At 42.5% G+C, this 72,089-nt stretch overlaps 1 protein-coding gene across 1 annotated transcript; it reads left to right on the top strand.

Moving 5' to 3' along the window:
* Nucleotides 1–20,926: 20,926 nt before the first annotated feature.
* Nucleotides 20,927–49,740, top strand: TEKT3 (tektin 3). The gene is made up of 7 exons (XM_059671739.1): nucleotides 20,927–21,522; nucleotides 24,159–24,242; nucleotides 30,474–30,544; nucleotides 33,893–34,036; nucleotides 36,840–37,062; nucleotides 39,742–39,896; nucleotides 49,432–49,740. The coding sequence occupies exons 1-7, from the start codon at nucleotides 20,944–20,946 to the stop codon at nucleotides 49,646–49,648; spliced, it is 1,473 nt and encodes a 490-aa protein (XP_059527722.1). The 5' UTR covers nucleotides 20,927–20,943; the 3' UTR covers nucleotides 49,649–49,740.
* The last annotated feature ends 22,349 nt before the right edge of the window (nucleotides 49,741–72,089 follow it).

Raw genomic sequence — 72,089 nt, 5'->3', positions numbered from 1 at the left:
GTGTCTAGAGCAGCTTCCCCAGCCCTATCCACAGCAAGCACCAGAGAGGAGAAAAGCAGGCAGTGGGCGGTTTGATTATACAGAAGAAACTGTCTAAGGCTGGAGATGAAGGGCCCATCCCGACCTGCCTGCTGGGGGCAGCACCCTTGGAATCTGTTCCAAGCATGGGTGCCGGGGGCTCTGACACACAGTATGCAGGTGCAAACCAGACATAGTCCAGGGACGGCCAGTGAGGCAGCTGGACCCCTGCAGAACTGCATCCCTTCATGGGATAAGCAATAGATGAGCCCTTTTTCAATTCAGTGATGACAAGCTCAAGGTCTGGGAGGATCAGTGACTTTGAATGATGGGGTGGAAAAAAGTAGAAGGACACTGTGTTTGTGGGCAGCTCTGAGTGATACCTCCTGTCTCGGGAATGAAGAGATGTCATGAGATTACTCACAGTGTTTTCTCCTTCTCTTGACTGGATGACAGTCCAAAGGTTGTGGTGAGTGAGTTAAGGAGAAATAATGCAGTGTGGAGATTCTGAATCTCACCTTGGATACAGGTAATTTCCAGGAAAATAGAGAATACATCAGTGTACATATGTATATACACATATATGTATGAATGTGTATATATATATATGTGTGTGTGTAAGTATATATATACATATATACATATATACATATATACATATATACATATATACATATATACATATATACATATATACATATATATAGAGAGAGAGTGTGTAAATATATAGGTATTTATAATAATCTATAATAATAAAAGCACAATATGCTAATTAGACCAGATGACCTTCTGGATGAAGCCAGGGCTGTGAGGGAAGCTTGGGCCCTGGGTGCTGGAGGAAAGCCAGTGCAGGCAGCTAGGGAAAGGAAGGCCTACTCTTGCACAAATTTCATGCATCAGGCCCTTAGTACATTTGTGTGTGTGTGTGTGTGTGTGTGTGTGTGTGTGTGTGTGTGTGTGTGTAAGCAGGCTCTGGGAATTTAGGTAAATGATAAAATGTTAGAATATCTTGAGGCATAATCAAATTTTCTTTTTTTAAATAAAGTTTTTCTTTTAATATTGAAGGGTGTTCCTTAGGGAAGCTTCAAGGCAATGATGGGTGGGTGCTGCATAGCTAGGGTCTAATCGAGCAGAGAGGTAATGTAATTGCCTAGGTGGGGTGAGTTCACTGACAGCATGACCCCCCACATGTGCACTGAAGCACAGTTTGCAGAATCAGATTAGACATTAAGCTTGAATGAGAACACTCATATCTGGCATCACAGATCTAGGGGAGACATCACAGGATGTTGGGGACAGGTCTCCCTGGTCACTGGGGTGACATTGGGCAAATTAATCAAACTTTTTGGCTTCAATATTCTCATCTAATAAATGGGGGTGGGTTGGGAAAGTTATTAAGATCTTTCTGGATTTCACTTTCTGCAATTTAACTAACTTCAGTTCAGTTACCTAAAACCTCTTTCAAAAGAAATGTGTGCTTCATGGGACAACTGAGGGAGGGACAGGAAAAATGTAAATAAATTTAAATTCTTCCTGGATACTTCAAAAATTAAACTTAATTTAAGCCAGAATATAAGTAACTATTGAAAAAAATCTCGCTCACAAGTAAAAATTTGGTAACTCATTTACAATATAGATATTAGATTTAGAAATATTCTTCTTAAACAAAGGAAATCAGTGTATAGAGTGCCTTTTTTGCCTTAACGTCACCCCTACCCCAAGATCAGAGTAAAGGGCAACTAAACAAAATGTAAGATCTGATTTTATTGCTCAATTCCAAGTAAATTCCTTCTTGGTATGGATTCCTAGGCCCCAGCCAGACTTACTGAATCAGATCCTCTTGGGATGAGCCCCTGAAATCTGCATTTCAGAGTTCTCGGGACAGTTCTGCTGTGTCATGCTCTGCACTTGCAACGCCCCGCAGAGCAAAGATGTCTATGGGCTGTGCCTCTGATGAGCTAATTACTGGCCTGGGAGCAGCACTTAGTGTTTTTATGAGCATCCTAGAGACGTGCAGGTTGCCAGCGGGGAAGATGGTGAAGATTCCAGGCACACATGAATTCTATTTGCTTGCATTTGCTTATGTCTGTAAAACTCTGGCTTACATTTTCAATACAGAGAGTTGTGGTGTTGATACCTCTCATTGTCCACACCCCACCTGGCCTGATACCACAGAGATCCTTTAGTTTGCATTTCTGAACAAAATGTCTGCCCTGAGCTCCATCACTCTGGGCCTGGTGAGCTGAGTGAGGTCAGGATGATCGTTTTTAACCTACATAGAGAGCAGGCCTGGAGCAAGCTCCAAGCAATAGGCCTCGGTTTCCATTCTAGTCTGGGCCTTCTATCTCTAGACTGAAGTGCTTTCTTGAGAAAAAAGAATCCAAAGACTCAAAAGATTCAACATTAATGGTTCATACATCCCTGGTTTATAGCATTTTCACTCTTTCTACTATCAATCTCCTCCCCCGTAGGAAAGCCTCCATTTTGGCTGCTGCACTTGACAGAAGGGAATATAAAAGATAGAAGGGGATTCAACTGCTTTTTCTATGTCAAGCAAGAACACTACCCTGATTCCATTCAGCTGTTTAGCATCTCAAACAAATTTATTTCCATCTTCATTATTCAACTTACTTAAATACTAATTTGGCTTCCTGTTGCTGCTACTCAAATCATTATGGCCTCCTTGGTAATTTTCAGGGATCCTGCCCTGAAGCATTTGGCGAAGAGTGACCAGAAAATTGGGTCCACTAATGAGTGTGGCTCCTAGCTTATGTTTCACGCTCTTTGAGAAACAGATAGCCAGTTACCTTGTAGTGAGGATTATAGGAAGGAGACATGTAGGCATAAGAAATGTCATGGGCATATAGGAGAATGTTTAGGAACTAGAAAGTCATTGAGGATGCAATAGGCTCCAATGACAGGATTGTTTTGTTGCTCCCTGGCATTCCAAGTCTATGAGTCTCACCTAGAGCTTTGTAATATCAAATATGATGACTCAGTTACACTATGTATGATTCAAGATTAAACTTCCCCAGAGAGGACCCGCCTGGGTTGGCTTTTGTGCTAGGTTACCTCAGTCTACCTACAGTTGAGCTTCTTCTGAGTTAAATGCCCACCTGTGGTCCACTCAGCTGTGGCCAGGGAGCACTGGATGGACGTGAGGGTGAAGAGTACATCATATGAAACAGGCCTCTGTCTTAGTTTGGGTTTCCTAGAAGCAGAGCTTGAGGATTAATGTGAAAGTGATTTATCAGAAAAATTTTCCCTGGAAAACTAGTAGAGAAATGAAGAAGTGGGATCTAGAAGGAAAATCAAGAGAAGCAGGAATATTCTATCAAGTAAACTCCCCAGGAAGGTAGGTAACTTAGGCTCAGTGCCATAGGAGGACCTCTGCAGAAGGGTATGTCACACCTCAGAGTTGTCCCCATCAGGACCAGGGAACTGGGGTATACACGCCCCTGAACTCATTGGTATTTGGTTAAACATTGGCCTGAAACACAAACTCCCAGACACTTCCAGCTTTTCTTATGCAGCGGAAGTATCCTGCAGCATGTGAAGGCGATGCTTCCTGAAGGGTGCAGTCCACTATTGAGAGGGAAAGCACGCTGGCAGTCTGCGCTGAAGAAATGGTCCAAGGACCTGGGGGGTGTCAGCTGGGCACTCACAGCACCTGCTACAGCCACCTAAAAGATTAGCTAGCAAGGCTGCCTTCACCAGGTGCTGAGGCCGGGCTGGACACCATAAGCTGAATAGCCTTGTCTACACTGCCTGCCAGTGACAATAACACATCGACTTGGAAACGTAAGCTCTGGCTGTAAACAGTGCAGTCAGTTACCTAGTACCTTTGTCTACAGTGTGGTATCTTGGAAATGGCCAACTGAAGCTAGTATAAATCAAAGGACAACACAAAGCAGACTAAGTTAACACCAGCCAGTCTCAGCTATTTCCATGTTATAAAGTAGAGAAACTATTTTCAACAATGTCAACAAAAGTAAATTAACTTTCTTATTAAATCACTGAGAAATGTCATTTTAAATATCTTAGAAAGATATAGCACACCTACCTATATTCAAGTCCGTTTTTACTTCCACAGACTCTCAGCCCTTCAAAGAACTACGTGATTTCCCTTGTAACCTGTAAACCAAGCTTTCCCTGTCCTGGCTGGCTGTGCTGTTCCCTTCTGGAGCTCCCAGGAGACTGGCTCCCTTTCTGTGGGCTCTTGCTGTGCTGGGACCAGCACCACAGGTGCATTGCCTGTCCCACCAGGAGATAATTTCTTTAAGGATGAGAGCAGGGGACACTCACAGTGTTGTAAACATTCAGCAGCTGGCTCTCAGGGAAAAGATATATGTCTATGTTTACCAATATGATGTCACTGAACTTAAAGTTGGGAAGGCATGCCATCATTATGTAGTACTCCCACCTTAAATATGCAACAGGTGAAAATAAACTCAAGAGGATAAAAAAAAAAGTAGAATGTTGTAAAAAATTAGAGTGATGATTTTTGAGGACTTATTACCATTGTTTGAATACAATTTATTTAATTATACATCTACATAATTTATTTTTAGTAGTGACTGGGTTTAACAACCAGCTTGCAGAATTCCTGCAAATGTAACAATAGGCTCTTGCAAACCACTCTCAGTTCTAGCACACCACTGCCAGTCACGTGTCAGTACTCATTGCCTTGTAAGCTGAGGGGTAAAAAATGTTCAGTGATTACAAGAGTAATCTGAATCCAGCACATGAAGATGTTGATGCCCTGACTCTGCAATGTTCTATATCATTGATAAAATCCTAAAATCCTCCAGTGGTAGCTGAGCCTAGAAGCATTTTTGACTAACAAATAAAGGTCCCATTGGCTTATTTGGATGAAATATGGTGTAACTCTGATAAAAACCAGCCTACTCAGATCCGTTAGTCTTTCTCTGCTTGTACCAGTTACATTTCGTTAATAATGCATGGTCTGAAGAATCTTAGCAAGAATATCACAAAATGGTCTCAGATCCTAAAATGTCAGATCTTTTAAGTAGTCTTGATATATTCCCCTGTTTTTTATGCATAGTATGAAGTATAATCCATTACTTGATACTATCCACGACCCAACATTTACCTTTGTATGACATTAAACCAACCCCCACGCCCTCGCCATGAGTATCCTATTTGTGTCTTTGTTTGACTCTTCCTTTAGTGTTAGGATCTTTCTACAGCACTTAATACGAATCATTTTTGGTTTTGGTGATGATTCATTGATGACATTGGACTATCAATAAATACCAGGAACTTCTATAGGAACTTTATGATTAAATTCCAGAGGAGCCTCAAGTTATATAAGAAAAGCAATTAATTGTCTAGCCATCTCAGCAGCTAGGATGGTTGCTGATTACTTACACCGAGCATGTCAAACTCAAAGGTTAACACGGGCCAAATAAACAAGGTTTAAGTGTATGTGGCCACAAAAAACCAAAAGCTTGAATTTTCTTTTTTTTTAATTAAATCTTTATTGTTCAGATTATTACATTTGTTCCTCTTTTTTCCCCCCATAACTCCCCTCCTTCCGGTTCCCGCCCCACCCTCCGCCCTCACTCCCCACCCACTGTCCTCATCCATAGGTGCACGATTTTTGTCCAGTCTCTTCCCGCATCTCCCACACCCCTTTCCCCCCCAAGAATAGTCAGTCCATTCCCTTTCTATGTCCCTGATTCTATTATGATCACCAGATTATTTATTCACTTGATTCTTAGATTCACTTGTTGATAGATGCATGTTTGTTGTTCATAATTTGTATCTTTACCTTTTTCTTCTTCCTCCTCTTCTTAAAGGATACCTTTCAGCATTTCATATAATACTGGTTTGGTGGTCAAAAGCTTCAATTTTCATAGAAACATAGGTTTATTTTGCTAGAGACATTCTGAATACAAAGGGCTGAAATAAACAAGTCATCATTAACATAAAATAATAGAACATTTTAATAAAAAGTAATATTTTTCTTGAACATTAACTTACCAGACACTGAATAACTGCACAAATTAATAAGTGTCACACAAATAAACCTATTTTTCTTGTTCCCCGAAAGTGAAATATTTTCTGTTGTGCACACCAAACAAGTCAGTCCAAGACTAATGACATGGCAATTGGCTGCTAAAATATTTGCTGCTAGTATTAGTAGAGAGAAATGGTGTCCCTGCACATAAGGGAAATGAATGCATCACGATGATAGTAATCAGTCATTAGCTAACATTGTAGTTTGTTATTAATAAGTATGTATAACAGGATATTGTAAAAATTAAGTTACAAAATTTTTGTTAAAACGTTTCTTAGATACCATTATATTGGATGGGCCACGAAAATATTCATTGTGGGCCACGAGTTTGACATGCTTGACTTACACCATAATGCTCTTCACCGGATAACCCTAGTCTTGGTATTTTTCCCCTTGAGTTTTATTTCTTTTGAGGAGAAAGAGAAAGAACCCCCCTGCTAACCCCTGTAGAAGTAGGGGCCATCCTCTTTATGCGGGCTAAGTACTCTTAGTATTTCCAAAACTACTCACAATTGAGCACCCAAATTTTAATCTACTTTCTGAGAACTTCATTGAAAAATCTGATTTAATTTCTCCCCTACCATCCAGTGAAGCATCATTATCCATATTTTAAGCAGAGACCCAAATGACCTGGGATGATTTTGGGATTTACCCAATATCACATCACCAGTAAGTGCCAGGAAGGGAAGTTGGTCCCTCTTTCTCCAAGAGTTCATTTGTACTTAACAAACATGTGCTAGGGGTACACCACAGAGCAAGCTTGATGTTAGATGGTAAGATGAAAAGGAGACTGTACAAGTAGGATGTAAAACTGCTGATGTGGGGGAAAGACCATGGGCTTTGGAGTCAGACAGACCTAGGTTGTACTCCAGCTCTCTAACCTCCTGGCTAATGTTATCTTGGTCAAGTGACTCAACCTGTAATTACCTGTAAAGAGGAATCATTTTATCAACCTGTGGGGTTATTGTGAGAGTCATAGATGAAGTGTATGAAGCTGGGACAGAGCAAGTATTTAAAAATGGTTCCTGCTACTAAGGCTGGAAGAACCTTGTCCCTGCCCTTGTAGGGCTCACAATCTTGGGGCAGGGGGTGGGGGGGAGACAACATGTGAAAACTTATGGCAATGAGGTAATGGCTCTGATGGAAAGAAAACAAGAGAGCACTGTGGAAGCCCATCCTTTCCCACTCCATCAGGAGGCCACAAGCAAAAATGCAACTTTGAGCGTGTCTTTAGGCCTCTAGAATCACAGCCCCTTATCTGTTAAACAAGGGAGCTTTAAGACAATAACTCGCCTCAATGGAGTCTGTGCACTTTGGCTCTCTGGAGATACTCCCACAAGGTGTGCCTGCAATTTCAGGCTATAAAGGTCTATTCAATTAAAAGACCTGAAAGTGATACACACCCCAATAAATAGCTTAGTAACACAACAAAACAACAGTGACAGCTATCACCTTCCGGTTGTAAATGATAAAATTCTCAGTGAATGCATCACATACTCAATGAAGTTTCTGTACATCCGGTCTATTTGGATCCCATGCCCAGTTATATAATATATATTGATCTTACTGTTTCTCAAAATACTGATTTCTAACACAGCCCTCAAGGAAAATGGTATCATTGATATGGATGGTGCAAATTGAAATAAAATCTGTTTCTAAGTGATTTCCAATAATAATGACAAAGAATACATTTCAAGAACTCACATTATTTCAAAATTTAGACTGCAAATATTTCTATTGCCTCTCTCACCTTTGACAATGCAAATGCTTCCAATTTCCTTGTATAATTAGCCATAAAAATGAAATGATGGAATTAAGAGAATTTAGAAGAAACAGGCAGATGAGAGACAGTAGGTTATAAAAGCAACATTTTATATTTTCATTCTTAATCATTCCCACTCAAACTCCTGTATACCTCTTTCACCTTTTTGTCTCCTTTTCCCTTCTTCATTTAGTTTTCCATGAGTCACCCTTTAACACACAATCCTCCCCTACCCCCGACATTCCTAGACAGGTTACTTACTAGTCGAAGGGGAACCATTATCAAATCACAACTGAATTAGATTTTTTAATTGAATACACAAATAAATCATTTATTTTGATATGGGTTTGGAGGATATCTGCGATTAGCTAGACATAGATATCAATTTTTCTGTCTTTCTCTGACACATACTTTTAGGACACATTTTATTCTAAACCAGGGCTTTCCGAATGCGTTCAGTGTGAATGTTAACAAGTGTCCCATTTTAAAAACTGGGGTTGAATCCTGTGGGAAAATGCAACTGGTACATTAAAGACTCAGAATTCTCCTGTTAAAGAAACCCATTGAACTTTGCCCCAGAATCCACAAATGTATTTGATATAGAACTTCTATTGTTTGGTTTATTAGATAGCCTCTTTAATTGTCCCGGGAATGCACTTGGAGGAACACCACCTAAGGCAGGCAGAAGGTTCTTTTGCCTGTGCTAAAGGGCCAAGGAAAGGGTTCTCTGACTCCCTCTCAGCTTCCAAGGGCTGCTGCTCTGTGTGGAAACAGGCTGACCCGGCTACTTGCTGACTTCCTCAGCCACACTCACGGTGACAAGCTTCCCACGCGTTTCTCTTGCTCGGCCTGTTAAATCTTGTAGACCTTTAGAGGGTTTCACAGAGTAGCCGAGAGCCACTGTCAGCCTTCTGAGCCCCTGCTCTGTGGTCCCATTGGACTTTGTGCTGAAAACAAACATCTTCTTCAAAGATGCCAGTCCCAGAACTGTGAGGAGGTTGTGCCTAAATTCTCTTGGACCAGCCATTTTACCTGCTCTGTGGGCCCTTCATCTTCCCTTCTTGAGGATGTCTAGACTATTTAGGCTGTCATATGGAGGTGTTGTCCCTGTGAAAGTTGACTTGAAGGGCTCCCAGCTAGGGACCTCTGCCCCAGAGTCAGCTTGCTCTGCTGCCACCAGGCTGAGATGAAGTAACTGAACAGGCTGTCAGCGTGGACTGCCATGGAGCAGGCAGAAGGGCCTTTCTCACGGGAGCATTGAGGAGGCGAAGGCGGCATACTCCTCAACCTCTCTCCAAACCTCTTTTACCTCATCTAGAAACAATACTAGTCGGTCCCATACTGTGACTAGGAACGATCAACTGGGTGATGTAAGTAAAGCCCTAGCATGATATATGGTGTATGGTACAGAGTTAATGAAATACTAGCTATGATTTGTATTATTGCAGTGCAATAGTGGTGTGTGTGTGTGTGTGTGTGTGTGTGTGCAGATACAAGGAGTTTACAGTCTATGAAGTAATGCTAAAACATTAGTAAATAAATATAGCATCAAATAGATTATATAATACATGTGATACAAACTAACACAGAAAAGGAGAGATTCATTTTGTTTTGTTTTTTAAAAAATATATTTTATTGGTTTTTTACAGAGAGGAAGGGAGAGGGATAGAGAGTAAGAAACATCCATGAGAGAGAAACATCAATCAGCTGCCTCCTGCACACCTCCTACTGGAGATGTGCCCGCAACCAAGGTACATGCCCTTGCCTGGAATTGAACCTGGGACCTTTCAGTCCGCAGGCCGACGCTCTATCCACTGAGCCAAATCAGTTAGGGCAAGAGATTCGTTTTGACAAGAAAAATCAGTAATGCTTTGGAGTAGCATTTTCCCTTGACATGAAAGATTAAGAAGCAATTATGCAGGCAAAGATGGGAGGGAGAAAACTATAGACTGAGAGATGAGTCTGAGCAAACCATAGATACAGAGAAATGACAGCACGTTCTTGGGGTCACTGGGAGCTGGGTGGCTGGAGCTGAGCTCTGTGCCCTCATGTTTGGTATCATGGAGTGGGCGGGAGGGCCAAACAGCCAGACTGGGACACAGAGGGCCTTGGATGCCAACCTAAAGGGTTTAAACTTTGTTTTACAAACTCTGAGGAACCAGCAAAGGTGTGTGAGCAGGATAATCGTGTGTTAAGCATATCTCTGGACTGTTTGCTTCTGAGTGAATGCAGATACCTTGTCTGGTTGGCATCAATTTGGTGGATTTTCCTGCTCTGCCAAGGGGGCCATGGCTCCCACTTCTGCTTTTGCTATAGTACATGGTGGAGGGCCACACGTAATAAGTACATAAACAAACTCATGGAGCTAATGTCAGAACGTCTGTGCTTTATGAACATTAGAGCAGCCATGTAAGTGCTGGGGGGCGTTTCTCTCACCATTCACACCACAGTTTGGAATCAGAAACAGTCTGACTTTCAAACCTTCAGTAAAACTGTGAGCTCAGTTATGGGCGAGGTCTTTTGTCCCATAGAAGTTGTTAGAGGTGTGGATACACCCTTTCCAGTGCCAGGTAACTGCTGAGGACTCAACAGTGGGCAAGAGAGTCCTGGTTCCTCCCCTCCTGACAGTTATGTTCTGGAAGGGAGCTCAGATGTTAGTTAAATAATTGTACAAATTGACTAACTGAAAAGTGTGCTAAATGCCATGAAGGAAAGGATCTGCGGAGTATAGCAGGGTGACATAATTGAGCAGGGGGACTGCTTCTAGGACAGGGACATTTGAGGAGGAAAGTGGTCCAGGAAGAGGAAAAAGCATATGCCAAGGTCCTGAGGTAGGAAACAGCATGGCACACGGGAAAACCTGAGCAAAGGCCAGTGTGGCCAGCACACAGTGAGGAGGGAGAGAGGTGTGGTTGAGGTCAGGGCCAGTAGGAAGGATGCAATCTTCCATGGTACTGGCCATAGTACAGTGTGTGGGTTTTATGATAAATGCAATGGAAGCTGTGACATCATCTTACATTTTAAAAGAGTTCACTTTGGCTGGTATAGTAGGGCAAGATTAAAAACTAGAATCCCAGTTCTAAATTTCACCTGTTTATTTTTAATTCACAAATTGAATAAATTTGATATTCAATTAGAAGTGATGCTGTGCATTTTGATGTGTGTGAAAGCACAAATATTGTGTGTCATTTTCAAGGAGTTTGCAGGAAATGAAGTCTATTTTAGACCAGATGCAGGCCTTTGGCTGGTAGTATTTACTATGTCTATAGCTACAGGCATCAGCAAGGCCCATCTAGAATTCTAAAAATTAATACAAAAGTCAACACTCTATGCATGAGGAAAAAGTAAAAATAAAAAATAACTCAGGGTAAAATGATTTTTTGACCAGAAATAGAAAGAGTTGCTGGTAAGAAACATAGAAAAACAAAAAGGCAAGTTTTGCAGTGCCCCGGGCAGGGCCTGGGGTCAGGGTCTGGAACTTGTCTTGTCCAGTGCTGTGGCCAGGGTACTGAGCGGCTTCTGGTCAGTGGGTGGTGTCTCCATTGTCGGAGGTGCCATGTTGCTTATGCAAACCCTTTGCAGGGTCATTTCAGCTTCTCTACTTCGGGTTTCTCTGACTTCAGTTAGCTTGAATTAGCCTCTAATAAACCTGGAAAACACACAGAACTGAGTTTCTGGTTGGCAAAGCCGAGGCCCTCAACCCGTAGTTACTTCCCTTGTATCTGTTAGGGGGTGGCCAGACTGCCCCATTCTGACAGCAAGCCCCCAGAATCGGCCTTCCGTGCACCTTCACAGGACCTGCCAGGCACACCAAGAGGAACTAACTGAGGGCCTCCTTCTCTTTAGCAGCAGAGGAGCCCAGGACTCTGCTCGTCCTTCCGACTGCTGCCTGGAAGGCTGCCTTGGGCTGGACAGATCTGAGTTTTAGTGCTTGGGTGACCTTGCCTAAGTCCGTGGGCTTCTCCAAGCTTGAGTGCCTTGATCAAATTGTAAACTCCTACAGGGCTCTAGGGGGTTGCGAGGATGAACAGTGATGGAAGACATGGCCTTGTTGGAATAGAATGGACTGGTGTTTACAGAAATATTAGCTCAAGAGAGAGGGAAAGCCTCTAATCTTTTCCTTAGAGTGAGGAAGGAGGGGACGATCACTAGATAACGGCACCATGGCAGATCTGCCAGGCAGAAGACAGGAGTAAATGTGGGGTCTTGTCAGCATCCTGCGCCTTAGAGGGGCCACCCAGCTTGCGCAGCTAGAAGAGTCCAAATCAGGTACCAGAGAACAGGCATCACCCAGCCATCTCTCTGGGGTTGTCCTTCACCCCTTTCACCTCCAGGGTCAGGCAGGGCTTCCCAGAGCCATGGTTACTAAGCGCGACAGCGTCCATGGTAACCTGTTCCTCCAGCTTCTGTCGCCCGCCTCTCCACCCACTGGCCAATCGGCTCCTGGCGAGCCGACGGGGGCGGCCGCTGACTGGTCCTCGGGCTCTGACGTCACTGCAAAGCAGTGCCAAGACCAAGCCGGTGGGGTTTGAGCCTCCGAGGACGGTAGGTGGTGGGTCTGCGACCCTTCTCGCTCCCCGCCCCTCACCTGGCACCTGCGACAGGTGAGTGGTCTCGCTGGCTCCTCGCTGAGGCGACCCCTCTAGAGGCCCCTTCCCCAAACAGGATTCTGACCTCAGAATTCGAGGTGAGGTCATGGAAAACCTGGAATTCCTACCCCCTTCACTTCTCTACTTCCTCCCGCTCCCCGACCCCTCCCCCCCCCAAAAAAAACACACACACACACAAACCCACAGTCAGCCTATCCAGCCTCCACCCCCACACCTTCGTGATCTAAGTTTCTGAGGCTTTTGAAGGACTGAGAAGTAAACGCAGAACCCGGAGAAGGGGCATCCGAACCCCGGACCCTCCTCTAACTCATATTTTCTTACACCTCCAAGCAGTGCTGTGCGTTGTCACTGTGATGTTTGTGTCCTCAGACACTGCTCCTCGTGCTTCCTGCTTTAGCTGGGTGCAGGCACGGCGGGGGCAGGACAGTCGCCTTGCCTCTGAGACAGTTCCTGAGATTCGTGCCCAGGCTGGTGTCGCCTCCCGCGCTGCCACTTCTGTGGGGCTCTGGCTGGGAAGCTCTGACTTGTATTTCGAATTTAGACCAAGCCCCTTTATGTTTTTTCCCTGGATGCTTACCGTGTTCTGGTTCAATAAACATTGTCTACATGGGCAAAAGTACTCCTTTGGTCACTGAAAAAAGCAAGCGAATACTTTCACTGATAGGCAAAGTGTTTTTGAGGTATCTGATAAAATAGTCTTTGTCTGACCTAGAGTAAAATATTTCACAAAATAGTGTGTTTGAGCATCCATGTACCCATGCCTCGTACAACAACAACCATAAAACTGTTCCTGGCACAGATGAGGCCTCCCACGTACCCTTGGGAATCCTGTTCCCTCTCTCCTTCTCCACTTCTACCCCAGGACCAGCATTTAGTGTTTAAGTTTACATAGTGATATCATGCTATACATAGGTCATCCATTCTGTGAAAAGCTTTATATGACTTTATCACATATTATGCATGTGCACCCCAGTTGATGGTCTTTTTCAGGTTGTTTCCTTTAAAAACTTATTAGAAAGATATTCTTGTACATTCTAGTTGTGTACATGCTTAAGTTTCTCTAGGTAGATGTCAGAACGTTGAATTGCAGAATCACAGGGAATGCACTGTTTCAACTCTATGAGATACGGGCACGTAGTTCTCTAATGTAGAGCAATTTAAACTTCCACCATCAATAAAGGAGTCCTTATAAAACTTTGAGTTTTTTGCAAGGGGGAGAGAGATTATTCAACTTTTTCTGCATTCTTATTTAATATATGCATAAAGATAAATTACTGAAACATTGAAATCTGATTAAATTTCTTCTTCTGATTCTGGTACTTATTAATATATTGGGTCAGTGTTTTCTTTCTACTCCAGTTTAACACTGTATATTCATGTATATGACCAAAAGAACCGAGCTTGTATGTGGTCATTTCACGTTGTCACTCATCTGGGGCAGAGTGTGGGATAAGTTGTGGAAACCCTCTGCACTTGGCCTGTCTTCTGCAGAAAATGATCTATAGATTTTTTATAGCTTAAAATATTTATGATCTCAAAGTACTGCCTAAACGTGCTAATAAAATCTGTTTATCCAACTAGAGGCTACCCTTTGGATTGTAAATCAAGTTTTCTAGTACTTAAAATCTCTGTGTGATTGATTATATTTTACCATGTTAATATTTATGAGACTATTATAGTATTTTGCAGTGTGTAAATAATTATTGAGCCCACATTAAATGAACACAGCCAAACATTGTATTTGACTTAGCAGCACATGTCTCATATCTTATGCTTTTGGTCGTAACAAAAAGTATAATTAAAAAAACAATTGCATGATTTAGGGAATTGATTTTTCTGCAGCTATTTTCATTTATTTTTCCAAAGAATGTGTTCAGTTTACTTAGAAAGATGATATATCTATATATATAAAAGCCTAATATGCTAAGTGTCTGACTATTCGACCATTTGACCAGTCTCTATGATGCGCACTGACCACCAAGGGGCAGACACTCTAACTGGTTGGTTAGCTTGCTGCTGGGGTCCAGCCGCTGGGGACTGGACAAGACAGGCCGGGCATACCCTGGAGCCCTCCCGCAGTCCCTCCCCAACCTCAATTTCCATTTATGCACCAGTGGGGTCCTTGGGCCTGGTCTGCACCCTCTCACAATCTGGGACTCCTCAGGAGATGTCGGAGAGCCAGTTTGTACCCAATCCCCACAGGTCAGGCTGAGGGACCCAACTGGTGCACAAACCTGTGCACTGGGCCTCTAGTTTATAATAACAGTTAATGATCTTAGTATGTGTCTCACCCTCCTAGGAAGTGACTGAGATAGAATTTAGAGAATAATTTAAATGTTGGAAAAGGCAAAGTGTCAAAGTACACATAGGCTTTTAAAAACAGGTATTATTTCTTCCTTAAAAGTATGGTAGAAATCATCAGTAAACTCATCCAGGCCTGAAGATTTCTTTGATGAAAGATTTTAAACTATAGATTCAATTCTTTAATTACTATGAAACTATTCGTGACATCTGTTTCTTCTTTAGTTAGTATTGGTCTTGAAATAAATTTGTCCTTTTCATCTACATTGTCAAATTTATTGGCATAACGTTGTTAGTAATATTGCTTCATTACTTTTCTAATGTTTTCAGGGTCTATAGTAATATCCCCTCTTTTATTCCTAATATTAGTAATTTGTCCTCCTTTGTTTCCTCTTTTTCTTTATCTTGATCAACCCAGAAAGAGATTTATCAATTTTACTATTAGGATTTTATTGCCCTCCCCCCATTTTCCCTTTATTGATGTTTCTCTCTTTATTATTTCCTTCCTTCTAGTTGAGATTTACTTTGTTTTCTAGCTATTAAAAATGAAAGAATAGATTATTGATTTTAGCTCATTCTTATTTTCTGATATAAGCATTTAAAGCTACGAACTTGCCTCTTAACACTACTTTAGCTGCATTTCACAATTAGATATGCTGTGTTTCCATTGTCATTTAGTTCAAAATATTTTCCAGTTTCCCATGAAATTTCTTCATTGACCTCGAGGATATTTAAAACGATGTTGTTTAATTTCCTGCTATTTGAGGATTTCCAAATACCTTACCATTACTGATTTCTAATTTAATTCTGATACGGTCAGAGAAAATACTCTGCATGATTTCAATATTTTAAATTTATTTAGACCTGTTTTATGGTTCAGAATATCGTCTACTTGGTGAATGTTCTTTGTGCAGTTGGAAATATTGTGTAATCTGATGTTTTGGGTGGAGTGTCCTATACATATATTAGATCCAGTTAATTGTAGTGTTCAAATATCCTATCACCAACTCCTTTCTGTTTGTTCTACTACTGACAGATGAGTGTTGAACGATCCACCTATGACTGTGGATTTGTTCCTCTTTACTTTAGTTCTGCTAGTTATGCTTCATGTGTTTAAAATTCTGATAATGGTTAAATAGACATGTAAGATAATTTATTTGTTATCTCCCTTATTAATCAATTTATCCTGTTTCTCTCTTCATCTTTGATAATATTTCTTGTCCTAAAATCTACTTGGTTTGATAGTAATATAGCCACTTCAGTATTCTTTTTATTAGTGTTTACATAGCATATTTTTCTCTATACTTTGGTTTTTAACTTATCCGTATTTTGTGTTTTTCACTACACAGCATACAGTTTAATATTGCTTTGTTAAATTCAGTTTAAAAATCTGCGCCTTTTCATTTGATTGTTAAACCATTTGTTGTAAATGTCAGTACCAATATGATTGGGTTCCTGTCCATCATCTTGCTGTTTGTTTTCTCTGTCTTATTTTTGTCTCTCTTATCTTGAATTAATTGTATGTCTTTTGTACGTATTCCCTGTTTTCCCCTCCACTGTTGGCTTATTAGTGTTAACTCTGTTTTATTTTTTTCTTAGAGATTGCTCAAGGTCAGCAGTTCAAAAACATTTTGGTCTTAGAACCCCTTTATATTCAAATGGCTTCATGCTGGACCTAAAGAGCTTTAGTTTAAATGGATTACATCTCTTGATATTTATTATATTAGAAATTTAAAATTAAAAAATTAATTCTTTAGAAAAATAACCTTAAAAACCCATTGTTCAGTAATATAAATAACAGTTTTTTATTTAAAAATCTGTTTTCTGAAACAAAATAACTAGTGATAAGAGTGACATTGTTTTACATTTTTGGCAAAGATTTAAAATTTCTTAGTGGCTGGGTCCTGCACTCAGTCTGTTGTGATGTATCACGTCACAGCTGGAAAACTTGTAAATTTATGAGAGAATGAGTGAAGAAGGCAAATGGTATCTAAGTATTTACTATGCAAATACAGTGTGTCCTCCAAAAAATGTATACACACTTTAACAGCTGATAGCTCAATTGATGTTTCTTTTCAGATTTAACTCGTTAGAATTAAAGATGGCAGCCAAAGTCTGTGTAATTTTGGGAGGACACCCTATAGTTTTGACCTTGTCACCCCTGAAGGTTTTAGACAAGCCCATAAATTCCTGGCTTACATCCTAATAACTGCTGCCCTAAAGCTTATAATATGCATTTTAACTTATTGCAGTATATACTTAAGTTCCATTGTTCCATTTTAGTTATAAAATAAGACCCTTACAAGAATACATTCCACTTTAGCTCTCCCATCATTTGTGCTATTATTACCATATAATTTACTTCTAATTTGTAAATAAACTGCATAATTTTTTTTTATTTTTACTTTAAACAACCATCTTTTATGGAAATTTAAAAGTTAAAAAAGTTTTATATTAGAACACATGCTTACCATTCCTGACACTTCATTTGTTTGTTTAGATCCAAATTTCCATCTGGTATAATTTCCTTTTGCTTGAAGAATTTCCTTTAACAATTCTTTTAGAGCAGTTCTGCTGCTGATGAATTCTCTTGGCTTTTGTTTTTATGAAAAAAAAATATTTCACCTTCATCTTTGAAGAATATTTTCACCAGATGCAGAATTCTAGGCTTACACTTTCTTCCAGCTTTTAAAGATGTTTGATTGTCTTGCACAGTTTCTGACCAGAATTCTGCACTAATTCTTATCTTTGTTCCTTTGACTCTGATTTAAAGTTTTTCCCTTTATTGTGGATTTTTAGCAATTTGGTTATGATGAGTTTTGAGGCCATGTAGTGGCGGTGACAGTGCATGTGGGCATGCGCACATGGGTGTGTATTTATCTTCTTGAATTGTGTGGAACTTCTTAGATCTCAGGATTTGTAGTTTTCATAAAATTTGAGAAATATTTAGCCATTGTTTCTTCAAAGCTTTTTTTCCCCTCCCTTTTCTTTAAGACACTCCAAGTACATGATGTTACCATTTGGACATTGTACCATAGATTGCTGAGGCTCTTTTTATTTTTATTTATTTATTTTTTTAGTTTAAAAACTCTTCTTTGGATTGGTTAGTTTGAAGCTCACTAATCTTTACATCTCCTGTATCTAATATGCTGAAAATCCCATGTAGTGAAATTATGCAAGTATATGTTGTATATTTTATTGATAAATCCATTTGGCTTCTTTTTAGATCTTCCATGTCTCTGTTATGTTCTTGTTCTTTAAATGCGCGTACATAATTTGCTGGTGCCATCACATTTTGCTATTCATAGGCTTGTTTCTATTGACTGAGTTTTCTCCTGATTAAGGAGAAATGTCTGCTTCTTGTCATGCCTGGACGTGTTTGATCAGATGGTGGACACCATGATGTTATATATTTGGGTGTCTTGATGTTGTCAGGCAGTTTAATGACTTGTGGAGTAGTTTGATCTCTTTGAGGTCTCTTTTTAAGTTTGCTAGAGTGAGTTTTCAATAGCTGCATTCTAGAAGTAGTTCAGCCCCGTCTCTAATGTGTGACCTCTCTGGGTCTCCATGGAATGTGCCAGGTGATCTCTCTGGGTCTCCATGGAATGTGCCAGGTGATTACCGATAACTCTCCACTCTGACTGGTGCAAGTCTCTCCACTCTCTGGGGCTCTAGAAATGGTTCAGCTGACAGTCTGCCATCATTCTTCGCCAAGGTCTGTAGAAGGTCCCTAGATGTACCGGCAGCCTATCAAGCAGCCAAGACTCACTGTGTAGATTGGAGGTCTTTCTCTGTACAGCCTGCATTATTCCAGGACCTGCTTCACTACTTAGAGCTGTTTCAGTGCCTTCAGTTCTGATCTGATCTCCTTAACTTACGAATGCTGCCAGGCCCTGTGTTTCCTGTCAGAAGGCTTACCTTATCTGTTTCTCTTCTTTCACGGATCAGAGTCCCGTGAGGATTTTTGTCCAATATCGAAAAACTATTTCATGCATTTTGCCTAGTTTTTATAGGTAAGAGGCTAGGTCTAGTTTTTATTTCTCTATCCTGGTTGGAGAATGAGTCTATGTTGAGTTTTTGAGTATTTCTTAGGCAATGACACTCTCAATATGTTTTATCAATAATGACCCAAAATACAAGGCATTGCATTGCTGTTGTCTTTGGTTCAGCCTTCCTGAGTGATGTGCGAGATGGCTGGCTGAATCTTGAACTTCAGCGTGGCCATGGAATGTTGTCTCCATGTGAAACTTACCGCCATATATAAGGAGCTCTCCATCTGTGAACTTTACACAGCCGAGCGTTATGCTTCAGATTCCAGGTTCTAAATTATACCTCACCCCTAATGAACCTTTGCATCTTCACACATCATCCCTTGGAGAAATGACCATGGGTCAATATTTAACAAAGATAGCTCCCTCAAGATTTGAACATAATAGGTGTTGTGTAAATACATATGGTAATCCTGCACTTGGAAACCATTGGCTGAAGGATCAAATGAGACATTCACTTTTAGAGCCTTTACTGTTGGGAATTAAGAAAAGTCACGTGAAGCTTCTTGCTGAAAGAAAACTACTGGATTATTTCCAGATTTGACTTGGGGAAGAGGTTAGACTAGAGCTAAGAACAGCCTAAGGTTTACTATGAGGATGCTAAGGTCTCAAGTTACTTTGAATTTGTTGTTTCAAAAGGCAGTGTTTAAGTTTCATAGTTAAGGGAAGAACTGCAAGTGGTTATTAAGGTTTCTTTTTTACGATCTACTCTAAGCATGGCCAGTGTATGTGTGGGGGCTAAGGGAAGGAAGAATTGAGGGAAAGTCAGGGATCTAAGCTCAGGTGGGACATCCCACTGGCAGTGGGCAGCTATTTTATCACATGTGGTCCAAGTGGATTTTTATTTAACCACAATTTTACAGATAGATTATTTTGTGGTTTGGATACCAAAGGCTTCAAGACATAGCTATTTGAATAATTGAATGCTTTTTATTCTGAGAAGGCTATGGAATTGAATCTGATTTGATTTTTCCTTTTCAGTAAATGGATCCATAGGCATTAACCCCAAACAGAATGATATTTAGATGCTGAAAAGTATGTCATAAGCTATGGTAACCTTCGCTATTTGGACTAATAATGACCATAATTTTCAGACAATAAAATATTTTCAACTGGTAAGAAAAGATGAAGTAGATCTGTATGTTTTAGTGGGAAAAGTCCAAAACATAGATGCATGTTCCAAAATAATACTTATAATGATTAAGGTAATTTACTTTATGTATTAAAAATCTCTGTGCATATGAATAAATGGTGTATGTATGCAGGTTTAAAAACAATACATATGTTGTCATATGAAGAGGAAAAGTCTGGAGAGATACAACTATTAATGAACTATCCATGGTATCTACTTCTGAGTTCAGTTTTGGGAGGGAGAATGGATATTTACCTTTTATTTTATATATTCCTCTGTATTAGTAATTTTAGAAGTTGGTATTTATTGAGCATTTACTATGTGCCCAGAACTGTGCTAAAGCATTCCACATCCTTAGCATTGTCTTACTCAATCCTCAAACCTCAGTGCCTCAGTGGCGTCCCTAGAATGTTCACATTGTAAGTGCTTACAGGTGCCACGTTGTCAGGAAGGGGATCTACTTACTTGCCTTGAGCTATGTTTGCCTACCAAGCAGAGCATTATAACCCAGATTGTGTGGGGGATGCTGCCAAGCAGGGCCTTGCTGCTAATACCCCTCATAGCAATCCAAAGAAGTACTATTATTCCCAATTGAAAGATGAGGAAACTGAGGCACAAAGAGGTTAAGTAATTTGCCCAATGTCACATGGCTTGTAAATAGAAGAGTCAAGATTTGAACCCCTATCTGTTAAAATGCATAGTTTAGGCTCTTAATTTGAATTTATTGTAGGACAATATTACTTCTTGTAACTTGAAAATATTTTAAAAAATCAAATAGCCAATCTAAAAATGTGATTTTTAATATATTTGGCAACATAGAAATGAAAAAATATTGGAATATATTATCACTGGTAAAGGTGGGTATCAGAGTAAAACAAATATGTATTAGGTAGCACTGCTACTAATACTAAGTCAGATGTGGCCTTTTATTTGTAAATTTTCACCAAAGATTAAATTATGTGACTGTCTATTTTTGCCTTTTCCCCCCCTTTTAAACAGGAGAGATTTACAAGTACTGTTTGAGCATCATGGAGTTTTTAGGTTCAACTTTAACGGCAACTTATGCCCATCCTAAACCAACACCAACCAACTTTCTACCAGCGATCAGTTCCGTGACATCAAGCTATAGGGACCGCTTCCCCCACTCCAATATGACCCATAGCTTAAGTCTTCCTTGGAGACCGAGCACATACTACAAAGTAGCTGCTGACTCACCAACCTTGGGCCCCTACTGCACCAGATCTCAGAAGTTGTCCGAGAGCACCATGCTCCCCTTCGTTTCCAATAGAACCACTCTCTTCACGCGGTACACTCCTGATGATTGGTATAGGTCCAATTTAACCAACTATCAAGAATCCAACACTTCCCGACATAATTCAGAGAGTCTAAGAGTAGATACATCTCGCTTGATTCAAGACAAATATCAACAAATAAGAAAAACCCAGGCAGATTCCACTCAAAATTTGGGAGAACGAGTCAATGACATAGGATTTTGGAAATCTGAAATAATTCATGAGCTGGATTCAATGATTGGAGAGACAAATGAACTAACTGATGTTAAGAAAAAATTGGAGAGGGCTTTGATGGAGACGGAAGCCCCTCTTCAGGTAAATATAAGGCCTAATGACTAATGACTCCGTTGTTATGATTATAATTCACTGGTTGAATTTCTGAGGTTATTTATTGGTTGAATTGGGTTTTATTTCACCTGTAGAAGTCAGCCCCTATCAATCAATTTGTAACTGGTGCCAGTAATGTTAAAACAATTGCTATTTTTACACATTATACAGAACAATCATATAAGCAGAAAGAATTCTGAATGCAAGGCAAATGAGGCTAATTAAAGAGACACCTTGTAACATACAATATATTTAAGAGATGGGAAGATGAAATTTTCATCTTGGTCATTGATGTTCCTGGATTAACATAAACAACATTTTGGGGGAAAATACACCCATAAAACCAACTATTTGTTTAGTTTGGGTTGTGAAATGCCTGTGTATACAGTATAATTCCATTTCTTGGCACAAGAAAGTGATCAAATGAGACTTTCCATATATATATATATATATTCTTGATATAATTGATTTCAGAGAGAAAGGGAGAGGGGGAGATAGAAACATCAATGATGAGAGAGAATCATTAATCGGCTGCCTCCTTCATGTCCCCTACTGGGGATCAAGCCTGCAATCCAGGCATGTGCCCTGGCCAGGAATTGAAGCGTGACCTTCTGGTTCATAGGTTGACGCTCAACCATGGAGCCACACCAGTCGGGCCAAACGAGATCTTAGGAGATGGAATAGTTTGGTTGAATAGAGAAATGGGACTGAGGTTAAGCCAGTTGGGGTCATGGAGGCCACATTGCAGTTGGTTACTGGCCTCTGACCAGGCTTCTGAGTGGACTCAAATTGCCTCCAACTTTCTGAGTGTGTGAGGGCACTCCAACCTCATTCTATACACCATCACTGAAGACATTCTGTGTGTGTGTGTGTGTGTGTGTGTGTGTGTGTGTGTGTGAGCAAAGCTCATACCATTTTTATATTTGTGTGACTTATTTGCCACATGATAAGCATTTCCCATAGTTTATTGTTACATCTGTACTGGCAGAGTTTAGAGGATCAAGGAGCTGATGTCTAGTGGGTTGAAGAGTTTGTTGGAGACCCCTACACACTGTTACTCTTTTTGTGCCCCCTCCCCATTAAAAACAAGCACATACAAATACATGCAACCCACCAGAAATTTTAAGAGAGGTTGATAGACACTAACTATGTCATTTTAAAGTAACTCATGAATCGTTTTGAGGGATTAGAAGCCCTTCCATACTTTCTCTGTGCTCCATTCAGTGTGAGGATTTCTGGTCTATTCTACACCCTGCTACACCCAACCTCACTTACTTTAAATTATCCTGAAAAGTGCTCCTTTCAGAGATGACTACTTTCAGTGAGATGGTTCTCACTTGAATTGAATTTTTTCTTCAATATTTGCCCAGAAGTTTTTGATTATTTATTATCAATATAGTATCTGAAGGCCCTGATTAAAATTAGTCATGTAAACTGATCTCTCTCAAAAGAGAAGATATAGATTGTCAACTCACGAAAAAATGTTAAAACTTCATAAAAATGCTAATTAAATCAATGAAGGAACCATCTTTGGCCTATAAAATTAACAAAAAAATCAATAACATCTAGGATTGGCAAAGTTCAGAAAGTGGACACTTTCATATATTGCTGGTAGGACTGTGGAAAGAAGAAACTTCCTGGAAAGTGATTTAGTAATACACATTAAAATAATCAGAGTTCCTGTCAACTCATTAATCATCATCTATCAGATGTAAATTGCACTATTAAAAAATTAAAGATTCACTCAAAGATTTTGCTCAATAATATTATATCTGGACTATAATGTTCATACTATTATATTTAAAAAAATTTTAAATTTAACATTATAAAGTCACCACATAGCATGAAATAGTCTTTGAAAAAGTATTACATAATGTTCTCTCATACTTAATTTATTGTTAGCAATCTAAACTATTTTCCATTGGTGCCATTAATATACTTTGTCTCAAAGATTATTTTATGAATAGGGTCTATCATTTAATGTCAACCCTAAAAAGCATAACATAAAATTATAAGGACACTATAATCTCTGTTTTGTTAAAAACAAACAAACAAAACAGTGATAGGAGTATGGCTAAATCATCTTCTATTTGTCTGTATTTTTCTCTTTAATGGATAAGACAATTTTATTTTTATAATTGCCTTTTTAAAAATAATCGCTTGGATTTTGGCTACACAAATATTTTGGTGTCTTTAAAGACAATCGTTTGTTTTTTTTTCCCTTACTCTTCTTATAGAAAATTTTTGGAGATAATATAAATAATACCTTGAAGACTCAGTTTATTGAAGTATTTCTGTAGAAGAAATTAACACCAAGTAATTTTCTCAGGTGCTAATTTGTGGAGATCAAGTTGATATTATCTGCTTCATTTTGTCAGCTCTCCAAATTAGGAAAAATTTCAAACTACAATTGAAGAGCTAACTCTTTATCATCTGTCTAGAACAAGGGATTTACTTACTAGTAGTTGTCATGGTTGGTTTGACCCTACATTTCCAACAAAATGGCTTGAAAAGTTGGTATTGGGAGTGTTTGTTGACTTGTGTTAGAAGCAGGTCATTAGACACTCAGGTCACAGGTGTTAGTCAGTTTGTGTTAGAGGTTTTTCTAATCTGTGTATCTGCAGGTAGCTCGAGAATGTCTGTTTCATCGAGAGAAGAGAATGGGCATCGACCTAGTTCACGATGAAGTAGAAGCAGAGCTGCTGACGGTAAATATGGGGGAAATGCTTCAACCAGAAACTTAGCTGCCAACATGCATTTAATGTTAAAACAAAAGTGATGTTACATATAGCCACTTATAAATAAGAAATTATAACATCAATTGTTTATAGCATTTAGAAAACAACCTTTTTAGGCTAGAAAAGTAATAGATATTTATTTAGAGAATTTGAAAGATTCAGAAAAGGATAAAGAAAGATAAAAATCACCTGGATATGACTTACACAGAAATCACTATTAATTTAGGGGTATTTAAGCTTTCTTTTTATTAAATACTTAGATAGATACCACCCAACTTAAAGACACACAGACATGTCTTCAGGATTAGAAATATACAGTATATATGGATTTGATTAGTGATTTTTTTCTAGATCAGTGTTCAATGGTGATTATTAAATATACATGTGGGAAGGCAGCACTGTTTTAAAAAAGATAATTTTTAGAGCAGTTTTAGGTTCACAGCGAAATTGAGAGGAAGGTACATATAATCCCTGTAGTCACACATGCATAGCAGCCTCAGTTACCAATACCCCCTACCAGAATGGTACATTTGTTATAAATCATGAACCTACATGGATACATCATCTTCACCCAAAGTCCATAGTTTACCCATAGGGCTCATTCTTGGTGGTGTAGATCCTATTGGTTTGGATAAATGTACAATGACATGCATCCTCCATTATGGAATCATACAAAGTATTTTCACTGCCCTAAGAATTCTCTGTGTTCTGCTGATTTACATCCCTAACCCCAATAGTGCTTTATTCATTTAAAATTTTGTATTGGTTATTATTTCCACACATCATTATATATGCTTTAATACATGATTTTAATGGTTACATCATGATCCACTATCATTTTTTTTGAAAAATCAATCTTCTCTTTTTTAATAGTTAGATTGTTTCCATTATTATTATTATTATTTGTTGTTCTTATATTTTAATAACATTGCAGTGTACAAATATATTATTGATAACTACATCTATTTTTATTATTTCCTTAGAATACATTTCAAAAAATGTAACTGGTGTGTCAAAGGGTATAAGCATTCGGAAAGCTTTTGGTATATAGCCAAATTGCCATCAGAATCTTATTGTTATAGCTGCACTCCCATTTGATTCCCCGACTATGGTCTCTTCTACCTTCCACCAATTCAATATAACTTACTTCTAAGTCATACTGAACTTCATTTACTAGGCTTGCTACCACAGATGTCTGCCATTTCTGAAGATTAGCCATTATATGCCTGGGCCCTTCCTAATATCTCTCTCTCTCTCTCTCTCTCTCTCTCTCTCTCTCTCTCTCTCTCCTTAGCCATATCCTCTATTAAGCATTAATTTTATATCCCTAAGTACCTGTCACACATATTTACATTGGTGACTCAATTTTTGGTTTACATTCATCAAGCCTAAAAGTGAGCTTTTCTTCTATCTTGATGTCTTCTGCTTTCTGCTTTCTATTAATGGTACCAAGGTTCCCCCATTACCATGGCATGTCTTGCTGACTCCCATCATCTCTGTAATCAGTTTCCAGCTCCTGTACATTGTTCCTCTGATTTGTTTCTCACCTCTCTCTTTTCCACTTCATTTTCCCTAACATTGTTCTAAATCATCCTTTCCTCCTTCATAGCTGATAAATGTGAAATCTGCAGATGCCTTGTTGTCACTGAGATGCAGTAAATTATAAGCCACTTCTAATAGTTTGAATTCATGAGTTTGCCCACAAACACACTAAAGCATTTCTAAGAGATTTCATTTGAAACTTGGCTACTTTAGTGTTTCCATAATTCTAGCTCTCAAAATTGCACCCTGTGAAGGCTTTTAAAATATCAGTGATTAGGTCCAACTTCCAGAAATTCTGATTCAAATTTGGAGTGGGGACTAGGCATTGATATTTAAAAATATTCCCCAAATAATTTTAATTAGCATCCAGAGTTAAGAAGCACTTTTTTAAAACTACAAAATAGTAGTGATAGAAGTTAATATCTAAATAAATTATCATATTATGTTCATATATTGAAAGACTTAAATAGTGTTAAGATGGTAGTACTTCCTAAAATGATCCATAGATTCAACACAATTCCTTTCAAAATCCCCAGCTGATTTCTTTATAAGAATTGGCAAGCACATCCTAAAATTTACATCAAACTTCAAAGGATGCAGAATAGTCAAAATAATATTGAAAAAGAAGAAAGTTGGAGGACTTACACTTCTTGATTTCAAAACTTACTATAATGCTACAATACAAGGATAGACATATAGATAAATGGAATAGCATTTGAGAATCCAGAAATAAGCACACATTTATGATTAATTAATCTTCAGCTGGGTGCCAAGTTTATTCAAATGGGAAAGGGCTATTTTCTTCAACAAACGGTGCTTAGATAGTTGGATTTATTGACATACAAAGAACCAAAGTTGGCCCCCTACCTCCCACCATACAAAAAAAGTTGAGTCAAAATGGATGAAAGACATAAATGTAAGAGCTAAAACTTTAAAACTCTAAGAAGAAAACATAGCCATAAATATTTATGACACTGGAATAGGCAGTAGTTTCTTAAATATTATACCAAAAGCACAAACAATATAAGAAACAAATAGATACGCTTGGACATCATCAAAAGGAAAAATTTTGATAATTCAAAGAACATCATCAACAAATTGAGAAGACAATCATAGAATGGAAGAAGACATTCTTTGCAAATCATACATCTGATAAGGGACTTGTATCTAAAAGAAAAAAAGAAAACTCTTACAACTGAAAACAAAAACAAACAAACAAAAAACCTAGTTCAAAAGTGGGCAAAGAGTCTGAATAGGGAGTTCTCCAAAACTCCAAAGAGGGTATAAAAATGGCTAATAAGCATAAGAAAAAAATGCTCAGCAATATTAGTCATCAGGGAAATTCAAATAAAACCACAATGAAATATCACTTCATACCCATTAGGATGGCTAAACTAAAAAATACCAAAAAAAAAAAAAATAGCAAGTGTTGGTGAGAATGTGGGGAAATTAGAACCCTCATACAATGCTGGTGGAGATGTAAAATGGTGTAACTGATTTGGGAGATGGTTAAACAGACTTATCATCTGATTCAGTAATTCTATGCCTTTGTATTTACCCAAGAGAAAAGGAAGTATGTGGCCACACAAAAGCGTGTACGTGAATGTTCATAGCAGCATTATTCATCACAACCATTTAGAAACAGCTAAATGCCCATCAACTGATGAATGATAAAACGTGGTCTCTCTACGCAACAGAATGCTATTCAGCCATAAAAAGGAATAAAGAGCTGCTGCATTCTACTACATGACTGATCCTTGAACAAACTCTGCTGAGTGAAGAAAGCCTGTGGCCAAGGACCACATACTGCATGATTCAATTGATATGAAATGTCCAGATTAGGGAAATCGACAGAGACTGACAGATTAGTTTCTGCCCAGGAGAAGGTGGCTTAGAGGTTGGAAATTGGGGATAACAGCTGAGGGGTATGTTGTTTCTTCGGTGGGTAATGAACATCTTTTAAAAATTGATTCTAGTGATAGTTATGCAACTCTGTGAATAAAAACCATTGAATTGTACATGAATTCTGTGGTATGTGAACACTATCTCAATAAAATTATTTGTTTTTTAAACAACGACAAGAAGCACGGCTTTAGAGGCAAATATTTTCCAGGTCAGTACCAGACACTGCTTGACCTCAAAACACCAGAGTCTGTGATTAGACTAGTGGTTCATCAACTGAGGGTGCTTTCGCCCTGGCCAATTAGTTCAAGCAGTGACTGTATCTTGTAGCCTACTCAAGGAAATGATATTAGCATACCTTATTTTTACCAAAACAGGCCTCAGTTTTTTAAATAACTAAGTGAATACTATAAAAAAAAATAGGAAATAGCTTGCTTTAAAATGCTTGCTTTTGAAAAAATGTGGGTAGAATGAAATATTTTCTCACGAATTCTGTTGATTCTTTCAGTCAGTGGTCTTCACCAAATTCTTACAAAGTGGCTTCTCTGGGGGAACTGATCAGGACATTATATCAATGGAACTCCTAGATCAAGCTAACTTCTTGGACTTTAAAGAAAAATGAACCTTTGAGCGAAGATTAATGAGTAAATTAACACTGGGGACAGTCTCAATGGTTTTTGGTTTTAGACATTTAGACCTTCCTGCCTTCAACCCTCTGACATTATTTAAATTCATATATAAAAATTATTTTTAATATATTTTATTGATTTTTTACAGAGAGGAAGGGAGAGGGACAGAGAGTCAGAAACATCAATGAGAGAGAAACATTGATCAGCTGCCTCCTGCACACCTCCCACTGGGAATATGCCCGCAACCAAGGCACATGCCCTTGACCGGAATCAAACCTGGGACCCTTCAGTCTTCAGGCCGATGCTCTATCCACTGAGCAAAACTAGCCAGGGCCATATATAAAAATTATTGTTGAAGTATTTTTTATAATAAGAGTCTCATTAAAAGTATTTTTTTTTCACTAAAAGTCCCAGGAATGCCCACCATGTGCATCATGTACAGAGTATAAAAGCTCATTAGGGTTTTGGGTTTTCATTGGTTTTTTAAAGCATTACTCTGTGCATCTTTTGCCAACACCCACCTCTATGAAATAGCTACACACACACACACACACACACACACACACACAGCCATAAAGAGGAAGACCACCAAAACTAAAAACTGAGACTGATGCACAGGCTGTTGTGAGAATGTGAGAAATATTTGCTACCTGTAAGGGCAGAGGAACCTTGATAAGATGTGTTAGGAATTTAGTTTTTCATTTGCTTCATTAATTTAGGATATTAAAGAATCAGAGAGTAATCACTGAAATAACTCTAAGGATATTCAATATTGTTATGTTACGTAATTAGGCAGTAAAAGATAAGACTATATAGTTGAGTAATAATTAACATTGGAGTTGAAAGACTTTATAACCAAATTAGCAAGGCCGAAATGAAAAGGAGCTATTTAATTATTTGATAATTTAACATCATAGAAATCATAAATGTTGACATATCAATAACACCATGGACAAAATATAAAGGCAAAGGCCAAACAGTAACACACACACACACACACACACACACACACACACACACATATAAAACATTTTTGATGGGAAAAGATTGACTTTTACATATAAAAACACATAAGTTAATTTTAAAAACAATGGAAAAAGTGGACAAGCACAAAAGAAAAGCCAAATGGTGAACCAATACATAGTCATAGCATTAACCCACACATTTGGACAGGTGTGCTTTTGCGGGGGGTCCTATCACATTGGCAGAGATTAAGAGGAGTCATAATGGCTACTTGGCGTGGGAGCTGAGGGAAGCACACACCCACTTATGGTTGTAAATGGCACAGCTTTTCTGAAAGGCAATTTGGCTGTACTTGTCAAAACCTGGAAAAAAGTCTACCCTTTGGCGATGTCTAAATATTTATTGAAGTTGTTGATCACAGCATTGTTTAATGTCATGGGGAAATGTTCAAGTTTAAAATTGAAAAGCAAACCACAAAACAGTGTGTATAATATGATCAATTTTCACTTGAAAAAGATGTAACAAGTTTTGTGCACGTTTTAAATATCATCTTGGTACTATTTTGAGTTCCTAGATCTTCTAATGTGAATATCGGAGGAAACCAAATGATTGTTTTAAAAACTCTTATACAACGCTTATTATATAGAGTGTATACATAATAGCAGCATCAAAATCCCACATGTGAGGTCAAGCAGAGCAGTGGGGTGGGGCTGTGGGGCTCAGGTGGGCCAGTGGGGAGGGAAGGCAGCCTCTTTGGACCAAAGAGCTGGGCATGTTGGAGGCCACATCATGGCTAAAGACAAGCCGCCTTTTGACTGCCTTCCCCCTCCCTGATTCACTGTCTTGGAAGAATAGTTAATATTCACTTTGCACATCAGCAGAATTTTGTTTGTATAGAACCAGAGATGTAAAAAACCTTGAAATCTTACCCCTGTCCCAACTTGTTCCATAATATGATTTTCTATAGCCCTATAAATAATGAATTTCAGTCTGATATTTAGATCACAATGTTATCGGTGCATATGTGTATATAAGTGGATATATAGTTGTTTACTTGTTTAACCAGAAACAAAATTTTCCTTCACTGATGTTTTGTGACATTATTGACTTTGAATGCAATGCTCAATAACAAAAACATTAATGTGTGTGTTTTTCAATTGAGTAGGAAGTTGATAATATTCTGTGTTGTCAAGAAAGGATGAAGCTGCATTTGGATAAGGCCGTGGCCCAACTTGCGTAAGAGCTTTACCTCATACAGAGTAAAACCTATTGCCTCTCATACCGTGTAAGACCTATTATGAAACTGTACTTCTATGCCTCCCATTCAGATTTCTCTTAGCTTCTTATATGAGAATTTCTTATATATGGATACACAAACACACACATATGTGCTCGCACATGTTTTTAGAGATTAAAATGAGTACTTGGAATACTTGCTTTACATTTTTATTTAAAAAATAATTTGATATTTCATAGAAAGTATTTCTGTCTTAACTTGGAGTACGGCTAAGATTTCTTTGAACTCAAAGACTATTACTCTTTGATGAGAGAGTGACTTGTGGGTGTGCAGCCCAACAGTCGAAGAGAGGTGAACCATGGTTCACTTTCATGTTTACTTCCTCTACCTCCTTAAGGACGTGGCCTTCCCTGATTTCCTGGCAGAAATGCTCCTTCTCTGATCACACCATCTCAATACTCATTACGACCATTGCATAGCAATTGAATAATAATTAATATTGGAATGAAGGACTTTATAATCAACATTCGTTACATCTCAACATTCATTCATCATTGCATTGTAACTATCCATCCACCTTATTCTTTACCAGAACGTGCATTCCTCTCTTCTCTGCAATGGTAGGTAGTAGCAGATATGAGAAGGGAGATAATAATCGGAGGAGGGGCTTGTGTAGTGTGAGGGGCTTGCCTAACATGAATGGACAGATCAGTGTCCATTTGGTTATGGCCACAGAAAGCAGTTGGATTCTCCATATACTAATGTTATCAAGGATTCTGTGTGACATCCTCAGAGCAGTGAGCCTTGTAGCCATGCTCTTACTTCTAACTTAGCTTCCCCAGCCTGCCCACAAAGACAGCTGTGAAGGTGGGGGAGGTTCAGGTGCCTGAGATTTCTCTTGAACGCTTACTAGAAAGAGTCTGATGTGGAAATTGGTGGCGCTAGGGATGATATTAACTAAGGATGACTCACTGCTTGTGGTTTGTTTAACTATACAATTTACTTAAGCTATAGATACCGGGCAGTAGCGTTCCAATATTAATTTATGGGTTCTGCTCCCCAGGAATTCAGAATCACAGTTTAGTTAGGTTCAAAGAATTGCTTCTATGGTTTTTTCCTGGTCCAGTTCCTAGTCCCCATTTTCTTTCATAATCTACAACCTGCTGCCATCTTCTGTGTCCTTTGCTCTTCTTGGCCCAGATTGTGCCGCCCCGGACAGCACATTCTCCTCAATCTCCCTTACCGACGGTCGCCATGTGGCCCTAGTCCAGCCTGTGTGGGAAGTTCTGTTTCTGCGTGTGCACTTGCTTGGCCTCCGTGTTTGCGATCCTTTAAAGGTCTGGGCAAGATGCCCACCTCACTTCCTGTGATGGCTTCCTCGGCATCTGGGGGCCTGAGTCCCATATATGGCCACGGGGCTGGATCCATCCAAGGTGATGGGAGGAGGAACGGAGCAGTGAAGCACTTAGCTTGGATCTTAGCTGGAATTGGAATCTCATTGAGCACCAACATGGCAGCCAAGATTTCCCATCGTGGGCTATCAGTAGGCTGGTGGGGTGCTGCCTGAAGGACTTTTCTTAGCTCTAGATACCCAGAGAGATTCTGAGGTCAGGTCATGGGAGGAAAGCTGGGGGCCATCCTCATCTGGGACAACAAATAAGAAAGTCCTTCTAATCCTTGAGTTTCAACCAACAACCCGAGGGAAGAGGCCAAACCCAGAATAGCAAGGGGAGATGCCTTGTTGTCTTTTGTCCTTTGCACATGTGTACTGTTGCAGAATTCACAGAATGCAGGTGACTTACATGCCGCTACCCTCGGTTCCACTTCATAAATAACAATCAAAAAAGAGATCTGAAAGGTCAAGTGACTTACCCAAAGGCACAGGGTCAGTGGCAGGGATGCTGCAGCTAGAACCAGTCCATTCAATTCCATGCAGGCTTTATTGAGTGATAGCTTCATGCTAAGACAATTTTTGGAATACAGAAATGATTAAGATCACCCAGTTGTTCCACTTTTTCATATACTATCTATATGCTAGTGACTCCCAACTTTTTCTTACTAGTCTAGAACTTTCTCCCAAATTCCAACAACCTACTTGGTTCCTGCACTTGGATATTCAGTGGACACCCAAGCTCAGCATGTCAGCTGCATTCTGTCCAGTCCTGGGCTCCTTGCCCACAGCCTAGCCCACCCTTGTTGGTAGAATTTGCTCTTCCAATCACTGAACTTCAGCTCTTTATTCTCACTGATGTTCAGTCTCCTAGAAGAGTCTCTTGGTCTCATATTTAAAACTCATCTACCCTCTGTCCAAGCCACTCCCATCTCACCTCGGTAACTGTCCTGTCTGCTCCTGAGTCTCCCTGCCCTCTTGCAGCTGTTCCCAGCCCAGCACCAGAAGGCTTCTCTGAATTTAAGTCCGTGATCTCTCGCTTCCTCATGAGGAAAGCCCGATGCCTCTGGTATCCGGAGGTTCTGCTGAATCTGGTTCCCGCAGTGTGCCTTTGCTCACACGCCGCCTCCTCAAGGAGCCCTGCCCAATGGCCCCATTTAACATCCCCACTCATGCTCCTGGCCCACTTTCCTGCTAACAAACCACATGACTTGCTTATTCATCATGAGCATCGCCTGTCTCCTCCCAGCAGGATGCAGGCTCCTCCAAGGAGGAGATGTTTTGTCACATTCTGGGTGTGCAGAGCAGTGTCTGGCATGTGGTAGCAGTGGTTGCTATGTGTTGAATGAACTCCTCCTTCAGTGAAGACATGGATACCAGTCCCCAATGTCTCCGCTGGGCCTGTCCTTTGGTAGTGAGTGCCAGGCCTCCTTTCTGCTGGCAGGGCAGGAAACCACCATCTCAGAGCTCACCACCACCTCCTCCCCAGAGGGTGGCTGCTGAAGCACACCTGCCTGGGAGCCCACCCATCCGACTCTTCCAAGCACTGACTCCTGCCCTGGAGGTTGATTTTGACAGCGGGGAAGGGGGCTTGGGGAGGAGTTGAGGAGGGAAACAGACAGGGCAGTGCAGGTGTGGACAGGTTCCTCTAAGCCAGGGTCCTCTCTGGAACAATTTGTATTTTAAGAAGATGGGCCCCAGTCCTAGGGCTCCAGATACTTGACCCGTGTCTACCTGCACATCTTCTCTCCTATCCATGGGAGGAACATGAAGGGCAGGGTTCTAATTACTCACGTGCATGGCCGTGTTCAGGGAAGGCTCCTTGTAATGGAAAAGTTGGACATGGTGTGAAAAAGGGAAGCAGTAGTGGGTGGGTCTCAGCACAGAGGGCGGTTCCTCTCCGTCTTATGAAATCGCTCCCTGAACATGAAGCTCCGTGTCCTCCTCTGTGTTATAGAGCGAACAGAGCGTCCCAGCATGAGCTGGAGAAGGACCTGCATGACAAGCAGGTGGCGCACCGGATCGACGACAAGTGCCACCACCTGAGAAACACCTCGGATGGCGTCAGCTACTTTCGCGGAGTGGAGAGGGTGGACGCGACGTAAGTGGGGCACACACCACTTCATGATTTTGATGTTATTTACTGTGTTCTCTCTTCTTTCAAAGTGATGCAGCTGACAGGTTAAAATGGGAGTCGTGGGGAGGCTTGGGAAGGGAACGGCCACCCCTGACCTGGACAAGTGTCCAGTCTAGTCGCTGCGTGTTTGCAGTTGGGCCTTGGCGCTTACAACCTATATTCTTTTGGAAAACAATGTTTGTTCTTCAGATTCTTACCTGTGGAAGGAACACTTCCTGATGTAGGAAGCCTAGAAAACACAGCTAAACAGAAAGGAAAGTGCCGCCTGTGTCTGATGCCTGGGACTCAGTGGGGTGTGGGTTGAAAACAGCTTACTGGTGTTATTTTTATTACCACTGATGGTTGAACGTGGTCTGTCCGTGGTTGCTCTGCTGGGCCCTGGCATGCAATCTTGGGTTCATGGTCTTTTCCAGTCATTTGGAAATAGTCAACTCGATTGAGGTGAAATTCACCTACAATCAATGTATTCAGTGTAAGTGTACATTTTGATGAATTTTGACAGGTTTCTATTTTTATGTAACCATGACCATAGTTTAGATGAAGAATACTTCCATTGCCCTAGCTGGTTTGGCTCAATGGATAGAGTGTCGTCGGCCTTAGGACTAAAGGGTCCCAGGTTCTATTCTGGTCAAGGGCACATGCCCAGGCTGTGGGCTCAATCCTCAGTAGGAGGCGTGCAGGAGGCAGCTGGTCAATGATTCTCTCTCATCATTGATGTTTCTATCTCTCTCCCTCTCCCTTCCTCTCTGAAATCAATAAAGATATATTTAAAAAATACTTCTATCACCCCTAATAGTTCCCTTGTGCTCTTTCCCACACTCATGTCCCCTACCCAAGTGGGTTCTCTCCTGTGGGCCAGTCACCCCAAAGCAGCCCCTCTCTTAGTGCCCCTGTAGAGCAGCAGCACCAGCGCTGACTGTTAGGTTCAGGGTTGTGACTCAGATTCAGACTCTGTGCTCTAAGGGGTCCCCCCAAAGCGCCTCTGCCTTGGCTGGACGTGAGCAGGAAGTGTCTTCCTCTGCTCCCCCAGGGGTGGGTGGGCTGGCCTGAAACCACTCATTCTGACCACATAGCCTTCTGTACAGGGCGCCTATGTGCAGCATGAACTCTTAGCCACCTCTTGTAGAATGACAGAGTGTGGAGTAGATAGGGTGTCATTTAGGGTCACTGGAGCCTGAGCTAAAACCTCTAGCCAACAGTAAGAGTCTTGTTTGATATCTTATCACACCAACAAGTAAAGAAATGTCACCCATGAACCTACTATCCAGAGATGCCAATGTTAACAATTAATTGTCAGTCCTTCAAATACATTCCCATGCATGTGGACATAGAGTTATGCTTTTTTTAAAAAAAAAAATATATATATATATATATATATATATATATATATATATATATATATTATTGAGTTTTTACAGAGAGGAAGGAAGAGAGATAGAGAGTTAGAAACATTGATGAGAGAGAAACATTGATCAGCTGCCTCCTGCACACCTCCCACTGGGGATGTGCCCGCAACCCAGGTACATGCCCTTGACCGGAATCGAACCCGGGACCCTTGAGTCCGCAGGCCGACGCTCTATCCACTGAGCCAAATCGGTTTCGGCGAGTTATGCTTTTAAGTAATGGTATTTCATACACGCAGCTTGAGTAGCATGCTTGAGTAGTCAGCTCATGATATATCCAAAACATTGTTTGTGGAAATATTCTTCTGCAACATGAGCTTGCATGCTATAAGGGTTATTTATTATTTTTTTTTAATGTACCATAATCACTCAGTTTTACCTTGAAGCATCAGGCTGTTTCCAGGGTTCCAGGAATTGACATAAATATTGCTGAAAATGGCACTCGCATATACATCGTTGGGAACATTTTTCCTTGGGGTAAGTTTATACACTGTTTGCTTGATCAGCACACATTTGCCTTGGAATGGCAGACGATTAGGGTTAGCATTGCCCCTGTGCGGGGACCTGTGGACATACATGGTGTGTCCGCATTTTCAGCTCTGGGGACGCTGTGCAGAACAGAGTGACATAGTTGATACTGTATGTATATGTGAAAGTTGCTAAGACTTCAGATCCTCAGTTCTCATCACAAGAAAAAATGTGTAATTGTGTATGGTGATGGATATTAACTATACTCATTGTGCTCATCATTTTGCTATATATTCATTATCAAATCAATATGTTGCATGCCTAAAACCAATACAATATTATATGTTAATTATATCTCCATAAAAATATTTCTAGAAGTGACCTTTCTGGGTTATATGCATTTGAAAGGATCTCATGTACATTGACTTTTTACCCTCCTCCGTGGTTGCACCAGTTCAGCATTCCTACCTGAAGAAGATGAGTTTCTCTCCACAGTTCACCAGCAAATCATTATTCTCTTCACTCTTTGCTTTTTGATAAGAGGCTTATTAATATATCATTGTTTTCCTTACTTATTTCGTTATTCCTGATGTGGAATATTTTTATATGCTTACTAAGCGGGTGTGACACATTTGTAATGAACCTACTACCCTTACACTCCACCAATCTTTTTTTTCTCCCCAAAACTAGCAAAGGAGTCAGTTTGTGGTTTGGATTTATAGAAAATTGGCTAACAGTAAAATATGGAGCAATTAAGAAAAATTTAAATTAAGCTTTGCTCTGATTTTGCGTTCGGGGCACTCACATCGGGATCAGTGTATGGGTTCTCTTGAGCAGGATGGACGATGGCCAGTTCATCATTGTCACCGTTGTCTGGCTCTCCTTCCTTTGTCCAGGGTCTCAGTGCCAGAGTCGTGGGCCAAATTCACAGACGACAATCTTCTTCGCTCTCAGAGTGAACGAGCAGCCTCAGCCAAACTAAGAGACGACATTCAAAACCTCTTGGTTGTGACTGCAAATGAGATGTGGAATCAGTTCAACAAAGTAAACTTGGCCTTAACTAATCGCATTGCTGAGACTGCCGATGCTAAGAACAAGATTCAGGTTCACTTAGCAAAGGTAAGTCCAGCCCCGGTGGTGCCCTCAGCTGAGCTGATGGGCATTGCAGGGGCACTGGGACCAGGGCGCTCACCACCCAGAGAGCGGCAAGGAGGCACACGCCTCCTGGCCCTACAGACGAAGAGAAATTAAAAACAGTACAAAGTGCACCATTTATTTTAGCAAGGCAGTCAGGTGTCAGATGGAAATAGGAATCCACTGGCTTTGGGAACACAAAGAATGCACTATGTCATAAGCTCTTCCTAGTATTTTTAACAGAAACAAAAATATTATTAAAGCTTAATGAATCGCTGTATGTAACTAGGAAGTGAAATTATTATTAGAACATATGGTAGGAATGTTTTCTGTTGAATTATTTCAGGCACTTGTTTTTTCTTGAATACAAAACCAAACACTGGAACTTATTAGGTGGTTCAAAGTGTTTGTGATATCGAGCTTTTTAAGTGCTCTAAGTATACGAGTTTTACAAGGGCAATAAAATGAAGGGCTCCATCAGAATTCATGTTTCAAGATAATCAAGGAGCTCTTCTTTGCTTGGTGTCAGCCTCAGAGCCCTTGTTGTGTCTGTGGGTTATGCTGCATCTGTTGTCAGTTCCTTCTTTAAGAACCTTACAAGTCTGTCATGTCATTTGGGAGTTGTTAGCCCCTGGAAGGCCCCATGTTCTCAGGATGCAGTGAGGTGTCCTTCCCCCTCGGGGCGCTTTATTCGGGCAACACACACTTAGTGAGTCAGAGAGTGTGCTACCGACTGTGAAGGGCAGAACAGAGCATAAAATGTAGTTTTTGTCCCCAGACCGTAGACATTTATGGAAAGGTATCCTTGGGACAGTAAGAAGCCTTTGGAGGCCTTTAGAAGACTGATGCGATGGAGTCCCTTAGTTCTCCAAACTTTACTTACTCCTGTGTTAGTCTGCTGGGGCTGCCAAACAAGGCGTCAGAGGCCCAGGGGCTCACACAGCGGGGATTCATTGTCTCACAGTCTGGAGGCTAGAAGTCTGAGGTCGAGGTGTCAGTAAGGTCGTTTCCTCCGGCCTCCTTCTCCCCGTGTCCTCACACGGTCTTCCCTCTGCATGTGGCTGTGTCCTAATCTCCTCTTCTCATAAGGACACCAGTCACATTGGATTGGAACTTTTACTTAGTCACATCTCCAAATACAGTCAAACCCTGAGGTACTAGGGGCTAAGACTTTAACAAATGAATTTGGGGGAGGGTGGTGGAGAGGGTAGAATTCAGCTTATCAAAGCTACATTCAAGGCAGGCACTTGAGGGTATAAGCGCGTGAATGACACGTTGACCTTGCCATCTTGTATCTCACAGTGAGACAAGACATGTACGTAGAAAATGATGAGTTGCATCAGAAAGGTGCAGAAGGAAGCCCTTGGAGCTACAGAGAGAATGTGTTTAGCAGAAGCAGCAGTTGTCTGCAGTGGTGAGAGGCAGGAGCTCCGGAGCAGGGCCTTGGTGCAGGAACAGGGCAGAGGTTGCTGGGGCATGGGGGGGTGGTGTCACAGATTAGGGGACAGATTTAAGAGTTCCTGGGATACACAAGCGCTGAATCCATGAGATCATGTGAGAGCTCTGCAGGGGATGGGAGAAAAGGTGCAGCAGAGGATGGTCTGGGGACAGTACCTTGCACTGGAAGTGAGCAGGGAGAGTTAGAACGACAAGTAATTAGGACAGCAGTTGGCCAGAGAAACTATGGCAGGTGATGGTTTAAGGGGAGGGGGCCATCAGAAAGGCCCATGGCTTTGAGGGCACAGTCTCATGAGGGCCGCTCGGCCAGAGACAGTTCCGCTGCCACTGAGTAGGGTGAGCAGGAAGTGCAGGCAGGGAGTGAGCATGTGACAGTGAGCCTGGGGAGCACTGACTGGGCCTGGGTGAATGGGTGGTAGACAAAACAGATTTAAAGGAATTGGGTGATATTGGGTGTGTCTCAGGCGGAAGGTATGGGCAGGGGAAGTGGGAGAGTGATGGGAGGGGCCTTGGAGAAATGGTAGTGCAGAGGTCTGCACTGGAGAAGGAGAGAGGGTTTTCAGAGCTTAGAGGGGGGCTCGCTCCACAGAAGAGACCCAGGGAGAGGGCCAGGTTTATGTGGTTGGGGGGAGGGGTGTCTCTTTAAGAATAAAGGTTATAAAGTCAGGACTACAAAGCTGCCAGTGCCCCTCTACCCCCTTGCAACTGAGACTCCCTGAAGCTTGACCTCGATTTGCTTCAAGACAAATCCCCACCAGCAGGAAGACATCCCTGTGCGGTTAGTGAGCAGAGAGAGCAGAAGAGAAGAGGGGAGGACCAAGTGAGGTGAGGAGGGCAGTTAGGGCCACTCAAACCTCACAGCCTCACTTTTCTCAGTTACAACAGGTGATGTGGCAAAAATAAAAAAATAAAAAAAAAATAGAAACTGGTTTTCTGGGGGAAAAATAGCTCTGATTTATAGCATTTGCCTATTTGACATAAATTACCACCCTGGCTGATGTCGGGAGTCAGGAAGACGTGTGTAGTCAACTCTCCAGGGCAGGAAGAGAGAGAGCTGCCCAGCACAGGCTCCCTGGGGCTGGGACTGAAACTGGGCCTGGGACTGGGACTGGAGGCAGATGGGCCACCCTCTATGGACAGGCAGGAGGAAGAGCAGGTGGGAGGCATGCACAGCTAGGCATCGGGCATTCGCTTCTCTCTCTACAGACACTGCAGGAGATTTTCCAGACCGAAATGACCATAGAATCCATCCGGAAGGCCATCAAGGACAAGTCTGCCTTCCTGAAGGTGGCCCAGACCAGGCTGGACGAGCGGACGAGGAGACCGAACATCGAGCTCTGCAGAGATATGGCCCAGCTGCGGTGAGCTGGGAGGGGGGCACCCCTGCAGGGGGAGAGCTGGGCCCTTTGGGACAGTGCACCAGCCTGCCCGGCTCTGTGTCCTTCAGGAAAGTGCTCTCTGCGAACACACAAGGCACCTAATGAGAAAGCACAGTGATGCTCATTGCCGGGGCTTCTTTAAGTATTGATAATGGGAGCTGGTGTCTAATGCCCACAGAGTTCGATTCACGGAGTTCAGTTCACAGAGTTTGATAAAAGTTCTTAAGATGGATGTTGGTGGTTGGACGCATAGCATGTGAATGCACTTAATGCCACTGAACTGTGCACTTAGAGGTAATGGAGATGATACATTCTGTATGTATATTTTACCATAGTTTTTTTTTCCAAAAAGGAAAAGATATCAACATTACACACAAAAAAAGTGATAAACAGTTGGCCTCATTCAGAGAGGCCAAGGTGGATTTGGGGTTCCTCAGCTTCTGGAGTTGTCTGGAGTATCCAGAACACCTTGCTATGCATGGCAGAGTGCATTGGTTTAATGTGTATTTATTCCAAGTGCCTGAGACTTGTCAGAAAAGCTCCTGCATCACAATTCCACTGACCCCTTCTCTCTGCTTTTGCCCATTTGCTCTCTTTGGCCTCTTCTGGGGGTTAATACATCTGCTCTTGACATTAAGAGCATCTTCATGATCCCCTAAGGCCCCTACAGAGTTTTAGGGTCATTTCAGCTCGTTCTGTTCTCAGTAGAAATTGAGACCAGCTGGTCTTCATCAATACATCTCCCGCGCACACACGGCCAGAGGAATCTGACACCACCGTTTATCTACTAAACACTGCATGTATTTATTACCATTTTAACTTTGAAGACTCCTTTTAGGATGGGCTTGTAAGGAATTGGCCAGGGTCCAGTATTCCCCCTTAATTCTGGCTTTATTTTTAATTTCCAAATGCCTGCTTCTGCCTTTCCTCTCTGGATTTCATTGTTGCTATTCTTTGGTCACAAAAGCTTCTTGCAGAGGCGGAGCCACTGCAGGAGCAGAGGGGGAGCCCTGAAGTCCAGAGCTGTTTCTGGAGAGAGATGCCAGCAGTTGTCCCTGGCCCAGGACAGAATTCCCATGTCATCACTCAGGCTTTATCCAAGGGGTTAAACGACCCTAAGCTTCACCAAAGAGACAGTGTGGGTTTTCTGGAGGGAAAGGAAAGAGTGATCTTCGTGGGGCCAACGATGATGAAAGTAACAATACAGATGGTGATGGAGGCAGTAATAGCAGCTGCGCCACCAGTGATCTCACTCTGCGCTGGCCCCTGTCCTGAGCATTCACCTCCCCTCATTCATTATCTTCAGGTTACAGATCAGGGAACTGCGGCAGAAGTGGGTTGAGTGACTTGGTCTATGTGGCACCTGGTGGTACAAGGAGAGCCACAGTGTGAATCCAAACAAGCTGTTTGCATATGCTCCCCCAGCTTCCACACTGGGCTGTTTCCACCTTCCCCTGCCACGTAGCTGACCTCCTCTGACCTTAATGCCCATGTGGGTGAGTCAGCAACGCAGATACTGCATCCTCATCTCTCTCACGAGGATGAGAGGAGGATGAGGCCGAGAGCCAAGGAGGAGGTTGTCACTCAGCACACACAGCCCGGGGGGTCTGTGTCAGATGCTAAGAAGCACGTGTGAGAAGGTATGCAGACAGGTTACTGCATTTCTCCCAGGGGAGCTGTTGTCTGAGGCCATAGCCACAGAGGAGTTCAGCCAACTACATGCTTCTCAAAGGGAGTTCCCTGGAGCCCCTCCGGTACAGAGCCCATTATTTAGGGCAGGCTGTGCTCCCTCCAGAAGCCAGGTGGGCCCGGTGGCCAGTGTGCAGTGACTGCGCTCCTGGAGAGCACACTCATCTGGCCAGTTAGGGCTGCGGCACAGATTGTGGCTTCATGCAGATATGATTAAGAGAAGCGGAACTGAGGTTTCATGCTCTGAGAAGCTTTCCTGCGTCCTCACCAGTGGCGGTGAGATTCAGACTGCAAGCACAGGAGCACAAGCCGGGCGCTCTCCGAAAGGGTTTGGAGTGGTGGGCTGGCCTGGCAAACAACAGGGCATTCACAGCGGCTCCCTGGCGCTGAATGGCTTTCACTCTTTTCCTCCTTCACAGCCACACAGAGCTGCTTTTCCTGACTTCCTGTCGACTTTGTAGTATGTCTACTTCCCTTGCTCCTTCACTGGCTTCAGGACAAAACCTGCTTTTGTTTCCATAAAGATTTCTTGTTAAAATAGCATTGCCAAAAATATGGCCCCAGAGTAACAACAGCGGAATTTGGGATTATTATTGGGGGAGGGGAGCATTTTTCCTCTTCTACTGATCATTCTGAAAGCAGCCCTTTGGCCCGCCAGTAGAAGAAAAAATAAGTCCACAAACTCAAAGGAGTGAGGACTGAGAAAAATTGCTGTTTTCGTTTCAAGACTTTTATTTTCATTTAAAATGTTCTAAATGGGTTCTTTCAAAAGTAATTGTAAACATTCTTGGCATCGTTGGCGGCAGGCCAGACCAGGCTCCACTTCACTTAAATAATCTTGATACATTTTTTAACTACGGTCGCTTTATTTGTATTTGAATGCAAATGTTTTTCAATTCTGTAATTCCCCAAAAGTTATGAGAGGTTTCGGCAGGACAGCTCCTTGTTATCTGCAAGAACAGGAACCAGAGTGAAGTGTGCCTGAGGGGGGGAGTGTGTCCCTGATGGCGCAGGTGGAGGGAGGGTGGCCTCCTGCTGTCTGGGTTCACACAGCAATGGGGCACAGGGTGTTAACTGCCTACTTTCTATGTGTCTTAAATTCCTTTTAAAAAAAAACACCCTGATATTTTAATGTGTATATTTTCAAAAGTTCCCTCAGATAGATCTTCCACTAGACTATTGTTTGGCTGCGAGGAGTAAATATTCATATATCGTCCTGTTTCTTGGGGTTCAGGGTTCCTTTAGAAGGCAGAGGCAGGGCGCAGGGGCGGTGGAGATGAGAAGCAGGCCCAGTGTGGCCATACACAGCCCTGGGCACGGAGCCCATCGCTGCCTGTGCAGCGGCCTCCAGGGAGGCCTGCTTCTCTCCTGGTGGTATTTTATACTCTGGGGTCCTCACAAAAGACTTAGTTTCAATCCAACATGATCTAAACAACAACAAAGCATGCTTTTGATCAGTTCTCCGGTTTTGTGTTTAGCAATCCCAGACTGGGAGAAGCTTAACACTGAAGTTTCCATTCTGTCCCTCCGCAATGAGAGTAAGAAAACAGGCACAGGGTCTCAGATGAAAGAAGATTCGTGGCGTGGATATTTCTCATGGCTTGTTGCTGCTTCTATGAGCCTGGGGCGAGGGGGTGGGGGTGGGGGCTTTGCAGTGTACTTCCTCTTCTCAGGCTGCCTGCAGGTGGATGGGAAGCTGAACCTCCAGGCCCCTCCAGGCCCCTCCAGGCCCCCTCCAGGCCCCTCCAGGCCCCCTCCAGGCCCCTCCAGGCCCCCTCCAGGCCCCTCCAGGCCCCTCCAGGCCCCCTCCAGGCCCCTCCTGGCCCCTCCAGGCCCCCTCCAGGCCCCCTCCAGGCCCCTCCAGGCCCCTCCAGGCCCCCTCCAGGCCCCTCCAGGCCCCTCCAGGCTCCCTCCACACCCCTCCAGGTCCCTTCCAGGCCCCTCCAGGCCCCTCCAGGCCCCCTCCAAATCCACCCCACCCCCAGGCTCCTCCAGGCTCCCTCCAGCACAGTCTCCATCACTTGGGGTCTGGTTCTTGTTCTTGAAAGACCTTGTGGACTTGGACCTCTGGGTAGTGCCCCACCTCTCACCGTTACCTTCCCGACTTAGGATATTGAAGTTGGTCCTCATCCAACAAGCATGTTTTGCATGCCTGTCAACTGTGAGAGGGGCTGCTGGATTCAGCCTCAAGCAAGATGGGCTCAGGGTGCTGGTGCTCCTGGAACACCCACACTGTGGACATGAGAAGAAGTCCATTCATCTGGACTTTGAGGAGGGCACACATTAGCAGATGGGGCAGGTGGGTAGTGGATAAAGTGCTGGGCTGAGGGCATGGGAAGGGTGAAGGCGCTGAGATCAGGGACAGCAGGCACGTTCCAGGGCATGCCAACAGAGCACAGGGGAGGACTCTGTGGCACATGTGAGGTTCTCTGGGAGATGGAATAACAGGACTGTGACTGAGGGATGGGGTATGAGGAAGAGGGCAGGTCACGATCATCAGAGGGTTTTGTTTCAGCATCCTCAGGATGACATTGCCATTGCCTGGGATGGGACACACAGGTGGCCTGGGTGCTGGGGGCCCACCTGTTCCTTGCCCTGCGTAGACCTGGGCCAGCCACATCCTAGCATGGCCAGCAGGAAGGGTGAACCCAGCACAAGGGCGTGGTGGGACCCTCAGGGAGTTTTTGAAAGGGTCATGGTGTGATGGTTGCACTGTCTAAGCAAGAGGTGTGCTCCCAGTTGTGTAGGTCAGCTGAGTCATGTCAGAAACCTCTCTGAAGGTCAAAGAGAGGTCAAGTCCCTCAAAATTGTGTTTCCTTTTTGAAAAATATTTACTGTTTTCTTTCTGAGTTTAAGAATAGTATTAGTTCATGATAGAAATATCAGAAAATGAAATAAGAAATAAAAACCACCCTTAATTCTTTCTGCCATCAAGGAATAAGCAATGTCAGCTATTTGTCATATTTGCCACCAAACACAAGAACAAAACTGGGATCTTTCTGCATGTAGATTTAATATCCTGACCCTCAACCAGCACTGTGCTTCCTTCCCGATGGCAAGCACAAGGTGGTTGTTGTAGTTGTTGTAAACATTGCTTGCATACTATTTTGTCATCTGGCTATAGCATATGGTATTATTTGACATTAATGTTTTTTCCTCTCATTTTGTCATATTCTACTACTCAATACAAGATAACACTGTGAAGAAATTATTTTGTTATACTTTTATGTCACACTTTTTACCTTGCTTACTTTTTTCCCCAGAAGTTGTGTGTGGTTTTTGTGTGTGTGTTTTTGTGCATGTGTGGTTATTCTTATTTTAAAATAAATTCAAATAGTACAGATCTATACAGAATACAAAATGAGGCTCCCTCTCTTGGCTTCTCCACCCTCTCACCCACAACCTCAACAACAACTGTGATTTGTGCAACTTCTTAAATAAGATTACACTTCTCCCTGTAGGAAAGGCATGCATGACGGATTTTGAGTAGAAAAAAAATTGTTACTTTGGTGCCATTTTAATAATCATAACAAGCTGTGAGAGCCCACGTGGGGCCTGACATTATACTGGCCCTGTGGCAGGTTGCCAGATTTTTCAAATTAAAACAGGACAGCCAGTTAAATTTGAATTTCAGATAAATAATGATTAATTTTTCAGTATATATACCCCAAATATTGCATGCAATAAACTAAAAATACTTATGCGAAGTAAAAATACTTGCACTAAGTATTATTTAGCCTTAAAAAGGAAGGGAATTCAGGCACCTGCTACCACATGGACTGACCTTGAGGACACTATGCCAAGTGAAGTAAGCCAGTCACAGAAGACAAACACTGTGACTCCACACATATGAGGTTCTTACAATGGTCAGATTCATAGAGACAGAGGGTAGGAAGGTGGATGCCAGGGATGGGGGGTGGGGGGTGGGGGGTGGAATGGGGAGTTTGTGTTGAATGAAGGCAGAGTTTCCATTTTGCAAGATAGGGAGGGCTCTGTGAGTAGATGATGGTGAAGGCTGCATAGTTAAAAATACTCAAGATGGTAAAATGTTTTTTATGTGTATTTTACCACAATTAAGAAATACTTATAATTAAAAATTACACGTACATCTGAAATTCAGATTTAACTGGGCATCCTGTTTATTATGGGGCAACCCTACACTTTGGGGATTATAGGTAGAAATGAGGTGGTCTCACCGAAATGGTTCCAGTGTGTTGAGGCCAATATCCCGGTCTCTGCTTCTGTCCTTTTCTCATAGGGAGCTCAGAGACCTAGCTCTTCATATGGCCACCGAGGCTCCTCACTTCCTCTTAGCTTCCTGTTGTGTGCAGCTATAAACACACGTGGCCGAGGGCCCCTAAAAGGCAGTTCACCAGTCCTCTGGGCCTAATTTCCTCATCTGTAAAACAAGGAAGCTAGGCTCCATGACCTTTCACATTGATTTTCCAGTTGCAAAGTTCTGGGAAGCTATTAAATTGCCTTGGTATAATGATTTTAATATGGTCTGAATATTTTTTCTATGGTCACAAAATCTTTTTCTGTCTCTAGGGATGTCCACATCCCTTTTGCTCATTGTCACTGCCCTCTTTATATTACTACTAGGGGCCCGGTGCATGAAATTCGTGCACTGGGTGTGTGTGTGGGGGGGGGGGGGAGTGTCCCTCAGCCCAGCCTGCCCCCTCTCACATACTGGGAGCCCTCAGGCGTTGACCCCCATCACCCTCCAATCGCAGGATCGGCCCCTTGCCCAGGCCTGACGCCTCTGGCTGAGGCGTCCAGCCCGGGCAGCATGGTCCCGCAGCTGCAGCAGCCCCGCGATCGTGGGCTCCGCTTTAGGCCCAGGCAAGGGACCCCTAGCTCCCGGGACTGCCAGCTTCAACCGTGCCCAGCTCCCATCGCTGGCTCCACCCCTACTTCCTGCTATCACTGGCCAGGGTGGAAAAGGCACCTGATTCTCCGATCATGGCTGGGGGGCAGGGCAAAGGCGGCCCCAGGGCCGCCTTTGCCCTGCCCCCCAGCTCTTAGCTCCCCACTGGGTTTCCAATCACTGTCAGTGGCAGGGGGCTTCTTCCTGCTTTCCCTTTCGCCTCCCTGCATTGTGCCTACATATGCAAATTAACCGCCATCTTGTTGTCAGTTAACTGCCAATCTTAGTTGGCAGTTAACTGCCAATCTTAGTTGGCAGTTAACTGCCAATCTTAGTTGGCAGTTAACTGCCAATCTTAGTTGGCAGTCAATTTGCATATAGCCCTGATTAGCCAATGAAAAGGGTAGCTCGTACGCCAATTACCATTTTTCTCTTTTATTAGTGTTGATATTTTAATTAATCTCATGTACCTTCAGTCCACTGATAAATGAAGCCCAAAATGAAGAAAACCTTAACTCTGAATAACTGGTTAAAATTTGGTGAATTTGAAGTTGTGTTTTCAACTGACCAGAGTCAAGCAGGGAAGCAGCATGGTAATTAATAACAGTGGGAGGGGCCCTAACCAGTTTGGCTCAGTGGATAGAGCATCGGCCTGTGGACTGAAGGGTCCTGGGTTCAATTCCGATCAAGAGCATGTACCTTGATTGCGGCACATCCCCAGTAGTGGGTGTGCAGGAGGCAGCTGATCAATGTTTCTCTCTCATTGGTTTCTAACTCTCTGTCCCTCTCCCTTCCGCTCTGTAAAAAATCAATAAAATATATTTAAAAAATAGCAGTGGGTGGGGATTTCATGCAAAACCTGAGGTCCTTGTACCTCAGTTTCCTCATCTGTAAAAATGGTGATAATCACAGTATCTACTTCAGAGTGTTGTTATTAGGATTAATGCCGGGAGCCGGGACCCCGGCAGATTAAATTGTCAAATCATGTAAAGTACTTAGGATAGAATATGTATTTACTACATAGTAGCATTTAATATGTATTATATTATACATATAATACTAATAAAGTAGTTGGTAAATGAGTTGCCATTATTTATTATTATTATTATTATTATTATTATTATTATTATTATTATTACTAGAGGCCCGGTGCATGACATTTATGCACTGAGGGGTGAGGGGGGTCCTCAGCCCAGTCTGCGCCTTCTCACAGTCCAGAACCCCTCGCTCCTTAACACCTGCCTGCTCGCTGCTCCTTAGCACTGCCACAGAAGCTGGAGAGGCTCCTGCCACAGCTGCTGCACTTTCCAGCCATGAGCCCACCTTCTGGATGAGTGGCGCTCCCCCTGTGGGAGCACACTGACCACCAGGGGGCAGCTCCTGTGTTGAGCATCTGCCCCCTGGTGGTCAGTGTGCATCCTAGCAACTGGTCATTCTGTCATTTGGTCAATTTGCATATTAGCCTTTTATTACATAGGATTATCGTTTTATAATCTGTTTCCTATTTTCGTCCTGAGTGACTACATGGTTATCTCCCTTGGATATTATTGGCCAAATCAGTGGGTAGAGGAGCTCTTAATTGCTCTTCAGGAAGAGAATATTTTCTAACTAAACACAGTGGAAGAAATCAGAAAGGAAAAAAGAGATTTGGCTTAGTAAAAACTGAGCTCTTGCCCAGCCAGTATGTCTCAATGGTTGAGCATTGACCTATGAACCAAGAGGTCACGGTTCAATTCCCAGTCAAGGCACATGCCCAGGTTGCGGGCTCAATCCCCGGTGTGGGGCATGCAGGAGGCAGTCAATTAATGATTCTCTCTCATCATTGATGTTTCTATCTATCTCCCTTTCTCTCTGAAATCAATAAAAATATATTTTAAAAAACAAACAAACAAAAAACTGAGCTCTTACATATAACAAAAAAATCACAAAATTAAAAGGCAAAAAACAAATTGGGGAAACATTTGCCACAAGCATAGCAGACAAAAAAAATCAATGTGCTTGATACTGAAAAAGCTCTTTGCAAATGAATAAGATAAATAGAAATATCTCAGTAGAAAAAGGAGTACAAGACAGAGAGAATTCACCCAAGAAATGCAAAATGACCAACAGACATTTAGAAAAGGTTCACTAGTAAAGAAATAAAAATTAAAACAATATCAATACATAGAACTTGAGGAAATGCTGGATTTTTCCATGAAGTTTCCTTTTTGTTTTAATGAGAAATGTCTCATGTTTTTTTCCATTATCACAACCTAATTGGAACTGCAGTTTGTTTCACAGTTTATGTAGCTGATTTTATGCATTAATTTCATGTTCTATTAAGTTTTTGACATTTACAAGTATATTTACTCTGGGACCTTGAAGCATTGTTGACAGGAGAGGAGCATTACAACTGGAGGCGTGTTCATTAACCCATCCCTCTCTCTACCCAACCAGGGTGTGGCGAGGGTGGGCAGAATTCTAGTCACTGCATCAAGTTGGTTATCCCCCTCTTCCTAACTACAAAAATAATTTCAATGATAAAATAAATGTAAGAAAATCCAGCTAAGTTTTTATTTTTTCCACTTTTAGTAAGTATTTTAAAAAATCAAATGTTTAACAGTTTAATGTTTGTGTGTGTGTGTGTGCGTGTGTGTGTGTGTGTGTGTGTGTGTGTAAAATTTGCTATTGTCCCCAACATAGGCCTAGTTTGCCTTTGGGGTTCTGGGTGTGATGAATGGGTGTGGCCCTGACAGATACTAGAGCCCCACACCAGTCTTGCTTCCTATTTGCAGTCTTGCAATATGAAGTAGTTGTGATGACTGTGTGACCCATGTGCCTCTGGGGACTCCATCTGAGCCCAGCACAGCAACCACACCTCCAATAGGAATTCACTGATCACACACATCCTTAATTCAGCTAATAACCACTGTTGGGAATGTGTCCTCTGCTAATCTAATCAGGTGCTTCTTCCTCCTGCAGCCTTGTCAATGAGGTGTATGAGGTGGATGACACCATCCAGACCCTACAGAAGCGCCTGAGGCAGGCCGAGGACACCCTGCAGTCTCTGGTCCACACCAAAGCCACCCTGGAGCACGACCTGGCTGTCAAAGCCAATTCTCTGTACATCGATCAGGAGAAGTGCATGGGGATGCGCAAGAGCTTCCCCAACACCCTCCGGCTGGTGGGCTTCTGCTAGGGAGCCGCTTCTTTACTCCTGGGAAAGTAGCAGCAGAGCCTGTGGAGCCCTGAGCGGATCCGTTCACTCATTAAAGGATTGCATTGATGGAATGTACAGTCTCCTGTCTTGGAAAGCCTTTGGTTTGCATCCAAACCTTAATTTCCCCTTACTTCTGGGCTAAGGGAAGGGTATAGGGAAATGCAATCCATCTAATAGAGAAGGTAAAATCTTATTTGTATTGCTCTTTTTATTCATTGTATAACATGAGTGGGCTGGAAGGGAAAAATGGATTTTCTCTGGGAGGGAGGAGCGGGAATCACAAATGGTGGGTTCTGAGCGATGCCGCAAAGGCAACATGGAGGGAAGGCAAGGCCTCTGGCGTGTGGTAGTTGGGGCAGTTTGAGAAAAATCGGAGGTGGGAAACCATAGAGTGCATTTGGAGAGATCATAGTAGAGCTATTTAGTTCGTAAGGCAGGGTGTATAGGAAGGAATGCAACCGGCAAGATGCCTGGGACAGTGGGGGCCTTCAGCCCCAGGTGGAGGCGTGGGGGGAACTGATGGGTGGGCATCTGCGAGCAGGGAGAGGGCTTATGGAAGCCATGACTGAGCAGTGGAAGTTGCATCTGGGCAGGTGGCAGCAGAAACAAGGCAGAAATGCAAGCATATTGAACAAACCACAGGACCTGGGTACTTTCCATGTGGAGGGAGGGCTGAGGGGCCAGCGTGACCCAAGGCCTTGACCCTGGGTGGGCTTGAATTCCAGGAAGTTCTACATTCTCTCTTTCTCATCCTTTGGAAGCGAGTGTAGAAGGATTTACCAATCCTTTTGCCCATGGCTTGTCCTTGTGATTCGCCTGACACCCCTGGTATTTATCTTTTTTTCACTTAAGTTTTTGTTGCCTGTATCTCAGTCATGACACGTTAGTCATAGGTATTGAGCACATGCTTACGTGCCACTTGCCTTTTCAATTTGCTCATGGTTTTTGGTGTAGAAAATAAAAGGTGTGTTTCCTTTATGATTCAGCCTCTGGAGTTACACCAGGAAAGCTCTTCCTCTTCCCAAAATTCTTTCTTATAGCTTCTGCTAATTCTTTTAAGGATGTCTTAACTTACATTAAGAATGTAGAATTCAATTTGATATGATGTAGAGTGCATGTTAGCTTTGAAGCCCTCCATCTAGAAACTCTGAAATTAGATGGGATTACCAAAGGGAAAGGCTTTCTCTCCTTCCCCCTCAGATTTTTCGCCACTTGTATCCCCCCCGCCCCCGACCTATTAGCATCTCTCTCCCTATGCCTGTGTTCTCCTTGCGCTCAGCCCTAACCACTGCCCATTAAACCTATCTCCCTCTTCCTTTGTTTCTTAGAGGTTTTTTCAGCTCTTGGTTAGTCAACTTTAAAAAATATCTCAAAGTGCTAGTAGAGTTGACAAAAACATGATAAACCTCTACTAGAGTTATTTTTGTGTTCTCAGTATATCATTTTAGAAATAAAATTGTAGGTTTTGTTTTTCTTTCTTTGCTTCTAATGGAAACAAAGATGTCAGTGCTACTAAAACACTTAGCAATTAGGACCATCGAGTGCTGATGGTTCTCATTTTTAGACAATAGTAAGAGTAAACATAAACAGCACATGTTTCTTTGTTATATGTTAATCTTTGTTATATGGAAAATCTGCTGACTTTTTGCATGAGTTATAATTTTGTTATATTTTTTGAGGAATATGTGCTGGTGGAGTCTTTTTATTTGCACATATGTTCCCGGCATTACAAGAATGTAATGGGAAGAAAACACAGTTCAAACATAGAAAAAGTCTAGTTTTCCTGTTATTTTGGTAAACGGTGGGCAAGGCTAAACTCCACAAATAAACATCTGGTTTCTGGTATAAAATGTTGCAGCTACTTGGTGAGGGCAAGTATTCTAATGCTGAAGTCCACGCACAGCCAAAACTCACAGAGTGGAATTCTGTTTAAGACCCGCAGGACTGCAAATATCAACATGTGATCTGGCTTCATAGATCCAGGCCAGATCTATCTTTAATACTGTGTGGCTTCCAGAAGGGCTGCTGGAATGTCCAAGGCTTCCACCTACCCAAGCACCATTCCAATTTAGAAATGTGCGGAACTGCCCCTAAATAGCCAAGTCACCTATAATTTTAGTAATTTCCATTTATGTCTCTGGAGAGTGTTGTCATAAACACCTCAACTGACACTTCTGAATCCTGAGTTCACACTGTAAATAGCTGAGGTGGGGTCTGGTTTTAGGTTATAATTTTTGTTTTGCTCTGAAAACAGGAATGGTTTCCTTCCTTCTGCGCAGGACTGACCCAAAACACTAGGAGGAAGTGAAGTTGCTGCTCCATGTTGTGCCCAAATGTTCCCTGTCAGTGTCCACTCTTCCAATTCTGGCCCTTCACCTGTTCCCGGCAGTGCTGGTTCCACCATTGGTGTGCTGGCAACACCAGCCTTATAGACAGAGTGCTCTCAAGGTATTTTCTGAATCCTATACTAGTATACATAAGTTCATGGGGAAAAGAAACAATGCTTAATCTCTTAACCAGGGGTGCAAGATCTATTTCACCTTGACGACAGGCTCTTCACCTTGGTAGTGCTTCTTTGGAGTGTTGAGAAGAATGCTGAGGCCATGTGTGAGCTCAGACTGGTAAGAATCTAGAATCCCATAGGATGGTTTTATCTGCAGGGGCCCAGGATGGAGAAGTGGACCTGCTCCAAACATCCCTGAGTCCTTCGGCTCAGGTCTTCATCTTTCACCGTCAAGAAGACCTTGCCGTTTGCTATTTTGCTAGGAGCTGACAGGAAATGTTTTCTGCTACCGGATTGTTTTGTTTAGCAAGGACCTTCCAAAGTGCTGACCATGACCCAAACAACAGTTCTGGGGGCTTTCTGGTAGAATAAGGAGGGGCTTCTTGGAGAGGGAAGCCTTTCACTGCTATTCTAACTGATATTTCACTGTGTATGAGTAAGGCTGTGGGAGCTGTGAGAATTGCTTTTATTTCTCAATTATGTATTTTCTTCCTGTAAGGTGAAGTGAAATTACTGGCCTGAGTTTCAAAGTTCACATCTTAGCCCTGTGGTCATATTGATGGATTTAGGTTTGAGGGCAGAAGCATTTAATAAACTTTTAATTTTGGAAAATTTGTATAAAATTAAAACATGAGTGAGATCCAGATTCTTGGCTATTGATCACATCTTGAGATTGATACATATAATGATAATGACAGTTGATGATTGCTGAGCAGAGAAACTTTACATATATTATTTCATCATCACAACCATTCTCTAAGGTGCATAATGACACCTGTTCTACTTCCCCCAAATGGTGCTCTGTTGTCTGAGACCCTGCTCTTTACAGAAATCTATTTACTGATAACAAAAATCTGTATGTATTGGGGAATATTCATTTATTTGCAACAAGCTGGTGGGTTTCACCTCTCAACCCTGATCCACTTAATGTGTGTAGTAAAGGCAGTGGCTCCTTAAGATAAATGAGGCCAGGCAACCAGAGAGGAAAATAACAATCTAGGGCCACAGATAAGACCCCAGGGTACCACTCATACCACAGCCTGAAAGAATAAAGCATTGACACTTGACATAATGCTGAATGAGGCAACCAACTTTCCCAGTTTTCTAGGGGAAATGTAATAGATGTTTCTTAGGGTCTTGAGGAGAAATAACCACACGTCCAAATATTCATGTCCTTGTAAATCCACTCCCACCTCACCCTACAAGGCCTGACAGCTTCTGCTTTCATGCTCTTAAAAGCTAGGTGCTATGCTGTGAGGAAGCCCAAGCAGCCACATGGAGAGGCTCATGCGGAAGAGAACTGAGTCCTCAGCCAATAGTCCCAGGTGTGCTGCCACATGCAGCCATGTGAAAGAGGCTGGAATCTTCCCTCTCTCCCAGTGCCTCAGCTCATACCATGAGAAGTAGAACTATCCAGTCAACACACAGAATCCTGCAAAATAATAAATTGTCGTCTTAACTACTAAGTTTTTGGGTAATTTTTATGCAATAATAGGCAACCAAAACAAGTTTTTATTGGTTTTTCAGACATCAGATACCTGGAGAGGAAGGGCATCTAATATTTCTTGAGTATTTATTACTATGTTTCCATCATATAACATGACAATCTTATAAGACAGATATATTGCCACTCTGCAAATGGGGGAACGGAGACACGGGAAGGTTAATACCACAGTTGCCAAGCAGCTAATCTGAGGTTACTCAGATAGATCATGGTGGATTTAGTGTTCAGTCCCCTTATCTGGCACCAGAGCTCTTAACCACTGTTTTATATAGTGGTTTCCCTTCTCAGCAACAATAACAAGATGTGTAATACAATGCATTGATGGGTTTAGATTTGAAGACAGAAGCATTTAATAAACTTTTAATTTTGGAAAACTTGTATAAAATTAAAACATGAATGAGAGCCAGATTCTGGGACATTGGTCACATCTTGATATTAATACATATAATGATAATGCCAGTTAATGATTGCTGAGCAGAGAAACTTACATATATTATTTCATAATCACAACCATTCCCTAGGGTGCATACATTTTCTTATTTATATTCAAAAAATGAGAGAATTGAGGGTTAAAAGAAGTAAAATAGCCCTGGCTGGTGTGGCTCAGTTGGTTGGGCATCGTCCTTTGCACCAGTAGATTGCTGGTTCAATTCCTGGTCAAGGGCACATGCCCAGGTTATGGGTTCAATCCGTGGTAAAGGGCGTGCAGGAGGCAGCCAATTGATGTTGCACTCTCACATCGATGTTTCTATCTCTCCCTCTAAAAATCAACAAAATATTTTTAAAAAGAAATATTCTTTTAAACAAAAAGAAGTAAAATAATCCAGTCAAACCACTAGTAAGTCTCAAGAGTCAGGTGCTGAACTCAGGTGTGCTCCAAACTTTCATTATCTCTTCCTAAGAGTGAATTAGACATTCTCAAAAGTTGTGGGTCTTTTTAAAGAAAATTACTTTAAAACTAATGTCTGATTTTTGTCAACATATTCATGGAAGTGTGATATTTTGAAAAATTGATCTCATCAGCACAATAATTTCATTCTAGTATTGCAAATTCCTAACTCTAAACTTTGAGTCTATCTTTAAGTAATTTAAGAATAATATATGAGTGTAGCTGTTTTGTCAGAAGAAAAACTTTCCAACAATTTAATAGAAAGTACTTAATTCTAGAAATCAAGTAATCGTTTTTTATTCAACCTCTTCTAGCGTCCCACTGGTCATTGAGACACTGATGAACTGCGGGGTTGACCTCTATGCGCCTGAGTCTCCTGCAGCATATTTCTCCTAAAAAGCATTCAGTCCCATGTGAGAGGTGTTTGTGTTTAGTGACGGCCTGCAATAGCATTTTGGCACTCGTTAACCAGAGTAGGTTCTTTCCCATATGTGTGCATTTTAGGTTGTCATCTGAGCTAAAGTTATAGCTACCAAAATAGCTAACGTCTGTGAGAGTAAACCAGCACTCTTTTCTGTCAAGGAAAGGAGTTCACCACCATCTTAGTTTCTGCCATTTTGATATGACATTCAGACTCTCAGCGGCTTGCCACCTTAGGCTCTGTCTTACCTCTCCCCTTCCTCTGAATAATGTGAACCTGAGCTCTGAGCTCTGACCAATCAGAGTCAGAGTGAGGATCAGGGCAGACCGTGTCAGGGAATAAAATCCAAATGGGCTTCCCATTCAGTGTGCTTTGCCCATGATTTTCAGCTGGCATGCACCCTTCTGCAGAAGTAAATCTGCCTTGCCGATCAAGTTTCCAGTGTTTGTCTCATTTCCACGACACCATTGACAGGCATGTCTAACAATTTGGGGGCTCATGTCGGATTTTGCCGCCTGAGAGAGTCGTTTGGACCCCCTCCCTAGAGGAGCTGCACCCCACCATCTCGTTATGGTGGCCTCTGGGAGAGGGAAACCTACAACACTCCAAGCCAGCGACAGACTCCGAATCAAAGGTCAATAATCGTCAATGAAGAGGGGAAGGGCTCAGAAAAGGAAACCAGGTGACCAGGCGACTCTGGACCAAGGTACAGAAAATCTTCTATGCATAGACCAAGGTACAGAAAATCTTCGGAGGGAAGTAAGTAGGGCCTTGGTGGTCTGGACATCCTGGAGGTTGTGTGCGTGTGAATGAGATGTGTCCCAGATGGGAAGCTAGTGCGGAGTTCTGATCTGCAGTTCTGTTCTCCTATGAGAGGGAAGGAGGGAAGAGGGAAGCAGCTAGAGAAGGACTAAGCAGATCTCAGGGAGTGCAAGAAACCTCCAGTATGGGGGATTGCGCACGAACAGACACAAGGAACTTTCTGAGGATGGGAAGCAAATATTCTAGGCCTAGGGAATACATTCCGCAAATAGTCCATTGGGAGAATGCAGTCATCAAACCAGGGACAGGAGACATTGCTCTGCTTTGGTGGGGTTTTTTAATGCAGGGCATTCTGTGTGTCCGTGGGTTGTGCGCACCTGTAAATATCGTATATACGAGTGTTTCTGTTGATGTTTTGGGTCTCATTGTTGTTTGTATCAACCTGTTTAAAGATGTGGCACATCCCACTTTGCTGGGGGCCCAGCTGCTTGTGGGCAGGCTGAGCACATGGCAGAAATTGCAGGAACTTTAAGGCATCAGTGGCCAGAAATTCAGCCTTTGAATCTTGAAAGACTGTCTGTCTGTGTGTCTGTAAGGTAACTTTGGTCACTGAGGTTCTTTGCTAGCTTTGCTTGCTCTTCGCCATTTTATGAACGTAGGGAAGCCGCTTCTGTGCTGTGTGGGCTTTGTGCCTCTCAGAACCTAAGGTCATTTTGCTGTGCTGAGTGTGAGATAAGATTCTAAGGCTAATGTCCAGTCCATCCTTTTGAGAGTGCTCATTTACTTACTGTAGGGTTGTTTGGTTTGTTTGTTTGTTTCTGTTTCCTTCTAAATCTCCCAAAGTTTTTTTTTTTTTTTTTTTTTTTTTCCCTAGGAGGACCAGCTCTGCAAGCTGCAGAAATAGTAGCGGGGGGGTGGGGGGTGGGGGTGGGAGGGTGGGGGGAGGGTGAGGGGAGCACTCCCATTTTGTAAAGAAGAATCAGCCATCAGCCGGCGAGTTATCCCTGTTTAATTTTTTTTTTTTTTTTTGGTCAAGAAAATGCTTTGGGTAATAATAATTGGTTTTAAAATCTCAACGTTGTTAAGGTATAATAAATAGATGTAACTAAAATGAAGGGTTTATGATAACGTTTTTCAGTGGTAATTATAAATGTGTTAATGATAAAAGTCCAGTCACTCAAGAGGAGATTGCTCTCTGTTGGAGGAGGTGGGGGGAGCAGTCGTCCTTCTCCCTGTAAAGGCAGAGAAGCCTAAATAGAACAAGTTAGAGAACTGCAAGGATAGAAGTGTAGAAGAGCTGTTAAAAGAGGCTCAGAAGGTCTGTGTATGTAGAGATGAGAGAGACAAAAACAGAAAGCTCAGATAATGCTCACAACTGTAGAATAAGTGGCCCAGGGAAAGGCTGGCCCTGAAGTCCAGAAATAGGCCACAATAGTGTGGACATCCCAAAAGAGTGGGAGCCTATGAGTCACAGAGAGAAAAAGAAAGGGGCCCCTCACTGAGCCTTTAGACTCCAAGGCCAGCATTCTCACCCACTTCCCAAAGAACAGTTTCTTAACAATCCTGATACTATGAGAAGCTGAGCTCATTATCACCCAAACCTTAGCATGTTATCTCTAAGGAAAAATGTGGCAATTTTAAATCCAAGCGGCTGGAGGCCTGGAAGCTGCAAGTCCTAGAACAGGCTGCAGGGCCTGCTCCCTTTGCCCCTCCACCTTTTCTCCAGCCTCATCAGCCTGATTGGTAACGTAAAAGCTTTGGAGCATTCCTGGGTTAAATGATAAACATCTAAATATGTCAACAAGTTGTAAGTTCATCTGATTTTAGCTTTTTTTTTTTTTAATCATGCAAAGTCCACAGCTTTATTAGGGTTTACTTTTAGTGCATCCTATGGGTTTGGACAAATGATTAACAATAGGTATCCCCATTGTAGTATCACATAGAATAGCTTCACTGCCCTAAAGCTTCTCTGTGCTCCACAGATCTTCCCTCCCTCCTCACACCAGATAACCACTGATCTTTTTACTGCCTCCATAATTTTGCCTTTTCAAGAATATCATAGAGTTAAAATAATACAGTATGTAGACTTTTTACCCTGGCTTCACTTATTCATATGCATTTAAGTTTCCTCCATGTCTTTTCATGGCTTAGTAGCTCATTTTCTTTTAGCACTGAATAATATTCTGTTGTCTGGATGTACCACAGTTTGTTTACCCATTCACCTACTGAAGGACATCTTGGTTACTTCCAAGATTTGGAATGTTTGCTACAAACATTCTCATGCAGGCTTTTGTGTGGACATACGTTTTCAACTCATTTGGGTAAATGTCAGGGAGCACAATTGCTGTGTCGTATGGTAAGGTGATGTTTACCTTGTAAGAAACCAGCCCACTGTCTTCCAAAGTGGCTCAGCAACCCTTTCTTGGCCAAGGCCAATGGTAGTACTTGCCTTTCCACCAGCAGTGAGTGAGTTCCTGTTCCTCCTCATCCTCGTCAGCATTTGGTGTCACTAGTGTTCAGGATTCTGGCCCTTCTAATAGGTGTGTAGTGGTATCTCATTGTTGTTTTAATTTGCAATTCCTAATGACATAGGATGCGGAGCACCTTTTCAGATGCTTATTTGTCATCTGTATATCTTCTTTGGTGAGGTGTCTGTCTGTTCAGGTCTTTTGTCCATTTTTTAATAGGTTTGTTTACTGTCGAGTTTTACAATACAGTGTTTTTAAGGGTGCACTTATGGTTTCATAGAATGTCAGGGATGGGAGCACCTCAGAAACCATGCAGTTGACCCCCCTTATTTTAGAGATGTGAAAAATCAGGCCCAGAGAAACTCCAATGGGGCAAAGCTGGAACCAGAGCCCAGGAGTTCAGTGCTCCTTCACTGAGTCCATACCATCGGCCAATTTCCTTTAGAGCAGTTAACTCCCCAGGGACAGGTGTCACACCTGACCATCTGTCTGTCCCTCTCCCACACCATCCTGGCACACATTTATCAAATGTGTGTGGGAGGGAGGAAGGAATGCCTGTCCTCTGGCCTTCAGGCACCCTTTCCAAAGGGAGGCTCCTCTGACTTCTCTAATCTTGGAAGGACTGAGCTCTCTGAGTCTCAGACGTTGTGACCTGTGGTTAAGAGAGAGCATATGACCTTACCACTCCACCTGTCCACTCAGCACCGCAAGCTCAGGGCTCCTGGAAACCTTATGAGTCTGTATTTGGGAGGAAGGTAGGGGATAAAGATGTCTTGAGGGTAATTGTCCTCCCAGAGTAGCTGCTGGACTGATTTTAGCTTTTGTTACAGAAAAGTAGATTTGAAACTGTTAATGTAATGTCTTTGATTGAACGTGTGCTTCTTAAAAGTAAGAGTGTTCATCTAAGAAAATGTCAATCTAAAAATACTGGCTGTTTACTTTTTAGTTATCATTGGAAAATTAAGGTTTCTCTAATTAAATTGGAAGGAAATTATATGGTTTTGATAATAGAGGACATGAGGCATGGGCATGCATTTTGAAGGGAAAAAAGTGAGTTAAAGTTGTAAGAATGTTTGTGAAAGTGATAGGTTTGTAGAGAGAGAAATGTTAAAAGGAAGTTACAGTGGGGTCTTGACTTACAAGAGTCTTGACTAACGAGTTTTTCGAGATACGAGCCGTCTCTCGGCCGATTTTTTGCTTTGAGTTGCGAACTAAAACTCGGGTTATGAGCCAGCTTCAGATACCCCACCGCTAGTTGGCCCAGCGAACGTCACAGTGAACGCCACAACATCAGCCCAGCATCACGTGTCTCACTTGTTCACTTTTTGATTTGACATACAAGTAATTTGAGTTACGAGCTCTGTCACGAAATGAATTAAACTTGTAAGTCAAGGCCCCACTGTATATAAATGACACATGCCAATAAGCTGGGATAAGTACAATAGGGAAACTGAGATGGTTAAACAGAGTAAATCCCATTCCCTAAATCAATGACACTTAAGAGTAAATAATTTGCATTTTGCCTCCCTAACCAGAGGGCAAATAGTTTGTATCAACCTACTCAGGGAGACAGATAGCAAAAATCCAATTACAGTGGGGCCTTGACTAACGAGTTTAATTTGTTCCGTGACGGAGCTCCTAACTCAAATTACTCGTATGTCAAATCAAAAAGTGAACAAGTGAGACACGTGATGCTGGGCTGATGTTGTGGCATTCACTGTGATGTTCGCTGTGCCAACTAGCGGTGGGGTATCTGAAGCTGGCTTGTAACCTGAATTTTAGCTCGCAACTCAAAGCAAAAAATCAGCCGAGAGACGGCTTGTATCTCGAAAAACTCGTTAGTCGGGACACTCCTAAGTCAAGGCCCCATTGTGTGTAATTTGCTGGCCACACCCAAGAACAAATGTGGTTAAACATTTTTTCTTGATCTAAAATTGACTTTAGGTGATTCCTATAGGCCCTGGAACGCCTCAAGATCTTCCTACAATGGAGACTATGGACCAGTTTCTTAAGAACTATGTACTGGGTATCTTTTCTACTTTAATGTCTCTTAGGTTAGAAGTCCTCCTGGCTCAAAGCCCTCCTCTTGAGTTTCCAGTTCATCACCATCAACCGGAGATTACCTTCATTCTAATCAAGTCTTGAAAGGGAAGCAAGTTGGAACCCTCCTGTGAAGGACCCTGCCTTGTTTTGAGTACCACAGAGGCAGAGCAAGGTTGGACCCATCACACATGAGTTAAAGGAGGACATACCTTAACTTGGACAGCCATACCAGTACATATCCCCTTGAAATTAACTCTAAAACATGTGAGCTGTCTTAACAACCATCATGTACTGGGTTCTATTTGCCTTAGGACTCTGGAATATTGCAAGGGCTTGTAATGTGGGCTGGGGAAATATGTACAATCTGGATCGTGCTCACCCAGTTAAATTATTGGTTTTGAATAACTTGAAAGACTTGGATATTTCAGCCTTTAGGCCAAAAAGATTGGCTAGGACTAGATTCACGAGTAGATGTCACAGGACAAGATCCCCTAGGCCACTGCCACCACCATGCAAATAGAAGAAGGGTATAAGGGAACAAATGCCTGGGTGGAATGGATTAGATATTCTGTTCACACCCTAAATAAAAGTGACTGTTACTCCTGCGCGGCAGGAAGGCTAGAGGCCCAAGTGGCCCCATTTCCATTGGGATGGACCTCACACAGTAACAGGATGGAAGGTGTGCTTGCCCTATATCAGGAGGAAACCCCCTGGGGAAACGCTTCCTGTAAGACTCTCTCCCTGTTGTTCCCATTCAACAGAGATAAAGAGCAAGGACCCCCAAAATGATCTGGCCCCCCATTCTCTGACATAAACTATACATACCACCTGCCTCTCAAGGTAGAGGGGAAACAGTACTCGGAATTTATAGGAAATTTATCAGATGTGTAAATGGCCGAGTATCCTTAGAAGCTGCACTGTCGATACCCGTGCTGATGTCTGGTGGTGTCATGGGGACCCTGACTTGTGGCCTTGCCCAGCAATTGGAGCGGAACTTGCACTCTGATACAATTGGCTATCCCTTTCACTTTGGCATATCGTAAACCCTTTTCAACAGACGGACAGACTAGGAAGAAGAGAGGAAGAGTTCAGGGGGCTCCTTTGATCCCCATATATACACAGAACCCACTGGGGTTCCAGGAGGAGTCCCTAATGAATTTAAAGCTAGGAATCAGATAGCAGCAGGATTTGAGTCTGTATTTTTCTGATGGTCAACTATTAATAAGAATGTAGATTGGATAAACTATTATAATCAACAGAGGTTTGTCAATTACACCAGAGATGCTATCAAGGGAATAGCTGAGCAATTAGATGCAACCAGCAGGATGACTTGGGATAAGAGAGAATTTAGAACTAGGTACATTCCTTTTTTACTTTGTTTTAGAGTCTCTTCATTTCATCATGTGGATTTTCAGACTCCTTATTTCTTTGCTCATATGGAGCTCAGGGTACACCAGAATGCTGCAGTGATGAATACCAAGCACTGCAGAGTGGCAGTGTTAGGGAATGCGGAAAGGGGTCTAATTATAAAATCTAGAGATGGGGAGTCAATGAAAACCCCAAATCAATAACACAGAGCTACCTAGTGAGAATTTCAAGAGTCATTTGAGTCCCAGTTGTTTGGTATTAAAAATCAGTAATTACCTCCCTAAAGGATAGAAATTCGGAGATGTGATTGTTGCTCAGCCTTCAAGAAGAGGAGGATGAAATTTAAACCTTAGGAAGGGGAAAGCTCAGAGGCTCAGGAATGAAACCTAAAGACCCATCAGTGGTGAGATAATGACCACCTCTGTTGCTCGGCTTCATGAGAGATGAGTGTCCTGCCGCTAGACTGAAGGCTTATAGGGTATTAAATGGTTCCTAGCGTCACTGCTAAAGCTGAGGAAACAGACTCTTGGCTGACTTTCCTGAGTAACTCCCAAACCACATTGCTAAACTAGGCCACCAAGGAAGAGGCCTTTCATCAGGAAGGAAAACTTCCCACTGACCGGGAAGCCACCACTACAGCTACCCATCCAGAACTATGCCACTCTGTTTGTTGGGATCAGAACGTTGATTTTGCTAAATCAGGAAGTGGTAAACGTAGCTACCAACGCCAGGAACATGACCTCTGTCGTCTGTAGGGGCAAAATTCACACCTCACATCCTCCTTCTCTTCCTGTATAGCTGTGTTCCAAAGTCAAGTCTCACACCATTAATCTGATTAGTGAAACCCAAATTACATCCAGATATGAGCTACAAGACAGTCTGGGAAATGTAGTTTTTAAAGAGCTTTAGCCACTGGAATAGGACATACTTTCAGAGGTTTGAGTGGATATTAAGGGAGGCAAACCCACCACCCCAACTAGAATTGTGCCAAGATGGGGTGTGCCAAGTAAAATTGTTTAGTCTGAACCAAGTGACTATTATGAGGAGTTTGGACATGTTTTTAAAGAGAGTTCAGTTCAAAAATTATAAATTCCATCAAAACTTACAATGGTTTTGAATGACTGCAATTGTTAACAACAAAAAGATTATCAGCCCTATTCCTTGGAAAGGAAACCTCTGGCATGGCTAGACATATAGAAGGGAATAGTTTGACTTTGTTTTTACTTGAGAAGCTCAATATTATGAAGTAACTAGAGGCCCGGCACATGAAATCTGTGCACTTGAGGGGTCCCTCAGACTAGCCTGTGCCCTCTCGCAGTCCGGGAGCCCTTGGGGGATGTCTGACTGATGGCTTAGGCCTGCGGGGAGCCAGACATTCTTAGTGCTGTTGTGGAGGCAGGAGAGGCTCCCACCACTGCTGCTGTGCTCACTAGCCATGAGCCTGGCTGAGCGGTGCTCCCCCTATGGAAGCACACTGACCGCCAGGGGGCAGCTCCTGCATTGAGCGTCTGCCCCTGGTGGTCAGTGCTCATCATAGCGACCAGTCATTCACTGTTTGGTTGATATGCATATTAGCCTTTTATTATATAGGATTATATAGGATTATTGGTTGGAATCTTGTCCCTGCTTTACAAAAGAGAACACTGAGGAGTAATCACCCGCAACCCCACGGCATGCTGCTGAGCTATATGCCAAAGCACTGCTTGACTTGGTTTCCAGTCTACCTCTGTGAGAAGTATTTTGAAGGCAGACAAATCACTAGTTTCCATGGGAAATAATTTTAGCATGTATTAGGCTAAGATAGAGCTATTGATAAAATATAAAATAAGTTTGAGACAAAAGAAAAACAAAAAACCCGACAGGGCAAAATGTGGAAATGAGATAGCCACATAATGGTTTGGTCTGCATGTAGGCAAACCTATAACCAGGAAAGAATCCAGGACAGTACGCCCTTTCATTGACCTTTACCCCTCGGAGCCAGGTGTGGCAGTCATCAGTGCTGTGCTTCAGTGATTTCCAGCTTCCTCAGGCCTGGCTCTGGACGATGACACATCCAGGCCACTAGCTCTGGACAAACAAGGTAACTCCCAAGCAGGAGGCATGGGAGTCTCTTTAGGCTTGAGTATTTCATAGCCAGCATGAGACTCTCCAAAATTCTCTTCCTTTTGACATGACTTATTAGTCAGGGTTCTCTGGAGAAACAGAACCAGTCCATGTGTGTATATGTTACTGAATACATGGAATGAGAACTGGCTCCCGTAATTACAGTGGCCGAGAAGTCCCATGACCTGCCACCTGCAAGGGGAGAGCCGGGACAGCCAGTGTGGGGTTCAGCCCCAGTGCCAAGGCCTGAGAAGCAGGTGTACAGGTGCCCGGGGGATGGAGAAGGTGGATACCCCGGCTCTAGCAAGGAGAACACTATGTTCTTCCTCTGGCTTCTTGTCCCAGTCAGGCTCTCGGTACTGAATGATGCCCCCGGCACTGGTGAGGGCGATCTTCACGCCTCTACCCATTTAAATACCACTCTCTTCCAGAAACATCCACACAGGCACACCCAGAAAGCGGTTTTACCAACCACCAAGTTGACATATACAATTAACCATCGCACATGAGAACCTTTGAGATAACCTTTGAGATATGCCTTGAGCAACTACACTAAAACTGAACTTCTCTGATGACCCACCGCAGCCACGTTCGATGTGTAAGAAACTGCAACTCAAAGCCAGGCCACTTCCGCGCTGTCTGTTATGCAGCCGCACCAGCCTGCGATGCACAGCACAGGGACCAGCTGGAGGCAGAGGCTCGTGGGGGTGGGTCACTCTCCACCGTGAAATCCAGCTCCTGATTCTCCCCATGCAAGCAGGGCGCTGCCTAAGCCAGGGGCCTGTGCCACTCCATCCCTGGAAACAGCAGTACGTAAGACCTCGTCTGCACTCACTCAGGATGGAAGAGGGACATGGCAAGGCCTCCCACGCACAGGAGCGGCAGCCCAGAGTGCAGGCATTTCTGAGTCTACAGAACAGCCAAACAACCCTACACCCTTTAGTGTCAAAACTCTCGAAGGCTCTGGAGCTGGGAGCCAAACTTGGACACCTACGGGGCAGCCAGGACACATAAGGAAAGACTGTTTACTAAGTAAGTCTCCTGCTGTAACTTGCTGTGAGGAAGACAACAGGACAGTCATGAGGATAAACGGTGGTGGGAATTCTACTCTGTGCTGGGGAAAGGAGAGTGTGGGCACCTGGATAACTGCAGAGTGTGCCTGTGGGACAGAGGGGGCCCCTGTGTGCTCTGGCCCGTTGCAGCTGAACAGGATTTGGTCCCACGTGGCTGGAGCTGCTGCACCTGTTGCTGTGGTCATTTACTAGTAAACCCTGGGAGAGTCAAGAGGCTTCAACTCTGGGAGATAGGAGAGGGCAAGACTGAAATACTGTGCGGCTTTGACTTACGAGTTTAATTCGTTCTGAGACTGAGCTCATTAAGGAGCTCGTTAACTCAAATTACTCTGTCAACTCAATGCAAAAAATCAGCTGAGAGACAGCTGGTATCTCAAACAACTCATTAGTCAGGACACTCATAAGTCAAGGCCCCACTGTAATGCTAAATCCTCAGATGATTGCTTTACAAAGCAGCTTGAGAACAAGGATGATGGTGGGGCTGGAACTCTCCTCCTGACCGGACCTGGAAGCCAAGTTCATTCTATTCAGGCTGTAAATGATGTTGTTGATGACCATGTTGGGCCTGAGATGTTAACCCCTGAAATGCAAGGACACACCAATAGAGACACAGCAGGGGGATAATGTACCTTAACCCTCTTCATGAAAAATAATTTAAAAAAAAGCCTGATGCTCTCTGATGTAAAGTTTGATGTGGCAACAGGACCGCTACAAGGCGAGGCACATGTGGGCGACATGTCGCTGAAGGACTGACTCTGTACAAATCCCAAACTGGTCATATTGAAGGACTTGGTGGCACCTGTTCTTGCTGCATGGTTAGCGTATAATTTGGAGATGCAGAAACACCAAATAAAAATTTGAAAACCAAATTGGTGTTACTGAAATCACACTGGCTCAGTAAACAGATCAGAGCCACTAAAAAAGTTAAACCAGCCAACAAAATCAGTGAAGTGATGGGAAGCTCGGGAAAGTCGGTTATGTGACGGATGCAGTCAAGACGACTGTTCGCTTTTTACCTCTAAACCTTGCAAATGTACATATACAGGCTAGGACGGCCTCGTTTTCAAGGATCTGTTTAAATTTTTATGGCCAGTTCAATGAAGTAAAGGACCTATATGTCATATTTGCATGTAACTTAAAATTATATATCACGGGAATATATTTTTCTTTTAAAATAATGCAGCATTACAGATAAGGCTAATTCTCCTTTGACCCCCTCCCCCCACTCTTCCACCCCAGTCTGGCCTCTCCCTCCTCAGAGGTGAATACTCAGTGGTTTGAGAAATTCTCATGTCTTTGGTTGGAAAGACTGTTTTGTTTCACTTTTGGGAGCCATTACTATGTTCTTCAAAGCAGGAGTTAAGATGCACATAGGACTTTAAGGGATTAAGTGTGTTATGTAACCAATAAAAAATCTGTAAAGAAAATATAAACAAGTGAATTCATTGCCAAGCGAGAAGAATACACCAAGACCCAAAACGGATGGCGGGATGGTTCAACCATAAGTAACCAAATCTTGGCTTTACTCTTCTGCATCCCTGCTGGCTCTCTGGTTGAATTCCGGACGAAGGGCAGAACAGGTTGTAGGATGTGAAACTGCTAGGAATTGGGATTTGGGCTGGGGCCTCCTCCAGAGTCCTCTCTCGCCTGTCCCCACCAGCCAATTCTCTGAAGAAATAGGATATAGAAAACTGCAATTCATTCATCTATTCACTTACCTGATAAACAGAATTCTCTTGAGTGTCTTCCATCTAGTAGCACTGTTTTTGACGCTGGAGTTATGATGATGAACCGAACAGACTTGGTCTCCGCCCTCGTGGGTTATGGTCCAGTGGATTAGACTGACAGTCAAATAATCACACAAGGCACTAAATTAATTATGAAAATGTAGGGCATGGATTAGACCTTGGAAGGCTTTCTTGAAGTTGTTACATTTAAGCAACTATCCAGAAAAGTAAGAAATCAATGCATGCAATGTGTGTGTGTGTGTGTGTGGAGCCCCCAAAGGTGTTCTAGGTTGAGAGACTCACATTTTAAAAATCTAAGACTTTGAGGAGCTGCACAGGGTGGGGGGAAAGTAGTTTTACAGTTGGTCGTATGGAAAATAACAATTAATGAATAGTAATGCAAGAATAAACTCAACTCTAAGCTTACTTTTGCCCTCCCTTTAAGTAGCAGTTAGGTCAGATCAGATAGGGCTGGCCTCATCCTCAGAGACTTGTGCAGTCACTCAGGCCCCTGGGTTGAAAAAGCTCGTGCTGGGTTTAATGCTCTATGGTCACCACCTTTTTGTTGTTGTTTTTTTTGTGTGTGTGTTTTTTTGTTTTGTTTTGTTTGTTTGTTAATCCTCACCCCAGGATATTTTTCCATTGATTTTTAGAGAGACTGGAAGGAAGGGGTAGAGACAAAGAGTAACATCGGTGTGAGCCCGCAACTGAACTATGTGCCCTTGGCTGGAATCAAACCCTGAACCCTTCAGTCAATAGGCTGACACTCTATCCACTGAGCCAAACTGGCTAGGGCTATGGTCACCATCTTTAAATTCTTCACCATTTTTGAACAAGGAACCCTGTATTTTTATTTTGCACTGGGCCCTTTAGAATATATAGGCAGTCTATGTGGGAGTTTGATTTTGTCCTGTAGCATTGGAGGGTTTTAGGCAAGGAGGGACATTCCTACAGGACCACTCTAGTGAGATGTAAAGAGCAGAAGGGTGGACATTATCCTTGCCCTTTAGAAATGTATAGCACAGCTGGCAAAACCAAATATGCCCAAATCATATTATTAAAAGTAACATGTTACAGAAATATATTGAAGAGGACTCTGGGAAACTGGGGGGGGGGGGGGGGAGGGTGTGCATCTAATGACATCTCCTGGTTGGGAAAAGCTATAATCTCTTACTCAGTTTCTTTAATCTCCTTTTCCTCTGAGTTAATACCAATTCCCTTTGCTTCTTCAACTCAAGGCTCGATTTCTTAAATCAATTACGAAGCTTGAAGATCTGAAAACCACCATGTCGCATTTGAAGCCTCAGAATAACTTTTGGAATTGCCTCATTTCTTTGGCTTAACGCTAGAGGCTCCCACAGCAGGTGGGGGCTACTTTGCGTTCTTCCTTCCTATTATTGAATAAGCCCAGAAAACTCCAAGACGATTATGATGAGGTTTTTCAGTTGTTTATCTGAGTCTCCACTAATCTAATTCCTCAGATACGCTGGCGTGCATCCCAGAGTCACTTGGCTGTCTCTTCTGCTTAATGTGGCCTTGTGTCTGTGGTCAGTGAAATTTCTGTTCTAGGCATTTCCCATAAGCACCATTTTGTGCCATTACTGCCAGTCACGCCAGTCTCCTTGGTGCTTTACCTGTGGGCACTGCCCAGGGGGACTTTCTGCAATGATGGAAACACTCCATATCTCTCTGTTGAAAATGCTAGCAATCAGCCATATGTGGCTACTGAGTACTGTCTAGGGCTCCATGAAAGTGTTGGCCGCTGGAGCTCAGGAAAGTTACTTAGTTGTCCAATGTCACAGAGCCAGAACAGGGCTCATTTAGATGTAAACCCAGCTCTTCTGGCTCTCAGTGATCCTTTCTCTAGGTTACAAATGGGGAGTTCCAGAGGACTTTTATTTTCAAAATTGTATAGAGCACCTGTTAAGTGTAATGAGTATGTGGGAGATGCCAAGAAATAAAATAGGGTCAAAAGGGGTGATCAATAAGAAAATCACTTTATTGACCTCCAAGAGCAGAGAAGAAGAAGGGAGCTCTTGTGGACCCCCTAGAGCACCAAGGAAGGAATGAGGGGCCCCATGTTCCCTGCAGGAGTCTAGAGGTGTCCCCACTACTGCTGCACAGAGGAGTCAAGTTCTGCCTCTGTGCTCTGCCAGCGCTTGAGCTCTGCAGGTTTGCTGGTGCCTGACACACATAGGCTAGCAGATCTCACTGGCCACGCCACTCCAAGATCCGTAGGTTTGGTGAGAATGAGGCTAAGCAACTTGCCTGAGCCATACAGCTACTAAGAGACTGAGTCCAGATTGAAGGCCAGATCCCTTTGACCTGAACATTAACTAGGGCAGCATCGAGGGCAGATGCTGCAAGGTTTGTGCACTGACTGTGGTGTGTCGAGTGCCAGGCTCAGAAATTTGGATTTGACCCACTGGCAGCAGGCGGCCGTCATGGACTTCTCAGTGGGAGTACTGAGGAAGGAGGAAGGGGGAAGACTGAGCTGGTGGTGGTGTGAGAGTGGGTGGAAGGGAGGGCTTCAGGAAAAACCATGCTTCACGGTAACCCAGAGGCTCCAATCTCTCACACCCAGAAGCAGCCTCAGAGGCACCAGGGACAATGCAGCATAGGAATGTGCCCCTCTTTTATTTCCTGGCATCCCCACCATGCTCACTGCACTTCACGGTTGCTCTGGAAGCCCCCAGAAAGGTGACCCGTTCATTGTTAAGTTGGGAAGATGGAAACTGATGGTAGACTGAGTTGTGAAAATGTGCAGCTGGTGCTTCATGCATGTGAGCCCGTGACCTGAACCACACAGGCTGAGCCACTTCATGCTCTTTGGATTTGGGAAAGAGCAAAGTCAAGAAGCTGTGGAGGGACCCCGTCCATGTGCGTGAGGGAAGTGTTAGGGGAGGAGGTAGAGAAGTTGCCCCCATAAAAGTCAGAGGCAGTCCAGGCCAAGGCAGTGGCGGGGAGGATGTGTGTGAGCCCTGGCATCTACTGACTGGTGTGACATCAGCAAAGAGGCAGAAGGTCAGAAATAGACTCGGAGGACTGGAGGAGGCTGCTGAGCACCTTTACCAGTTCTCTGTGGGGAGCACAGTGCAGCCAGATAGCATCCAAGCTTAGGGAAGAGGAACTGCTCCATGGGCAGCAGGGCTGAGCAGGGACAAAAGGAGGACAGCAATGCAGCCAAGGAAACACAAGAAAGAGCTGACGCTTTTTTCTAGGATCTTCTACATAGAAAAAAAGCATGCTCACGTTTGTAAGTCAGGAAAAAACCCAATGGGAAGAGTGAGAAATGACACATCCTGGAAGATTCTTACTACGTGTATTATCTTCTAGTGATAGATCAATGATTTGATAACAATTTATTGCAAGGTAAATCTCTCAATAAGCTTAAAAATATCATTTAGACATTCTTACTTGTTTATTATTATTTCAGAGTCAATATTTTTAAATCATCGTAATTAAAACTGGGATAGGTAGCCCTAGCTGGTTTTGCTCAGTGGTTAGAATGTTGGCCCTCGAACGGAAGGGTCTTGGATTCGATTCAGGTCAAGGGCATGCACCTCAGTAGCAGACTCGATCCCTGGCCCAGTAGGGACACACATGCTGGAGGCAACCAATCAATGTGTCTCTCTCACATCAATGTTTCTCTCTCTCTCTGTCTCCTTCCTTCCCTCCCTTCCACTCTCTCTAAAAGTCAATGGAAGAATATCCTCAAGTGTGGATTAGCAAAAGAAACAACACAAAAAAACTGGGTTAGGCAGATAGATCAATGAACAAGAAAATCCAATAATAGTCCCACATGTATATGTGAATCTAATAAAATAAATGCTTCATAATAATTGAAGAAGGGATGGGTTATTCAGTAATTGGCTATTTGCAAAAAAAAAATTAAAGTGTACGCCCTACCGAGTTTGGCTCAGTGGATAGAGCCTTGGCCTGTGGACTAAAGGGTCCCAGGTTCAATTCCAGTCAAGGGCACATGCTCAGGTTGCAGGCTTAGTCCCCAGTAGAGGGCGTGCAGGAGGCAATCAATCAATGATTCTCTCTCATCATTGATGTTCTTAACTCTCTCTCCCTCTCCCTTCCTCCCTGAAATCAATAAAAAACATATCTAAAAGAGAAAAAAAGGCAACTGCTGAATGTCAGCTAAAAATCAATTAAAAAATTAAAGTGTAAGTTTACGTAATTCTTGGTAATTACAGATTATTTAAAAACATGAATGTACAAAAAAAAGTAGGACATTTCAGAATAATGGAAATATATCAAAAGCACAAAATTCTAACTCACAGTTATTGGTCAATGAAACTAGATGCAAATTCTAGGTGGCTCTGTCAGAAAGCATCTGATGGAGAACTAAGTAGCTGTGAGAAGCCCTCCCGTACGCTCTGTACCAACTAAAGCATCAATTAGAAGTATAATATTAAACTCAAAAGCTGGGAGGTAATGGTTACTAATGCACTTTTAGGTTGAATTGAGATTTGGAATTTTAAAATTTTTGTGGAATCCTTTGGTTGCAGTTTTAAAATACTGTCTACTCAATAACATATCATCTATTTCTTCCTATAATAATTGAAGAAAGTCATCAAATATCAGGAAGGAACCAAATTCTTGATGGTTAAGTCATTTGCACCATGTCCATCTCTTTAAGAAGCTTCATAAATTGTCAAATATGTGGTTAGATATTCCACATGCCACATGGGCAAATCACTTGATATCAATGAAATGGCCTTAATTGATATTATCATTGCCATGAAGTAATGTTTTTAAAAAAGCTCATTTGTATTTCAAATACTCATTTGAATGTCTTTTATCCAACCCGGCCAGTGTGGAAAATACAGTCTTGTACTTCCTGTCAATACCTTCATACCATGTGCTGAAAAGAAATTGACCAAATGGGCACCACTCAATTTTAATTTCACGAATTTTAGTGTATTTCCTGCATTATTGCAACACGATTAGTATGTAGAATGCTGGCACTGAGTAGACTGACATTTAGGAGCAAATTCTTCTATTCTCATGGAAACCACCTTGCTCAGTGTCCCATGTACCCTGATCGTGACACACATTTTCTAATCCTCACCATGACTCACAGTAAGTGTTAATTAAAATAAACACCTTTCCCCCGGTACTATAAGGTTCCAAAAGAAAAAACAAAACAAAACAACTTTTCCAGCTTCTTTTTCCTTGAATATATGTCACTCATATTCCAAGAGGAGGTTCAAAAGTTGGTACATCAGTGGTTTAATCCTACCACAAACCAAAAACAAAACAGCCTGCTATCACCTGCCCCCAATGACATTGCTCTTCCATATTATAGTCTACTAGAGGCCTGGTGCGTGGATTCGTGTACCAGTGGGTCCCTTGGCCTGGCCTATGCCCTCTTGCAATCCAGGACCCTTGTGGGATGTCAGAGAGCAGGTTTTGGCCCAATTCCTGCAGCCCAGGCTGAGGGACCCCACTGGTGCATGAATTCATGCACTGGGCCTCTAGTATGTATATAAGATCTTTGGCTAATCTCTCCCCATACTCTTCTTTGTCCAACTTGTGACCAGTTAA

This window comes from Myotis daubentonii, chromosome 16 (genome assembly GCF_963259705.1).
Source record: "Myotis daubentonii chromosome 16, mMyoDau2.1, whole genome shotgun sequence".
NCBI lineage: Eukaryota > Metazoa > Chordata > Mammalia > Chiroptera > Vespertilionidae > Myotis > Myotis daubentonii.
Note: the sequence above shows the minus strand (reverse complement) of the source record. Positions and strands in the feature narration are given on the sequence as shown.

What these genes read in the sequence shown, in the direction of transcription:
- TEKT3 (XM_059671739.1), top strand. Translation starts at nt 20,944, where the DNA reads ATGGAGTTTTTAGGTTCAACTTTAACGGCAACTTATGCCCATCCTAAA. An exon ending in TAGAAGCAGAGCTGCTGACG is followed by an intron (nt 24,243 to 30,473) that starts GTAAATATGGGG and finishes TCAATTGAGTAG; the next exon opens with GAAGTTGATAATATTCTGTG. An exon ending in TTCAGGTTCACTTAGCAAAG is followed by an intron (nt 37,063 to 39,741) that starts GTAAGTCCAGCC and finishes CTCTCTCTACAG; the next exon opens with ACACTGCAGGAGATTTTCCA.